The 72,089-nt window shown below is 34.2% G+C and overlaps 3 protein-coding genes across 12 annotated transcripts; 2 read left to right on the top strand and 1 right to left on the bottom strand.

Annotated features, from left to right (window-relative positions):
• Nucleotides 1-27,925: 27,925 nt before the first annotated feature.
• On the bottom strand, nucleotides 27,926-31,296 carry LOC107913286 (MLO-like protein 9). Of its 4 annotated transcripts, none has more exons than XM_041099856.1 (11): nucleotides 30,905-31,296; nucleotides 30,716-30,771; nucleotides 30,431-30,505; nucleotides 30,241-30,293; nucleotides 30,108-30,157; nucleotides 29,950-29,990; nucleotides 29,710-29,777; nucleotides 29,561-29,621; nucleotides 29,363-29,453; nucleotides 29,060-29,196; nucleotides 27,926-28,211 (listed from the first exon to the last, which is right to left on the bottom strand). In XM_041099856.1, the coding sequence occupies exons 3-11, from the start codon at nucleotides 30,431-30,433 to the stop codon at nucleotides 28,044-28,046; spliced, it is 672 nt and encodes a 223-aa protein (XP_040955790.1). In that variant the 5' UTR covers nucleotides 30,434-30,505; nucleotides 30,716-30,771; nucleotides 30,905-31,296; the 3' UTR covers nucleotides 27,926-28,043. The 4 variants fall into 4 exon arrangements, with proteins under 4 accessions (XP_040955790.1, XP_040955791.1, XP_040955792.1 ...); XM_041099857.1 differs by having other exon boundaries at nucleotides 30,716-30,764; XM_041099858.1 differs by lacking the exon at nucleotides 30,241-30,293 and having other exon boundaries at nucleotides 30,905-31,295.
• A 22,459-nt stretch (nucleotides 31,297-53,755) lies between these two features.
• Nucleotides 53,756-55,655, top strand: LOC107918517 (membrane-anchored ubiquitin-fold protein 3). Its single transcript, XM_016848093.2, has 3 exons — nucleotides 53,756-53,933; nucleotides 54,472-54,642; nucleotides 55,542-55,655. The coding sequence occupies exons 1-3, from the start codon at nucleotides 53,801-53,803 to the stop codon at nucleotides 55,595-55,597; spliced, it is 360 nt and encodes a 119-aa protein (XP_016703582.1). The 5' UTR covers nucleotides 53,756-53,800; the 3' UTR covers nucleotides 55,598-55,655.
• A 2,009-nt stretch (nucleotides 55,656-57,664) lies between these two features.
• LOC107913261 (E3 ubiquitin-protein ligase MIEL1) lies at nucleotides 57,665-61,209 on the top strand. 7 transcript variants are annotated; one of them, XM_016841792.2, is made up of 12 exons: nucleotides 57,665-57,871; nucleotides 57,958-58,045; nucleotides 58,204-58,260; nucleotides 58,345-58,377; nucleotides 58,456-58,533; nucleotides 58,611-58,654; nucleotides 58,766-58,806; nucleotides 59,655-59,737; nucleotides 59,829-59,920; nucleotides 60,038-60,107; nucleotides 60,387-60,428; nucleotides 60,946-61,209. In XM_016841792.2, the coding sequence occupies exons 1-12, from the start codon at nucleotides 57,810-57,812 to the stop codon at nucleotides 61,066-61,068; spliced, it is 813 nt and encodes a 270-aa protein (XP_016697281.1). In that variant the 5' UTR covers nucleotides 57,665-57,809; the 3' UTR covers nucleotides 61,069-61,209. The 7 variants fall into 7 exon arrangements, 6 of the variants coding, with proteins under 6 accessions (XP_016697281.1, XP_040955786.1, XP_016697300.1 ...); XR_005917509.1 differs by having other exon boundaries at nucleotides 57,691-57,871; nucleotides 60,246-60,425; nucleotides 60,946-61,141; XM_041099852.1 differs by having other exon boundaries at nucleotides 57,691-57,871; nucleotides 60,387-60,425.
• Nucleotides 61,210-72,089: the final 10,880 nt, after the last annotated feature.

The following is a 72,089-nucleotide window of genomic DNA, read 5'->3' as shown; positions in this document are numbered from 1 at the left end:
TTCTGACATTTCTCCGTCCACTCGAACCTAACATCCTTTTGAAGCAGCTTCGTCATTGGTGTGGCTATCATCGAGAAACCCTTCACAAATCGTCGGTAATAACCGGCGAGCCCCAAAAAGCTCCGAACTTCAGTAACATTTCTCGGAGGTTTCCAGTCAAGTATGGCTGAAATTTTGTTCGGGTCAACTCGAATACCCGATGCGGATACCACATGACCCAAGAAGCTAACCTCTCTTAACCAGAACTCACACTTACTGAACTTAGCATATAACTGCTTATCCCGTAAAATTTGCAACACTAGTCTCAGGTGCTCAGCATGTTCGGTCTCATCTCTTGAATAGACCAAGATGTCATCAATGAACACAACTACGAACCGATCCAAATATGGTCTGAAGATCCGATTCATCAAATCCATAAATACTGCCGGGGCATTAGTGAGCCCAAACGGCATCACTAAGAATTCGTAGTGACCGTACCTCGTTCTGAAAGCAGTTTTGGGTACGTCTGAATCTCGAATCCGCAACTGATAATAACCCGATCTCAAATCTATTTTTGAGAACACTGAGGCCCCCTTTAGTTGATCAAACAAATCATCGATACGCGGTAATGGATATTTATTCTTTATCGTCACTTTATTCAGTTGACGATAGTCAATGCACAACCTCATGGTTCCGTCCTTCTTTTTCACGAACAATACTGGTGCACCCCAAGGTGAGAAACTTGGCCGAGCGAAACCTCTATCCGTCAATTCTTGCAGCTGAGCTTTCAACTCTTTTAACTCAGTTGGTGCCATACGATACGGAGCTATCGAAATCGGCGTAGTCCCAGGTACAAGCTCAATACCAAACTCTATCTCCCGAACAGGTGGTAAACCCGGCATTTCTTCAGGAAAAACATCCGGGTATTCACAAACCACCGGTACAGATTCAGGTTTCCTTTCTAGTTCTTGGTCATCCAGTACATACGCAAGGTATGCTTCGCACCCTTTTCTTACATATTTCTGGGCCAACATTGAGGATATTACAGCTGGCAACCCATCCAAGTCCGTAGACTCAACTCGGATTACTTCGTTATTTGCACACCTCAAATCAATAGTCTTGCTTTTGCAATTCACAACCGCATCATGCACGGTCAACCAATCCAACCCAAGGATAACATCAAATTCATCAAACGGCAAAAGCATCAAGTCCGCTGGAAAACAGGAACCTCGAATTGCTAGGGGACATTTCTTACACACTTTGTCGACAAGCACGTAACGACCCAAGGGATTTGACACCCGAATTACAAACTCAGTAGACTCAATAGGTAAAGTCTTACTGGATGCTAAGGTTTCACATATGTAAGAATGAGTAGAACCGGGGTCAATCAAAGCAATTACATTAGTATCAAAGAGAGTAAAAGTACCAGTAATAACATCAGGCGAAGAAGCATCCTCGCGGGCACGTATAGCATATGCTCTAGCAGGTGCACGAGCCTCGGATCTGGTCGTAGCATCTCTAGATCCTCTCTGACCACCACTAGCATTGCCCGTATTTCTAGATGGTCTACCTCGAGCAGTGGTAGCACCCGGTTTCCCACTCTGATTTACATTCTGTTCAGACAGCCTCGGGCAATCTTTAATGAAGTGGTCCACTGATCCGCACTTGTAACAGGAGCGGTCATGGAATCTACAACTCCCCAAATGCCATTTACCGCAATGTCGACATTCCGTTCGGCCTCGACGTTCGTTCCCAACACTGGCAACCGAAGTGCCTCGTGTACCCACAGGGGGTCGATCACGATCTCGTCTAAAAAGGCCCGAAGTGCCTCTAGACCGGCCCACATCATCTCGAAATTTCTTCGATGCCTGTCGAAGAGACTTTCCCGAGGATCTTTTACGAAACTCCCCAGTTCCCACATCAACTTTTTGTTTTTCCTTTCTAAGCTCTTCGGCTTTACAAGCTCGCTCGACAAGTACTACGAACTCTCGTATTTCAAGAATGCCAACGAACATTTTTATATCTTCATTCAGCCCATCTTCGAAGCGTTTACACATGACAGCCTCGGACGAAACACATTCCCGAGCGTATCTACTAAGTCTAACAAATTTTCGCTCGTAATCAGTAACTGACATAGAACCTTGCTTAAGCTCAAGAAATTCCTTCCGTTTTTGATCAACAAATCTCTGACTGATATACTTTTTCCGAAACTCAGTTTGGAAAAACTCCCAAGTTACTTGCTCCCGGGGCACGACAGAAGTCAGAGTACTCCACCAATAGTAGGCTGAATCACGTAGCAAGGAGATAGCACACTTTAGGCATTCATCGGGTGTACAAGATAGCTCATCGAGTACCCGGATAGTGTTGTCCAACCAAAATTCAGCTTGCTCGGCATCGTCGCTATCCGTAGCTTTAAATTCAGTAGCCCCATGTTTTCGGATTCTATCAACTGGGGGCTTATTTGACCTTATTTGGTCAGTTACCGGAGGTATTGTAGGTGCGGGGGTGGTGTTCGTCGGGAATGGAGGTTGTGGAACAGCCGTGTTAGTTCGAATGTATTGGTTGAACCAATCATTCATCACGCTATAGAAAGCTTGTCTAGCTTCATCATTCGGGTTACTCGCATTAGGTTGAGAGTCCACCGGCGCTGTCCCTTGTGCAGGAGCAGGCGCTACACTCTCAAGATCATCAGCTACCGCTCGGTCGGGATTGGGATCCATTACTATAAATAAACACATTTGCAAATGTCAGAAATCACCACACTATCAATTAATCACATAAAATGGCATGTATAGCTAGACCCCAACACATTACGGTAGTCCTAGAATCGACTAAACCGTAGCTCTGATACCAATCAATTATAACACCCCGAACCCGAGACCGTCACCGGAGTCGAATACGAGGTGTTGACAGACTTTTAAAAATTTTTCCAGACACTGCCCAGTCTGAGTACTAGTCGCTTCAAAAATCATATCTTGAGTTTCACAACTCGAAAATCAGTTTTGTGATTTTTCCCTGAAACTAGACTCATGTCCCCACCTATGTATTTTTTTCTAGAATTTTTGGTCGGGCCAATTAGTACAGTTTATTAGTCAAAGTCTCCCATGTTACAGGGGTCGACTACACTGACCTCTTCCCATTACGATTTGGATATCTCTCTGCACAGAGCTTCAATACTGATGCCGTTTGTTTCTATGGAAACTAGACTCAGAGAGGAAACCATGCATATATGGTATGACCCCTAATTATCTCTGGTCAATTTATAGTGAATTTCCAAAGGCGGAATAGAGAATCCAGAAACTGTTCTGGCCCCGTTCCACAAGAACCCGAATATCTCTTACTGTACTGTTCATATGATTGTTTCGTTACTTCCATATGAAAGTAGGTTCATCAAGGTTCGATTACATAATTTATTCACTATTTAATTCCACTCCTACGAATTTTTGTGATTTTTCAAATCTACACCACTGTTGCTGTCAGCATCTGTTTTCAAGGTAAACTTTACCTATTTTGTGGTTACCATGGACCAACTAGGGTTTTGCCATACATAGGTCCACATGTGATCATAATTAGCCATTCCAATGGCTGATCATTAGCCCAACACTTCCATTTCAAACCATAGTCACATCGTGAAACCATATATACATACATAAACACAAATGGTCTAATGCCATACTCCACTTCTACGAGCCATTTTCGCATGGCTTTACACACATACATCACAATAAGAACTTAAACAACAGGGGGTAGTCCTATACATGCCATATCCAGAGTTCAACTAAACGAGTACCAAAAGAGCTTTGATAGTGTAGATGACTTCGACTTCGCTGATCCCGAATCCGATAGCTGACGAACAAAATCTATAAAACAGAGAGCCAAAGCAACCGGGTAAGCATTTTAAGCTTAGTAAGTCTCAAGTAATGAAATCGGCTTTGACTACAGTATTACATTCACATAGCTAACTAAGTCACTTTATTAACACACATTCTCATAATCATACTTACTTCACACTTCATCAACATATTTACACAAGGTATCAACCTTTCTAAAAGCCGAAAAATTCGTTAGCCGATCACACGAATACTATTTAAAACGAATCGACTTTTCCAATGCACATGCAAACATACCGTATCGTTCGGGTTGGTCGAGCATATTTATTAAATTAGTTACAGCACAAAACGCTCACATTCAAACCCAAGTTTCTTCGGTATTTAACCGAATACAGCCGCAAACACATTTGCCTTCGGGTCTTAACCCGGACATATCAACTCGCATAATTGCCTTCGGGTCTTAGCCCGGATATATCATCCCGCATAATTGCCTTCGGGTCATAGCCCGGATATATCAACTCGCATAATTGCCTTCGGGTCTTAGCCCGGATATGTCAACTCGCATAATTGCCTTCGGGTCTTAGCCCGGATATATCAACTCGTATAATTGCCTTCGGGTCTTAGCCCGGATATATCAACTCGCATAATTGCCTTCGGGTCTTAGCCCGGATATAATCCAATGTTCACGCACACATATATCAATAATCATAACACATCCATACCATTTCTTCGTTACTAAGGCTCAAACACGAAACATTTATTAAACTTTTCAAATTTCGGCTCAGTAGCCACACACAAAGAGCATGATTTCAATTGGCTTTATAAGATAGTCTCTAAGCACATTCGACTATCCGTCATAGTATGACTATTCATTTCAATATAATTCAAGTAGGGTCATTACTCGAAGACTTACCTCAAATGTCGTCGAACGACTTCAACGGCTATTCAATTACTTTTTCCTTCCCTTTATCGGATCTAGTTCCCCCTTGCTCTTGAGCTTAAGTTCAACAAAATTTAAAATAGTCATTAATCGACTATTCAAGTATTACTTTCAGAATAATATATATATTGATCCGACTTTCACACACATAGATTATAGTAAGCTTTATATTAATCAATAAATAATTCATCGGCAAACTTTCATTAACGTTTACAACAAAATCACATATTCACTACGAGCTGTTTTCCTGAGCAGTAGTTACTAAATTACTTATAACTGGAGCTACTAGACTCCAAATCACTTGCCGTTAATTTTCCCTGAATATAGACTCGTATATCTTCCACCCATAAAATTTTCAGAATTTTAGGCTTGGCCAATCAATACCAGATTTTTCTTAAAGTTTCCCCTGTTTCACTGTTTGACTATTCTGACCACTCTTCACTACGAATCCAATTTCTCACTTTACAGAATTCAAAATGTGTTGTATTTAATCTCATTTGAAACTAGACTCATTAAGGAGTCTAAGCATATAAATTTTATCTTATAACCATTTTTGTACAATTTATAATGATTTTCTAAAAACAGAACAGGGAATCCAGCAGTCATTTTGACTCAGCCCCACAATACTTCAAATATCTCTAGATCGGTAACTCTTTTGTTTCTATAGTTTCTTTTGTAAGAAAATAGACCCTTGAAGCTTTAATGACATAATTCACTCAGCTTCTAATTCAACTCCTACAAATTATGGCGATTTTTGAAAATCACCTTACTACTGCTGTCCCAAGTAGATTATTACCAATTCACCATTTATCAACAATGCCGCACACACAAATACATACATACTCCTATGTATATGAACCGTCTATAATTAATTTATAACCTATTCGGCCTTACTACTTAAACTTAGCCTTCATATGTAATTATATATTATGACTTAATACAACAATTTCATATAGGTTTCTTCTAAGCTAATAATAACCGAACCATTTAGTCAAGCTTAAGGCTGATTCTATTTTGTTCATATTAAGGTCACACCTCCCTTAAAAGAAATTCTAGCCTTCTTAACTTTAATTAGCTACTACCTATTCTTTAAACATTAAATACAATGCAATTAACATTTAAACCTTTATACCGAATTTGCTCACACAATAGTCCTTGACCGAAAGTTCTTAGACTCTAGCTACCCTAATGTCATTCCTTGAAACACATCCGAATATCACGTTCAACACCTCCCATCAACAAGTTAAAATTTCTCAAATTCAATTACTAGTGCTTTTATAAAACATAAACAAAAATACATTAAACATTATCTCCCCAAGAATCAATAGCATAACCGAATACATATATTTTTCTTTCTCCCTACATTAGATTCGGCAATCCCATAAACCATATTAACCTTAACTTTCAAGCTAAAACAATTAACAATTTAACACATCCAACCTATCTATCCATCTAATGTCATCAAACTTCTACTAAAAATTTTAAGTTCCTAGGCCGCAATTCAACCCTCATAAATAACCTAATTTCAATCCAAGATTCAAGTAACATCTAAACCAATCCTCCAAATTATGCATACATTTTCAAGAGTGGCATAAAACATACCTTTTTGTATCAAAACACCTTAGCCGAAATTCAACAAGAGTTTTTCTTCTTTCTTTCTTCTAGTTTCGGCAATGGAGAAGTAAAGATGAAACACTTTGGTTTCTCCTCCCACTTCTCATATTTTATTTCCTTTAATTTCAATTATTAAATCATTTGTTAATACAAAATTATTTTAATTTTTGAATTAGTGGAGCATATTCCTTCCTTGGCCGGCCACCATGTTTATCATGGGTAAATTGACATGCAAAACCACTCCTTTCAATGCATGTACTATTAGACCATTGTAAAATTAACCTCTCACTTTCCAACAAAGTTTCATATAAGTCCATATTAATAAATTCACATAAAGATGATCAAATTAATGCATGAAACTTTCACACATGCATTTACTCACATCATAAACACAGAATATAACTTTTAATTATTTATAAGACTCGGTTTAGCAGTCCCGAAACCACTTCCCGACTAGGGTCAGTTTTGGGCTGTCACAAAAATGCCTAATTCGGCCAACTTACTTGTCATATTTAAAGTTGGCAATTTTTGAAACAATATCTTTGGGCTACAATCGATGTTGATATTGTAGAAGTATTCAAGGCTTTTAATCCATTTGGAGAAACACATCTTAAAGATTGGATTGGATTAGAGCAAGCAATCGGATCCCTTGCTTTATGAAGATTGGATCGAGGGCATTGAAGACATATCTCCAAAACATTCCACTTTACTATGGTCTTTATTAGTATATTGTATTTAGCTATTTTAGCTGTCATTTAATAGGGATTTTTTTGTGATTTATCTCTAGCATGTTAGTAAGTCTCAAAATTTTATACATTTGAGATATTTGTATAGGTTTATGTATTGAGTATTATTTGATTTTACAATCTATGTTCTCAAAGAGAGAATGTGAAGGTGAGAGATTTAGTTTTTGGATACAAAAACAAGATTGTTATACTGGGATTTGATAAAACTAAGTTCGCTTGTTGTATTGAGATCAAAGATAGTGAATTCATCTAATTGAGCTACGCTCTATAGACATAAGGAAACAGAACTATGTAAATAATTTATTGTCTTCTATTTTTATTATGTTTTATGCCGTGCTAACAAAAGTGCCCACTTTTATTGTTACTTGTATTTATACTTTGCTTTTTTAACATGTTAACAACTAGTTCGAGTTAACAGATAAATTTAAATTATATATGCATAAAATTAAGGATATCAATTTAGTTTTATTAAGTATATGAATTTATAGGAAAAATAAGGCCTATAGGCCGATTTTTATTTTTATTTAGGCCTTTAGGTCAGTTTTAAAATTAATTAGGGATATAGTCTGATTTAACTGAAAAGCGTGACTAGCAGAAAGCTCGTCCAGTTGGTCGCACTTTCTATATCTCTCTTTTAGGGTTAGGGTTTTTATTTTTTAGGGTTATAGTTTATGGTTATTTTAGGGTTTAGAGTATTTTAGAAGTGTTTAGGGTTTTTGATTGAAATGAAAGAAGTTCTTAGGTAGTTTTAAGGGGTCGGGATGTGATAACGTGCCTCAGCATGCATACAATTCATATGTCATGGCGGGATAGGACCATCACCTTAGAAACCCATCGTAGGAAATCCAATTTCGGGGTAATAATGCTTGATACGATCATGGGTCCAAATTTAACGTGAAAGTCCTAGTCGACGATCATGATACAGTCACGATTTCGAGTATAACTGGGGGGTTAGGTGAAAGTCGTTACACAGTCAGGAGTTCAAGCTTTTCAGATACTAGCAAATCTTATATATACCATACATAAGATTGAGACCATAATCATACGGAAAAGCTTTAGGTACTTCTGGTGTAATCAACTTAATAGTCAGTATCCTTAACCTTTCATTCTTGTCCAAAGGCTGACACCAAGGTTGACAAAAGAGGGCTCTCAAGAGGAGAGCGGATGTTCTGGTATAGTAGAGGTTAAAATCGGATCAGCGTGGCAGCGGTTGTAGTTATTAATAGGTTGTGCAATAAAAAAAATCGTTCCCCACCAGAGAGTCCACTTGCGTTCACGATAGTGCCGGCCTTCGAAAAAGAAGGAAGGTTAAAGGTATCGGTTTCCTAAAAATAGAGAAAAAATTACACCGATTATAACTGAAAGCCCCAAAATTTTTTCTTATGAATATGCCCTCAAAATTTTGTATGGTATTTACAGGGCATAATTTTTGGGTATTCGAAAAGATTGAACTTGTGCCTACGTAACAACCGTCAACTAGTTGCCCCATTATACCCTAATCTGTTTCTGTATAATGGTCGTCGATTGAGACCTCTACGTCAACTTCCACCCTTGATCGTAGAAAGCAAAATCACCACATAACCGACTTCCTTAATATAGGCTTTGGAGGCAATGATCCCATCTCGGCATTATATATGAAATGTGTGAGACTCAAATCGATATCGCATCATCGACGACTTAAGAATACCTCAAATGTAAACCAAACACTTTTAGCAACTGAAATTTTCAAGACCGGGAAACAGTTTGTAATGGAGAAATGGATAGGTGAGGGAGAAATTATATGACTGAGGGATGATGAAGCTTGGTGTGTTAGAGCCTTTTTATAGTCGTAGGGAAGGGTCTATTTGTAAAGAAAACCTTGAAACTGCGTTGTAGGAGTGATGAACATATTCTAAACGTGTTTCAAGCATCTAAATTATTCGAAGCTTTAGGCTTTTCTCGCCGGGGAATAGGAATTTTGTTAAAGAAAGCTCGCCCAATTGGGGGGCTTTCCTGCCATGTCAGCAGGAAAACCCCCTAGCTTGGCGAGCTTTCTCTAAAAAAATTCCTATCGATGAAATTATATGACTTTTGAATGCGTGATGAAAATTAATTGCACTGTACGATATGCAACGAATGTGTACATTCGTAAACGAGATACATAGCATGTGTACTTTTTCTCCTTACATAATTCTCCTATAAAAGGGGCATATTTTTAAAACATAGACATGCATATGGTTAATATAAAACATAAGAACCTTGCATCACGGGTGAGAGTTGTAAATATCCTTGGGACAAGTCTACTTATTTTTTTCATTTGTTAATCAAAATCTTGAAACGTATTAAAATGAGCTGACGGGTGAAACCTGTTATATACTATCACAGTCAAATTTATAATACAGAGTTTGTGGGGGTGTTTGTAGGGGCGAAGCTCGTGGAATTTGCATTCAATAGTACCATTCAAATGCGTGAGCTACGGACCAGGATCAGAAGGAAGTCAGGGATCGACCCAAGGAAGAATGATGAGGTTGCAATGCAAATATCTTGCATCCGTTGACCCTTATAAGTAAGAGCTATTCGATATGATCAGCCAGACGCATATCGAGACAGTCATATCATTGCACATAAAAAGTGAAAATATTGTTATTAACTTATATGTCGAATTCGCCAATGCTGATGGATCTGACCCAACTTCGAACACCATTGCGGTAAATACAAGTACCGTAGTTGAACCAGAAAGCCCTACTATACAGTTGTACGGTGGGTTTTCTAGCCTCCTTCAAACTAGCTACTACGATATTCCTGAAACATCTATGGGAAGACACTCATCGATCCTTAGCATCGATCTAAACTTTAGGGGTCAACACCAATCGGGGTATTAGTATAACCCCAATCTAGTCACTCGAGCTCGACATTCAATCAGTGTATTTGATTTCAACTTCGGCAGTGAGTCGGTGTTATGGGGAAAAAGCAGTTACAATGGGGGATCATCGGTGTACACCGATCATCAACTCGTTGAATATTCTGGCGGGCACATGGGATATAGGAGAATGGATAACCTATTGCTTTTGAAAGAATCTGACGAGGGTACATCCAATACCATGCCAAAAGATGACAATAAAGGCGCATACAAGGAAGGAGATGCAAGTGACGAAGAAGGGGCTGCGGATGCAAACGAGGTGAATGTGTTTGAACCTGAGCAAATCTAGTAGCGTGGTCTGGATGGTTCAGAAGTGGCACTATGTTTTGATACGGATCCGATTACAATAGAGCCCGAACCTTGCGAGTCTGACGATGACGTCTTGGATCCAGATGCGTGATTTAGGGCATATGAACCTCTACCCCACATGACAAACATCAACCTATTGGTCGAGGGTGGTTTAAAGTTTTCAAGACTTCCGCACAGAGCACTTGGTCATGCAAGCACGTATCATGATGTACAAGTACTCAAAGTTCGAACGGAATACCCCAACAAATATGTTTTTCTTATTGCACTGAAGCGGTACAGCATCAAGAATGGCTTGAACAACTACGTCACGAAGTCCCGCTCTGTGAAATTTGAAGGAAAGTAAGCACTGAAGGACGGGAGGTGTAACTGAAATTTTATGGCGTCTTACCGGAAGAAAACTAGGTTGTGGACAATAAAGAAATATCCCAATCCCCATACGTGTGTTACGATGAGTGCAAGTCAAGACCATCCGAGGCTAGACTCAAACATGATTGCTAACATTATTCTACCGATGGTGAAGACCAATCCCCAGATTGAAATTTCGGTGCTGATTGCGGACATACGTAGTCAATACCAATACACTCAATGTACTACAAAGTGTGGGTTGCAAAGCAGAAAGCTATGGAAAAGTTGCATCACTGGTGGGAAGGTTCATATAACCATTTATGGCAATAATGTCAGGTATTGGATCGGTACGTACTAGGTTTCATAACCGATCTCAAAATATGCCTAGGGTACTGCAGCGATCAGTTGGTCCCTGAAAAAAGAGTGTTTCATTGATTTTTTTGGACCTTTGAGCAATGCAAAGAGATATTTCAGCACTACAAGCTTCTGGTCCAAATTGAAAGCATCTGGTTATACGAAAGTATTAGCAGCATCTGTTGCTCGCCATTGCTCAGGACGGTAATTGAAAGATTCTGCCTATAGCATTTGCAATAACTCCAAGAGAAACTGCAGATGACTGGGATTTCTTCATGAGCTGGTTGCACCAACTCGTTTGCCCCCAGTACAACATATGTTTCATATCAAACAAATGACCAAGAATACTCTCGACGATTGATCGTCAAGGATCCCTTTGGGGTCGCACTCATCATCACTACTGCATATAATATGTGGGATCCAACTACTACAAAAAATATCCTTCGACGACTGAGCAAGCTCTAGTTATAGACATGGGTTTGTTGTTCTAACTATTTATTTACTGCACATCAATTTTTCAAATATCATTTTTTTCATTGAACTAACCGGTTACTATTTATTGACAGGTTACGAGCTCATCCAATATGTTTTCCATCAAAAGTTAAACAACTTGAGCACCATTAACTCTTACGGTACGACACATGTTTTGAATATACCGCTCGAACAGTGGACGCAGTCATACGATGGAGGTCTATGATACGGGCACATGACGTCAAACTTGGTCGAGTGTATCAATTTGGTACTAAAGGGGACACATCATTTTTCGGAAACATCAGTTGTGAAAGAAACATACTTTCGATTGGCCACCTTGTTTCCTAAGAGGGAATCGACGTATGTTGGACAGACAGTGGGCGGTGGTACATTCTGTGATGACGTGATGTAAGAGATTCGACAATATACAATGAGAGCGAACATGATATATGTAATATACCACTCACGTCAAAACCTCAATTTTCGAGTCACAGAGCACACTAGGCCTGACCAGGAAATGTCAGGTGCATCCTACCATGTCAACCTAATAGAAGGGACCTGTGATTGCAGGAGATTCTAAGCACTTCGATTCTTATGCATACATGTAATTGCCACATGTGGGAACATACGGATTGAGCACATGCCTTACATCAAAGACATCTACCAACTACAACGCATTCATAGTGTGTGAAGTCCTAAATTCCCACCCATCCCAGATGAGAGTAGGTGGCCACCAATTCTAATGTGTCGTTGGAGCTGGTGCCAAACAAGAACCTGCGTCACATCCCGAAAGGTCACCTAAATTCTACTCAGATAAAGAAAAATATGGATATTCAAGAGAGGCACAATCAATAGAAATTATGCGGGTATTGTAGAAACCCAAGGCATACGAAGCCAACATGTTCTCTGTACAGGGATATGTTAGGGGCCCAACGTCGATAACATTGCTTTCAACCAAATTTCATATTCATTAGTGTTTACTTTCAACCAAATTTTATTTTCATATGCGCGTGCTATACTAATAGTGTTTGTTGTATTCAGTATAAACTATAAAGGTCAATGTTTCGTATTGTGATTGGTTTTAAGGACATACAATTTATTTAGTTGTGAAATGTCATGACTTTTGGATGTACAGAGAGTGAACATTTTTTATTCTACATTTTCATGTTCATATTTCTTCTATTTATTATATAAATGACAAGATAAATCCAAAAAATTTCATATTCAAAACAATATGTTAATAACAAAATCTAACATTTATTATTTATCGATGAAACATAGATAATAATAATGACAAATGGTTTGTTTGAATTAATAACCTCAATTTTTTTATTTATGACATATCTATATTTACATTAAAAAATTAAAAGAAAATATACAATCAATGGTGTTTTCAGGGAGAATTTGTGCCACAAGGCGGTGGACGACGGTCGCGTAAAGGATTTCTGCGTACAATCAGCCATACCACTAGAGGTGCATCCGAAGGTGCGGACCTGTAGACTTCCTTCCTCCTCGTCATCATTTCCTGGGTACGTAGCTAGCACGGCCCCCTAGGCGATCGTATCTCTAGATCGACACCGTTATCATCTTCCTCCGTAGTCGATTGCTACGTCGTCCTCGCCTACCATCATGTATCTTCCACTTCTTTTTCCACCAGTTGCAACGATGAGCCACCCCGTAAAATAGTGATGCGTACAGTGTTTGGGTCACTAAAGGCGTGAAACCATAAGGTTCCCCAAATCCCAAGTACGTTGGAAAGGTATTGAACATCGACATCGCCATCGACTATTACATGGGCGCTTACATCAGTGGCGCTGGGTAAGTCCACGTCTGTCCCAACACGGGGTTTGACATCAACATCTACACAGGGGTGCAATATGTAGGGGATTTCGATGAAGTGAAATATGTACTTGTGGGAACAGAAGAATCGGCCACGTGCTGCGGTGGTCCATAGCGTGGTGGTGCTTATCAACAAAATGCAGGTTTAATTAATTGAATGGGAATACCTGAAGTGAAGTGACCTGGATATTGCGCAACCATAGGCAGCGCATCTTCTGTTGGAGTGAATAATGAACCCATCATGCGACCGCACCTCTTTTAGTCTACTGTAACGGTTGACATGATCTCTTCACCCAAATTTGTTGACTCATCTCCTCCGATGATAATAGATACTGCTTATCGATGGCTGCGAACCATGCCAAGTAATCATCAACTATTGTCGTGCCTGCTGAGAAAAATTGTTCACAAATGGGTATGGATTGCATCCTATGATCCCACACTTTGATTTGCTCCACATGTTGCACCGCCCAGTCGGTTGTCCTTCCCCCGCATGTCCACCTTGTATAGCTCTTTCAGATCTTACGGTCGCAGTAGAATTTGTTGCCTCCACCCGAACTGCGGCAACACCCGATCTATTTCGTGCATTTCCACGGTCACATACATTACCAACGGCACCTTCCCATCCCACATCTTTTGATTGCCCAACACTTCTAGTGAGATGCAAAATATGACATCGGTGTCGGCGTACGACATCCATTCAAACTGAAAAGCAAAGTTGTAAATATCGTTATTTATGATTTTTTTTACAAATCATTACATAATTAATACAGGTTCAAAAGAATAGGTAACTAACCTTGGCTTCAGAGCGTTGATCTAACAATAGCCTAATATCTTCTAGATCCTAGGGCAGTCTCACGTAGCTCAACCCATGGTTTCACCTGTACGAGTGATATGTTAGTCGAAACGTATAATAATAAAAATTACTGTACAAATTACATATTTGTTAATAAATGATGTTTCCCTCATCACCAAAGGGAACATATATGGGTCGGTCACCTTGCGACAAAGCAATAGTAGTTGCCACCAAGCCCACGATTGCAATAGGAGTAGGCAACCATTGATCGACGTCCCACTCAGTAGCGTGCCCTGACACATCTCCTGATATAACGTGGACAATATGACAGATCCCCAACTTAGTTTCCTGCACTCATTGAAGTCCACTAAATGTAGTAGCCACCTTACATGCACTAAATTTTGAGATTTTTCGGGTATTAAAATGCCCCCGATTAACCTCATGATGTATGCTCAGGTGTATTGTTGTATGACCTCCTCCGTTCGGTCTTCAGGGTCTTTAAGGAGCTCGTTGAAATTATCTTTCAATCAGTTCATCAATATTCGACCACCTTCGAAGTTGCTCGGGACCTTTCCCAACAATGATTGGCAAAGGGTCACTTTGCCCAGAACGATTGCTAATCCCATGATGACTTGCCCATCTATCGGCAGACCGAGTTGTAGCGCTACGTCTTCGAGTGTGATTGTACACTCACTTTATGAAAGGTGGAAAGTATGTGTTTCGAGCCTCCATCTTTCTACCAACGCGTTGATTAGTTGCAAATCGAGTTTGCAGCACCCAGACATGTGAGACACATGTAAGAATCCAACCACTTGCAAGTGGCCATGAATTTTAGGGATCGCATGCTTTACCATTTTATGGATAAAGCCCTCCAGAACACGATCATCCACCTATTTACACAATAAAAAATTATAATTATAATAAAAAATTAAATTTAACATTATTGAAATTAACGAAATTTAAATTTCGGTCTTACCATTGCTAATTGGGTGGCAGAAATATGCTTGTCGTCGGAGCGGATTAGGAAGACGGCCATTCGTGAGAAATCGATTTAAACGAATAAAAATGGGATAATTAAAAAATATATTTTTAAATAAAAATATCAAAAAAATTAAAAATGAGAGACTTGAGAGACTTGAGAGGGTTTGAGAGAAAGAAGGGTACGAATGAAAAACTGAAATTTGAGGGATATTTATAGGGTCAAAAACAAGTTATTGTTGGCTGTATTTATTTATTTTTTACCGTTGACGATAACATTCAAAAAGTCGTTGGAATCTGACTATTAACTATTAGATGCGCTTTCTAATTAAATCGATCTATATCCCTAATTAATTTTAAAACAAACCGAAAGGCCCAATTTTTAAAAAAAATCTGTCTATAGACTTCATTTTGCCGAATATATATACACATTATTTGGTTTGAATTTCCTCGCAGGTTATAAATTACTAGAAAAAGTTTATGATATACACCAAATTTAATATTTAAAAAAATCATTTCCTTATTTCATCAATTACTCTTATTAAATTAGTGGTTAAAAAGTTGTATGTGATTTCATGTATCGTCAAATTTTGAGTTTTTCATATATATATATGGAAATTTTTAAAAATTTTGAAACTACCAAGATAAATTTTCAAAACTTTTTAAGTGGTTTTTATATATATGGGATTCAGGGCAATTTATAAAAAAACCTTTTTTTAAAAAAATTTACCGAAATGGGCCCATTATTTAATTATTTACCGGAATGGACCATTTTTCGGAAAATCGCATCCACGTCAGTGCTATGTCAAGGGACGCGCCAAGAAATCGCGGCCTCTAGGACGCAATTTGCTGCCACGTCAGCAAATCGCGTTGACGTGGTCGCGACTTGCCCCGCGCATGAACAGTGCTCCAACAGTCAAAAATTTGACCGTTACCCCCCAACGGTAAAAAAAAACTATAAATACCCCCACCCCTTTTTTTTCACAAACTAATCCTCTCTCAAATTTCCTCTCAATTTCCTCTCAATTTCCTTCAAAAATTCTCTTAAATCCATATTTAATTTCAATTTTCTCTCAAGTTCCTCTTAAGTTTCTCTTAACTCCCTTTTTCTAAATAATTTTAAAAATATTTTTTAAATTTTTTTTAAACCGTAAAAATTTGTATGAGTTCAGCAATGGCCGGAGAATTGACTCGTCTTGATAAGCATCACATATCGGTGGAACAAATAAAAATGGTAAGTATTAAATTTAATTTTTAAATATTATTTAAGAATTTTTTATTTATGCATTTTTAGATAATTATTAATTTTTTATTTGTTATAAAAGTCTGTAGATCGGGTATTGGAATGCAATATCCGGAATATGCATGCTACTCCATCACCGTTGGTAGAGAACTACCTGCGGGAAGCGGGTTTTTGGCACGTGGCGACGGTAGGCCGGGGATGCAAGGTGGACCCGAAACTAATTAGTGCGTTGATTGAGAGGTGGAGACCCGAGACGTACACATTTCATCTTTCATGTGGAGAGTGCACTATCACTCTAGAAGATGTCAACCTACAATTGGGATTGCCGATGGACGGGAACCCAGTCACCGGGTCTGCCCAATCTAGCGATTGGGGCGGTGTGCTACGAGCTTTTGGGTGCTATTCCGGAGAAAATAGAGGGAGGTAAGGTCGAGATAGGCTGGTTATGTGACACATTCCCTGATCCGGATGAAGATTCAACTGAAATTGAAAGAATCTGATATGTTCGGGCATACATTCTTCAATTAATTGGAGGTTATCTAATGCTCGACACGTCATGGAGCCGCGTACATCTAAGATGGCTGCTGAAACTTGTTGATTTTAGAGCAGCCGATGAATTGAGTTGGGGGTCTGCCGTCTTGGCAACGTTATATCGAGAGATGTACAGGGCGACGCGACCGAGGAGAGCAAAAATCGGAGGTTGCCTGTCACTACTGCAGTCGTGGGCACGGTTTCGCTTTCCATTTCTACCTCCTCGAGTGGACCACCCATATACATTCCCACTCATAACGAGGTAAATTTTATATTATATTTTAAAATTATTATGTAGATTTTTAAAAATAAAAGTATGCTAAAAATTTATTTAATTAGGTGGAACCATCCGGCAAGTCATGCTCTATTACCATCCTCTCTTGAAGATATACGGCTTCTATTGGACCAACGGTCAGAAGCACAAGTAAGTTTTAAATAAAATAGATATTTCCATACATTCGCAAGTCGATTGATATTTAGTATTTAGTATTTAGTATTATGTATATAACTAATATTTCTATCATGTTCATATATTTTCAATGGACACCATACGAGGATCCGGCAATTCGGGCAGTAATCCTGGAAGAGTTCTTACAAAATCCACAAGCTTGGCACGTGAAAGTCGTGTTGATCAACTACGCAACCGTGGAGCCGTACCAGACAGACAGAGTGCTACGACAGTTTGGATGTAGACAACCAATTCCCGTGGATCCTGAGGTGTTTGACGATCAACACAAAGTCGACCTTCGGCAATTGAATACGGATTGGACGAGATACTAGTCCAAGTACATAGAAATGTGGGAAGATCGATATGAATATATACCTAATCGGGAACCAATCATTGTTCCGGAGTTAGTATGCGTTCCAGAATACATGCCATGGTTTAGGATCCATGGCAAGCCATATTTATTGACGCCAGAGGAGAGGCAGCAGCAAATACGTGTCGAAAGGGAAAGGCGCAGGCCTATAAATCCAAGACGACAAGACGACGAAGGCAAGCCCTCAACGAGGCCCAGACATTCACCCGGCTCATCATCAGCGGCCATGCAATCACCAGGCTCAACGAGAGCACCGACACAGTCACCCGATGCAGCAGTTCAATCGATAATACCCACGCAACCGCCTTTTCAGATGATGCCAGGTGCGTTTCCTAGCCCTTATATGTATCCTTTTTCGAGTCCTATGGCAGGTTGGAGCCAAATGCCCGGTTCAGCTCCATTTCCTGTTATGCTGAGTGGACCGCCGATGTATAGGCCAGCAGCGCACGAGGGATCGCAAGAGGGGATGTCGGGGAGCTCTCATTTTTTACCAATCCCCACCAATGTATGGGTTTCAAACACCGTCGCTGTTCGTGATGCAAACACCTCCACATACACTATTCTTTGAAGGTGGATCATCGTCCCAAGTCTGACAACCAGATGCCGTACCGGAAGAACCAGAATCCCCACCGAAGGAACAACAACAGCCGCCGGAAGCTAGAGAAAGGAGGAATCCAACGCACAACCGTCGACGGCCGCCATGTGGCACTGAATCCCCCGGGCATAGACATTGATTGTCGTATTTAAATTTATTTGTACAAATATTTTGAATATTTTGATATTATTTGATGTAATAAAATAGAAGTTTATTTGATGTAATAAAATAGAAAATTTTTTTAGTTATTTTGATATTATTTGATGTAATAAAATAAAAGTTTATTTGATGAAATAAAATAGAAATTTTTTGAATATTTTGAATATTTTGATATTATTTGAGAATTATACTAACCATTAATACCCTTAACTTAAAAACCCTAACCTAATTTAATTAAAAACCTTAAACCCTTAACTTAAAAACCCTAACCTAATTAAATTAAAAATCCTAACCCTTAACTTAAAAACCCTAACCTAATTAAATTAAAAACCCTAACCCTTAACTTAAAAACTCTAACCTAATTTAATTAAAAACCCTAAACCCTAAACTTAAAAACCCTAACCCGTTACTTAAAAACTCTAACCCTTAACTTAAAAACCCTAACCCTTAACTTAAAAATACTAAACGGGCTTGCAGTATGGAAATGCGTCTCGGCATTGCTTAAAGGTCCAAAACAGGCGTTTGAACACTTGGCACCCACGTAGCAATCGGCCGTTGTAGTACGCATGTTCCTTTTCAAGGTCTGTGATGGCACTTGGGACATATCTCTCTAGCACCTGACACCACTGCCATATTTCATTATATGAGGCATCCCACCCATTATGCATATTCTCCAACGCCTTTTGCTTAGCTATCCAAGCCTTGCGGTAAAAGGGCGTGTACCCCATTTGGCTACGGATATTGGTAATTAAAACTGGCACTGAAGTCCTGGGATCTGCTTTTACCGTGGGCAGTATCAAGCTAGCTAACATAGCTGAATCCATCTTGGGATGATCTTGTGAAACACCTATAAACCGAGTACGTTAAATAATGCAACATTGCATAATAAAAGTATTATTCAGAAACCGTCAATACTATACCTGCAGCACATGTATGTGGACCTTTATACTTTTTAATCTCCCACAACCCTATCATTTTCCTTAACGAGGCGTAGATTTTCCATGAACATGTGTCGTCTTGGACCACACACTTCGCCTCAAACTTATCAGATTTGGATTTAACGACGTGGTAGTTAACACCATTTTTTATGCTATGTTATTTCAAAGCACCAATAAAACTATCCTTGTTGGTAAACTGATTACCAACTTCAAATTCATCAGAATCTACCCCCGAACTTGTACGATCATGCAACCGGTGTGGTAGATCTGAAAAATCTAACGCATCATCTGCAGACAGATCAACATTATGCATGTGGGCTGGAGGTGAGTATGCTTTGAATCATGGATTTTCTTCTTCATCTGAACTCCTTTCAGCATCTTCAAGTTCTGTTGGAATAGGCTTCGGTTCAGAAAATAAGCCAACTTCTGCACCATCCGGCCCGCGCTCTCGAGGTGGATCCACATCGGAGTCATCTTCTAACCCACAATCATCTGCAGTGTACGAAGTCCCCTCACTGGTTGACGTCGTAGGGAGTACGTCATCCCTTCTTCTGGGCATTTAATAACGTCCCCAATTGGATGTAGATTGCCACCCACTAGAACTTGATGTCGTTCCCCAATACGTATGTCCAACATCAAACGTCGAGCCACCGACGTACATGTCCCATCCACCGATAGAGTGTCTTGTAGGGGATGTGCATTCGACACCGCTACCGAACATGGGCTGTTCCGTATTTTGTAACCCGCTAACCGAGTGTCGGCCAGGGGTCGTGTATACATCTCAAACACCAGTCGCAAGTAGATCAGTTGGCGATGTAAATTGTACATATAACTCAATATAAGGTGCTCCACTAGCAAGATGAGTCTGCACCATTGCCTCCAAGCTACGAGCACATTTTATGTCGAACGAGTCATATATCACCGGATCAACAGAAGAACAAAATCGATACGTGATAGACAGAACTTTCATTGGCGTCGTTCCGAAAATTTTACGCCTAATTCTTTTACGAAGTTCTGTCAAATCTATGTTCTGGTTAAAAACCAGTCGCACCGTATTCTCCGAAAAAAAACAACACCATTCTCGGTGTGGCAAACCTCACCATCGTAGTAAAAAACAACACTAATGCGTTCACTCATATTTGGAACTCTAACCTTCTTAGCCTCTCTAAATTGTTTCTGCTGTGACTTATGCATTCTGAGAACATTTTCTGCCTAATTTATAGCCTCAGCCCAAACATGCTACTGTAGCAAAAGCGCGTCCACGAGGGCGCGATTTTCACAAATTCTTCTCAAATAGCATCCTCCTTGAAGCGATTTTATACTATTTGCTCAGAAACGTCAAAAAAAATTATTTCTTCCATGACCTACTGTAGCAAAAGCGTGTCCACGAGGGCGCAATTTTTACAAATTCTTCTCAAATAGCATCCTGCTAGAAGCGGTTTTATACTATTTGCTCAGAAACGTCAAAAAAATTATTTCTTCCATGACCTACTATAGCAAAAGCGCGTCCACTAGGGCGCGATTTCACAAATTCTTCTCAAATAGCATTCTGCTAGAAGCGATTTTATACTATTTTATCAGAAACTTCAACTCGAAATTATTTCTTCCATGACCTAAATACCCTAAAAAGCCTGAACCCTAAGCCCTAAAAGCCGAAAAAACCTAACGTGGGAAAAACGGCAAAATCGCGTCCCCCGGACCGCGCCATGTGGCATGAAATCGCGTCCACGTCAGCGCGAGTTGCTGACATGGCAACAAATCGCACCCTCTACGCGATTTCCTGGAGCGCCCCCTGACATCGCGCTGACGTGGACACGATTTTCCGGAAAATGGACCATTCCGGTAAATAATTAAATAATGGGCCTATTTCGGTAATTTTTTTTAAAAAGGGCTTTTTTTGGTAAAATGCCCTGGGTTTCACTTATATTAATATAAAGTTAATATATTTTTACATACTTTCATAATTTTTTTATAATTAATATTTTAATAATTCAATTAATAATATATTTGTGTGGTTTATTTTAATTAATTTTGAATATGAATGTTACTAATTACGAAAGTGTTAAAATATAAACTAAAACGTGAATTTAATTAAAATATTTGACATGAGAGCAATAACATACAAGATTTTAAATTTTAGAATTATTTTATTTTAATAATTATTTTTGTTTTAATCTAAAAAGATATCTGTTTAGAAGATGAATTAGGGATAAAATTAGAATTCTCTTAGACAGTAAGTAAAAGCTTTTTATTTGGCTTTCTATATTTACCTTTATTTTAGAGTGTTATTTATTTTATATATTGGGAGATGATAATTATTTTAGGGTTTTTCTTTCTTTTTCTCAATTAACTCTAGTTACCTTTACCAATTTTTATTATTGTTATTTAAGTAAGAGAGGTTAAATTCTTTAATCTACTTTTGGGGTAAATCAAGCTTGGCTGTGGGACTGTGAGATTCAAGTTCGTGCTTCAATTTTCCGTTTTTGGTATTTATTCATTTTTCGATTTATAAGGTAGGTAAAATTTATCTCTCAATATTATGTTTGTGTCAATTCAAGAAAAGTTCATTATTCGTTTCTTTAGGTAATACACGGTTGATTAGGATACTTTGATACCTAGTTTCATTGATTTCTAGATCACTAGGACAATTTAATATAAGTTCGAGTGAAAAGGTCAATCAGGTTATGTTAAATGGGTGAATAATCTAATCTAAACAATTATGTAGTTGAGTATGTTGGTTAGAGTTGGATTTTTCTAGTTCGTAAAGCTATAAATGGGTTGAATTCTAGAAGCATCTTTCTAAGATTGTTTGATTGACAAGGGTTAAGAGTGTTCAAACGGTCGGTTCAGTTAATATTCGAACCGAATTACTATTAACCTAATTATCCAAAATGTATTAATCTTTAACCGTTAACCAAATTGAAGTTTCTTTCAAATACATTAACCGAATCGAAATATTTCGATTAATTCGGTCGGTTAACCGAATTAACCGAAATTTACATGTTTTTGTTTTTTAGTTAAAATAAGTACAAATCATATAAAAAATACAATGCTAATATTTATTTTCTTTTATTTAATAGTTCAAAAAACTTTAAATAGAGGGGAAAACAACAAATAGATATTAGAAACTCTACATAAGTCTTGAAAGTTACTAAGTCTTGAAAGTTAACAACCAAACACTACATAAGTCTTGAAAACAACAAATATTTCAGTTAATTCAGTTAATTACTTGGTTTCGAACCAAATTAACCGATAATTGAAATTTCAAAAAATCAATAACCAACCACCAACCGAACTAAATTCGGCCACCGACCAATTAATCGAATTAGATCGGTTTGATTTGTTAATTTGATTTTAACCGAACTATGAACACCTTTTATTAACAAGGGTCTATAATCGAGTTGCTCTAACACTAGATTTACATGTAAGGAAAAATTAGTGGTTTAAAGCCATTCTTTGACTGCTTTAACTGACTTATCAAAGATCAGAAAATATTTACAATCCGTGATCATTTCTAACACCAAAGCCAAAACTACTCTAAAGCTAGAATTATCATCACTCGGTTTACTCTATTTTAATTTGCTATTTTGTTATTTTTGTTGTACTGTTTCGTTTCGTTTCTTTAGTTATTTTTATTTTTGATTATCGAGTTTTCGTAGGATTCGACTTTACTACCCTGTTTACAAATTTTGAATTTGTTTAGCGAGTATGATATTTAAATTGGTGGATTTGGCACCATCACCAAACCTTCATATTTCATATTTCATCTTTGGATTACAAAATTCCTTATAAATCATATTTTAGTCTCTCTATTAAAAAATAGGTAAATTAACCCTAATACATTGGATAAGTGAGTAAATCAGCCCCTCCATTAAAATCGCACCATTAAATGTATGTTTTTGTGTTTATATATGTGGTATAATAACAAATTTAGCCCTCAACCTTTACAAATTTATTCAATTTGACTCCTACTCTTTTATTGGAAGTAAATTACAAAATTTTGAAACTAATAAGGCTAAAAACTCAAAAAGCCTTAGTAACAAATTAAAAAAAATCAATTAAACCCTTTTAAAATTTAAAATTATTAAAAATATATAAAAATTATAAACAAAATGATTTTTTTTTTAAATTTTACACCAGCCATTCCACTGCACCAGCAACATGAAATTTTGGACGAGAACAAGCATCCATTAGTACCATGTTCTTCTGCTGTAATCATTTTTATACCTGTGATCGCTACCTGCATATCAGGTAATTCTTGTTCTGCTATGTTGTCTGCCAAATTGTGGATATCGGATGCATGACCTCATAAAACTTGCAACCATGTACCAATATATTTATAGTTTGGAAAGCTTGGTTTGAGAAAATATTCGACCTTGCATAATGCTTGGAGATACGAACTCTCACAAACTTGTAACCTTGCCGCAACATTACATAGCTTCTGCTCGAGAGCTTGCGCGGTTGGTTGGAGTATCCAAAGCTCCAGTAATACAGAATTGTTCCGAAACAATTTTAGGGGCAACAACTATCAGTAGCTTTGACCAAGAATCAAGATTCCAGCAGAAGAACGTGGTATTAATGGATGATTATTCTCGTCCAAAATTTCATGTTGCTGGTGCAATGGAATGGCTGTGCTTCGCCCTCACATGTTATCTTCTATTACTTTTGCCTTCTCTTTGTTCTTTATGTTAATTTTAACAAATCTTTTAATAAAAATTTGTTTATATTTGTTTATGATTTTTTAATAATTTTTAAAATTTTAAAACGGCTTAATATATATATTTTTTAAATTTGTTATTAAGGTATTTTTTACATTTTAGCTTTATTAGTTTCAAAAAATTTTAATTTACTTCAAATAAAAGAGTAGGGTCAAATTGAATAAATGTGTAAAGATTAAGGGTTAAAGTTATTATTATACCTTACATATAAACACCAAAACAAACATTTAATGATACAATTTTAATAGAGGGGTTATTTTGTTCACTCATTTAACGCACATAAGCTAATTTTTACACTTTTTGATAGATGGTCAAATGTGATCTAAAGTATACTACGGGGTTTTGTGGTACTTTACTGTAGATAATGCATGCCAGAAATTTAAAAAAATAACTGTAACTTTTTATTTTATAAAAAGAAACAACTGTTAAATATATATTAATATAAATTCAAAATTTTAGATGTATGATAAATATAATTATATTAATAAATTCAATAATTAAATTATTAAAATATCAATCTATATTAATTTTATACATTACACAATTATATAGCTTGGAATAAATTTTGATGTTAGTATCTTCAAAGCAACGATCCAAGTTTTAATTGAATGGTCCATCCACCGAATTATTCGATCTCAAAATGCCAGATACTGGTCATAAAGTGAAAAACTGCCGATTTTACTTTGAAGCATCTTCATAAACTTGCCCATCATCAACCTTTCCAGCTTTGAACTACTAACAGCAATATAAAACATCAAAATGTTTGTGCATTAATAATTTGAGTTATATAAAATATTGGAAGCCCTTATGTCATCCCTCCACATGCATAAAATAAATAAATAAAGGTATTAAAAGGAAAATTCTGAACTTTTTTCTAATGTTTCCTACCATTGCTTCTTTATCTTAGAGGTATTATATTCCTTTCCTTTTGTTCTTTTTTCTTCTGCAACGATAGATATGCAGTCTTTAGTCAATATCAGTGGTCGAAAACTTGACCTCAGACTTTGCCAAAAGGAGCTTGGTATATAAATGATTTTATTGTCACATAGATTCTCCCCTTTGTTTACAAAGGTAATCCAAAATAAAACAAGAGGTTGTATACATTTGCTGACGTTCTTCTGGTAAATATACGATGAAACTTAATTAGGGATGCATTCAAATGATGTTTAATTCAACAAAAGATATTATTAGAGTATGAATATATGATTCCTTACACTTAATCTTGCAGCTCGTTGGGATTAGGTTTAAACCAGAGGGGAATCTACCTCCCGCCCCCTTTAGAAAATTTAAAAATTTTAAATTAATAAAGGTAAAACTGCATTTTAGCCCCCTAAAATTATAAAAATTTGATTTAATCCTTTAAAAATTATAAATATATAGACTATTAAAAATTAAAATTTTATTTCGGCCCCCCTAAAAAAATTTTCTGACTTCGCCCCTGGTTTAAACATGATATTAGTACATTTATAATTGTTCAAGTCCGACTCGATCTAAAATATAGGTATAAAATTTTGTTTAAACCTGGCAATATTTATAAATGGTTAACCCAGTTCATTTTAGGCTTACCCTTTTTTGAATTTTTGATAAATATTTATATTATTTTTAACTTAATATTTCATAATTTTATATAATTTTCATTTATTAAAAATTTATATATAGGTATCTTAACATTTTTTAATATTATTTATTACTATAGATTTTGTTTTTATGTACTCTAAATGGGAAGAGATTCACTTACACCGGTGTAAAACTAACATGATTTTACACGCTTTCATAATTTTTTCCACAATTGATATTTTAAAAATTTAACCATTGAATTTATCAATATAATTGTACTTGTTATACATGTAAATTTTCAAATTTCTTTACCCAAACTTGACATGCATGATCTACATAAATTGATCATGAAATATGATGGTTGGATTGTTAAAATATTAATCGTAGAAGTTATGAAACGATGTAAAACCATGTTAATTTTACACTTGTGTAAGTGGATCCCTCCCCGTTATAAATTATATAATATATATATAACATAATCTAATATATTAATACACATAGAAAACAAGTCAAGTCGGGTTCAAAGTCTTGAATGTTCGAGCCCATATTTTAAACGGGCCTAATATTTTGTCTAAATCCTTTCAAATCTCGAGCGAGCCTTTGAATTTAGACGAATAATCTGAACTATGTACATGTCTAACTAATCTTTGAATTACTCAATAAATCTCTTGAAAACAATTCAGTAATCGGCTAATACAATCCAATTCCAATTGTCAAAGCCACCTTTAAATTTGAAAAACGGGGATCGACTTTGAAAATGAAAATGGAGTCGCCACCGATCTTTTATTGAGGTGCGATCGGATCACCTTGAAAATAATTTTAGGTCTGCGAATTTTGAGAAAATAGGTTCGGGAGTCGGTTACGCACGAGGAAGGGTTAGCACCCTCGTGACGCCCAAAATTGGTACCAAATTGATTGTTTAATGTCTTAGAGTGGAAATTTTGAAAAGATTTTAAAAATACAATCCTTTTAAATGAAAATTTGAATGAAACGAATTGGAGGATGAAACTCATTTATTTCAAGGAAATAGATTGTCACACTCAGTAAGTTAGAGTGTAACATTTTAAATCCACGAAATTAAGTTTATCTCTTGACTTTTAAAACCTATGCATTTTGAGAAGGATATCCGATTATTTGGGTCAAACGGCAAATTAGAACCCAATAAGTTAGGGTTTAATTTCTTGAAATTCCTAAACACCGAACATGGCCTTTATTTAAAATCTTTAATTCGGGGTAGCAAAATTATCGGATCCAGTGAGTTAGGGTCCAACATTTGAAATCCCGAGGGACTTTATTTGAGATTCGTATGATTTTATTTAAAAGATACCATGCCATCCAAATTGAACCAGGAAAATTGAAGCCCAGTAAGTTAGGGCACTATTTTCTCGAGAATCATTGAATGCCAGATATTTTGGGAATTTAAAACTATTTCGGTATTTTGATAAATGCGATCTTTTAAGCTATGTAACATGATTGAATGTTTTCGTATAACATAAAGGATGATTCGTAAATAACATACACTAGTGGATAACAAATAATCAATATATAAATACAAACAAGCATAGTATCAATAATCTCAATTACGCCAATATCAACACCAACATTCAAAATACATATTATATAAAAGATAAATCAAAATACATTAAATAATATACATATACTAATTTAAAATAAGTAATATGTAGGGAGTGAAAAAAATCATGTAAGTGATAATATATACACTACACCAAAACAGGCTTTTAGCGACGCTTTTTTAGGCCTTTAGCGGCGCTTTTTAGCGCCGCTAAAAGTAAGCGCCGAAAAAAAACACCGCTAAAGGACGCGGTGCTAACTTTAGCGGCGCTTTGCTCACAAACGCCGCTAAAGACCAAGACCTTTAGCGGTGCTTTTTTCACAAACGCCGCTAAAGACCAAGACCTTTAGCGGCGCTTATCCCACAAACGCCGGTAAAGATCAAGACCTTTAACAGCATTTTTCCCACAAATGCCACTAAAGGTTAAGACCTTTAGCGGCACTTTTTTTACAAATGCGGCTAAAGACCAAGACCTTTAGCGACGCTGTTCCCACAAACGCCGCTAAAAACATGACTTAAAAAAATATTTTAATTAAATAATATTTATTTCTATCATAAATATTATATTATGTTTTATTTTTAAAATTTAAACTTTAAACTATAACTTTTAAGGATAAAAAATATTAAATTAAAATTTCTATTAAAATTTTAACTTTAAAGCTAAATATAAAAATTAATGAATTTAAATTAAGAAAATTAAAACAAGTTACATTCAATATTAGAATTACATAAGCTCTGTTTACAAGTTACATTCTATATTAGAAAATTGTTTACAAGTTACATTCTCTCATGACCAACTCTCAAAATCAACTCTTTAAGGGATCTTTTTTCCCTTTACTCGGTGTAACCGAGTTGCAACAGGTGGTTTATCCATACTTTTCTTGCCATCCCACATGTAAACATCACCTATAGCAGTAGCAGTTGCAGCCCAGTACTTACCAGCAGAAATGCTTACAATTGTTTTCTCACAAAGGGAATATAGCTGTACAAATTCATCCAAATGAAGTAAATTAGTTTTAGAATTTAAAATAATAAATTAATAACACAATTAAGAGATCAGTTAGCACATTAGGAAGGGAGAGAAGTATATTGTGAGAGAATAACTTGAGTGCCAAAAAAAGAAGAAAAAATCCAACAACATGCCAACTATACTTGCTATTCCTAGATCTCCATAGTGAAACAGCAAGGGAAACCACAATGTAGCAGACATGTCATTAACAAAACATACCAACATATAATTGTCAACATAAATGATACCATTTTTCAAAAGATAAAATCAAGGCTTTGCTTGGTAAAATGGAAAAAAAATTGGAAAGATTAAAGATTGAAGGAGAAAAATAGAAAGAAAATATTTCTGTCCTTTCTGTTGGTGCACTTGATAGGAAAGATGGAAAAATAAAAAGAAAAGGTAATTTATTTTCATCCATTGCTTGATAGATTAGAAAAATGAGAGGAAAGCAAATTAAAATTTAAGATGTGAAAGGCAAATTACCAATGAGCTTGAATACATTTTATTACTTTACATAGTGTTAAGCATCCAACCTAAAACTACTTGGCGGTATATGGGGAAACACAACTTGAATATAAGACAAAAAACCAAAGACTTAACAGACATGAGGTTACACCAATTAACACTGCCCCTCACGAGCTCAACAAAAGCCCACATGTGAACAACCTCATGTTAAGCATCCAACATAACACGAGATTCATATTCAATCACATTGTTCACATAGGCTTAATGAAAGGTGCATAAATCTGCTGCTAAAAGTCAGGTTTGAATCTCCTTCTCTCTACTCAAAGATTACTTCCAATGCCAATTGAAACAAATACCTGAGCAGGAATCCATTTTACATGACCAATAGCATCCATAGCAGCCTGATGAAAGCCTTCCACTGATGCAAACCATTGTTCAGTTGCCCTAAATATAGTAGGCTTCTTTGTACGCCAATCATGTAGATACTTATGTTCTGCATAACAGAATAGGTATGGTGATTACTGGCATGGGTACCCTTTTTTGTTTAACACTCAGAAAAAGAATAACAGCCAACAACAAACCTTTATAAAATTATCACAAAGAATAATAATAACAATAATAGAAGTAGTAGAAAGATGGGCCTTGAATGAAAAACCTACCATATGATTCTTCCATTATAATGGACAATTTTTCATCCAAGTATTTGATAACTGCAGCATTACCATCTCCAAGAACATCAAGCCCATTAAACTGCCCAGCTTACTCAGTGAACTTTCCATTATCATGGTCTTAACTTGTTCCAGGCTTATCATAGATCAGAATATGAGAACTGCATGTTTCTATTATGTATATCTTACCTGAGTCACCAAAGCATAGAGTGGAAGAGTCACATAACTGAAAAGGAACTGTATGATAACCCTGAAAAAGTTGCAAATTTTGCATTTTATGAGAAAAGTTTTCACTTTGTTAAATCAAAATGTTGGCCTAAAAAGTTGCATGAACTCACCCCATTGAGACTCTAATGATGACATCTTCAATATGTTCATGGTAACAAGATCTTATCGTAAATTCATACTGAAATTTGATAAAAAAAGGACTTATTAGATAAGGTGATCAAACAATTGCATATGAAACACGCAACAGAGAGGAAAGAACTACATGTACAAATTTGCATATCAAAAAATTTGCTCATAATCCCAAACCAGAAATACATGTACAAATGAATCAAGCATGCTATTGTACTTACAATTAAGGGGATAAAAGGTAGCCATAAATATGAATACCATCCTGTTGATGAAGAGCAAATTGATCATTAATCATTAGTAAGCTCAAAAATATCCATCACTATGTTCATATGATGACACTATTGAACTCAATTCTTTATGAATATGATGAGATACTTACCATGTGTATAGGCAAGCAAGAACAAGACAGCAATGAACCAGATGATTGGACTACAAACACAATCATTAACTTAGCATCGTAAAGTTTTAACTAATAAAATTGAAGAACTCTTGGTTAGCTTGAGACTACCAACCTGATCCCTACAACAACTTTAAAATCATCCTCTAATGATCTCTTAATGTATTTCTGGAAATCGAATTTTATTTCGTTTTCAGGTGCCAAATGTGCCCGAAAGCATTGCAGATTGAAGTTTCAATTAGAAACAAGAAAATAGGAAAAATAAAATAGCATAAAACTCCATAGAAATCAATGGCTTAGCTTACCATGATAAATCCATGCCTCAATGTCAGGTAATCAACCTTTATGACTGACCCAAAGAATTGTCTAAAGAAACAGACCTATAAATAAAGAATCGAATCAGAATTCATAACCATAAAATGTCACCTAAAGAAAAAGAACCCCATGCTATAAATTCAATGGTTGCTGGACTTCTTTTACAGAAGGGACTCGGATTTTTCATTTTTCTTGAAACACTCAAGTTTTTTCGTAGAAGTCGGGCCCTCCAATTATATGAAAAAAAGTTCAAATGTTCATCTGATTGTACTTACAATCCAAAGAGTTAAGGTAGAATGGCTCCAAAAGCTTAGATGCCTAAACCTGAAAACTAATAATCATAAAGTAAACCAACTGAATTAGAAGTAAAAAAACATAGTTCTAAAACTAAAAATAGAAATGAAAAGGCAAAAGACAAAGAGAAAGACAGAAATGAAAACGCAAACACAAGTAAAGATTCATACCTGAAATCAGTCTTCGACAAAGCAACCAAAAAGAAACAGACAGACCCACAACAATAGATTTCAAACAAAGAGTGAAACAGTGAGTTTTGCAATAGAAAGCTTAGGGATTATCCCTCACGAAAGTAGACAAATAAAAAACCAAAAAGAAACAAACAGACCGACATCGATAGATTTCAAACACATAGCGAAAACAAGGGATTTCAATATAACCAACAAAAAAAAAGAAACGACAGACAAAATTTTGGGTTTCTTCCTCTCACGAAAAAGAATGAGGGGAAATATTGAAATGAAATCGAGAGAGAGAGAGAGAGAGATAATGAGAAGGAAGCGGGATATGAAAAGTCTGAAGAAAACGGGAGTGAAGAAAAGTCTGAAGATTAGGGATTTTAGGGGGGGAAATTGGGGTAAAATGGCGGGATTTTATAAAGTCAAATGATTTTTGTGGCATTTTCTAAACAAAACGCCGCTATTCTCATTTTGAACAAAAATTTTTTTATTTTTGTATTTTAATTAATATAAATAAACAAAATATTTTTAGCGGCGCTTTATTAAAAACGCCGCTAAAGATCTCAGCATTAGCGGCGCTTTATCAAAAACGCCGCTAAAAACCCCAGCATTAGCGGCGCTTTTACAAAAACGCCGCTAAATCCCCCAAAGGTAAGAAAACGATGCCGTTGGGCTTTGGTTTTTTGCGGCGTTTTTATGCTCATTTTTAGCGGCGTTTTTTGAAAAACGCCGCTAATGCTCGATCTTTAGTGGCGATTTTCTTAAAGCGCCGCTAATGCTCGATTTTTACCGGCATTTTTTATCCAAACGCCGCTAAAAGTCTATTTTGGTGTAGTGATACTAATATGCAAAAGGTGAAATACACTAAATATATGTGGATCTTTAAAATAAGTAAAGCATCTATATGTATCAATAGGTATAAAAATATAAAGTTTAAAATTAAATAATATATACATTACGTACATACATATATGTATAATAAAACTAGTTTAAAGATAATAGTAAATAATAAAGTAATGTATACATAAATAGGAAAATAGAAATATAATCCAATATAATGATGATTACAATAGTAAATAATATAGGTTAATTTTAAAATAAGTAATATGTAAAATAACTTTAAATAAAATAATATATAAAGAACTTAAAATAATTAACCTTATAAGTTAGGTTAAGATAATAAATAAAAGGTTTAATATAATCTATAAAAGAGAAAAATGGAATTAAAATAATTTGAAAATAAACAAAATTTTAAAATAACATATATAAAGTGATGTATATATATAAACACATATTATATATAAAAGTTTAAAATGGATAAATAATAGCAAATAAAACAGAATCATGAAATAATTTAAAGCATGCCATATAAAATATAAATTACATACAACAGATATATTTAAAATAAGGGCTATTTACAAAGAAAAATAAATGAGGTGACACAGAAATAAAAATAAAAAATAAAAAAATAAACGAAGTATATATAAAATAAGTAAAAAGAGAACCACAATAGTACTAATAATAATAATAGTAATGACAATAAATTAATTAATAAGTTGACTAATAAAAGGATTAAATCATAATTAAAATCGAATTAACAGGAACAAAAGAAATATTAAATAAAATGTGGGTCAAAATGTGATTAAAATAAAATTTAAAAAAAACCAAAAACAGAATTAAAATAAATAACAAGGACTAAATTACAACGTGCGAATGACACGAGGGACTAAAAGGGAAATAATCCCAACACCTCGAAACGCTGCGTTATGATAAGGACTAAAGTGAAACAAAAATGAAATAAGAGGTTAAATTTAAAAAAATAAAAGAACTGGATTGTAGCGCACAACAAAAGCGAGGGACTAGTGGCGTAAATAAGCCATTTAACGAATAACGCGCGGATCCTTCCCCGGGTCGAGTCACAAGCCTCTAAACGGCGCCGTTTTCCAGCATATATAAATGCCACATTAAACCCTAACTAATAACTTCCAACATCTTTAAAACAAAAATAAAAACAAAGGAACCCTAAGCCCTTTTCTTTCTACCGCAAAATTGATTCAAACCCCCTCCCCAGCGCCGCTTCAACATCGGAACCCCCCAACCATACGGTTCCGATGGGAACCAATGAGGGGTTCGACGACGGCTTTAACCAGGTATGGGTTTTAATCTCCCCTTTTTCTTTTTATATTTTATATATATGCTTATATATGATTAATAACAAAACAGAAAAAGAAAGAAAAGCAATCGAAAACAAAATGAAAAAAAAAAAGAAAGCTTTCTGTATTGATTTCGTTTTTGATACAATCTCTGTGTGTGTCCTTACAAACGCTAAAAAATGGCCTTATATAGCCGAATCGAAAAGAAAAGAAAAAAAATAAATCAAAATACATCTATTTTTTCTCTGCCATCTTTTCCTATTTTCTTTTTGTTGCTCTTTTTTTTTTCTTCGTTTTGCTGCTTGTTTGTGTGTCTGCGTTCGCATGTACTGCATAGGGAGGACGTGGCGTGTACGGAGGCCAGCTGGATGCGTGGAGAGTGGCTGCGGGGCTGGAGGTTCTAGAAACCCTTAGGGTTTCTGAAACTGTAGAAACCTAGGCTGTTTGATGCATTCGGGTTTGGGCTTGGGTAATGTATTTTGGGTTTGGTTATTTAATTTCTGGTATGTAATTAGGTGGTGTATTAGGCTGAGTAGGTTAGGTATTAGGAAATTTGGATTGGGCTATTTTGGGCCTGCTATTATAATAAAGAACTGAACATTTTATTTATTATATATATATATTTTTTTTATATTTTGATTTTAATACTTGGGCTCGGGCCGAGCAAAATTTGAGTATTACACCAATAACTATGATTTTTTTTCATGATTTTTTTCTTACTTACTAACCCTAGGGAGGTACTTTTGGAATCTAAATCTAGTAAGATATTTTCAAAAGTGATTGAATAAACCTATATATAAGTAAATCCGGTTTCATAGATTCTCTCCTCTTACCACATTGAGTAGTGGTGCTGAGTTCTAAGACAAACTTGCAAAGACCTTGGAAAGTAGAGGTGGTCTTCAAAGAATAAAGCAGCTGGAAGCCATCAGATATCAATCCCATCTCCACGACAATTAACGAAGCCTGTGCTGACATTCGCACTTGGTGCTACTAACAACCAAATAAATTACAGGATTAATACACTATTTATCCTCAAAGTTGCAGGAAATTATCACTTTAATATTTAAACAACTTTTTTATTAATTTGGCACTTGAAATTGGTAATCATTTATCAGTTTACCCAGTTATTAATGGCGTTTAAAAAAGGATGATGTTAGCACATCACGTCACCCGTTTTTTATTTTTCTAATAAATTTAGAAAAGAAATTTTAAAAATCAGAAAAATTACAAAAATGTTCCAGAAATTTTAAATATATATTCAAGATTATTAGAAAGTATTATAGATATTTATAAATCTACTTCCAATTTTGTGTATTATAGATATGTTTTTTATTTTTGAACTTTTTTTAGATTTTTAAAATTTTTACTATTTTTTTGAATTTTCACTTTTTTTTATTATATATTTAAAAAGGAAAGTATAAGTATCAAAAAGGAAATATATTTTTAAATTTAATAAAAAATTTCTATATTTTTTCTTATTTTTGAGACTTTCTGACTTTTTACTTTTGTTGGATTTTTTTCTGTTTCTTTTGAATTTTATATTTTTTTAAAGAAAGTATATTTTTAAAATTTCTGGAACTTTATTTTATTTTATTTTTTCCTATTTTTTGAATTTATTTAAAAGAAAATACAAACGGGTGATGTCCACCTCATTTTTTTTAAAGTAGTCAACAATTAGAATAAACTTATAGATGGTTAGAAACTTTAGATACCAAATTGATAAAAAAGAATTAAATATCAAAATAATAATAGCATATTAACCCTAAATTAATTTATATTATGTGCTAGACAGCTTATTACAGTATCGGTCCAAACAAGGCCGATAACAATCGTGAAGGCTGTAAGAGTAGGACATCTCAAACTGGAGTTCCCCACCGGGCACTGACTGAAATTCAGACATGACCGGTCCCCCCCCCCCCCACTTTACAAGATATATGGAATTAGGAATAGGTATCATGATCATATGCATGGCCATAAATGTTTTAACAATGGCATTATGCTGTAAACAATGTATTTAGTAGATTCCTCCATTGTATATGGAGACAAGCATATGAAGACTATCGTCAAAGAATGAAAAATAAAGCAGAGAATTATAATTATTAGTGGAAGCAATAGTCGGAATCCCTTTGCCAATCTTGTTGACCATACTGTTTTTGAATATTTTGATCAATCAAGAAGAGAAAATATTTACGTGGACCGCTCGACTATGTTCTATCATATCAGACATTAGCATTTTCTCCTTTTATTAAAAAAATAGTAAATTAATTTTGTAAATTAGATTAAAGAACAAATTAGTCCTTTAAATTAAAAATTCCGTCCATTTATACTATTAAAAGCTAAAATGCATGAGAGAATAGTTAGACAGTAACATGTGACGTGCCACATGTATGTCATGTTGGCATACAGTGACCAACTTTTAATAGCATAATTGGATAAAAAAATTTAATAAAGGAGCCAATTTACTATTTGATCTAATGTGCAATGATTAATTTATTTATTTTTTTAATAAATAAAGTAAAATCTAATTTAACTTCTAATATAAAAGTCTCCATAATACTTTTATCACTATATACCAAAATAGAAGGAAATGTTTGTAGATTAATTCTGGTACGTTAACTAACCTTTCCTTCTAAAGTGTAAATTATTATGGCATTTCCTAGTAGGGTTACAACCTTTTCGTAGGTAAACATAGACACGCATAAAAATACGTACTTCATATATGTCAGTATGCCCCTATAATTAAAGTAAGACAGAGCATAAAACCAAATATATGTATAATATATTATATTAAAGCTTTTATTGGATTCTTGTAGCAAGTAAATTCAACATCAATTTAGTTGAAAAGATTAAAAAAATAAAAAATAAAAAAATTAGAAGGATATTTATATTTTTCAATAATTTTATAATTTTTTTTAAGTTAAATAGCTTAAATTGCAAGTTTAAAACTTTGTTTAGTAAAGTCAAAACATACTTGAAAAGATATAAAGGAATTCATTTCCATTGATATGTTTAGCGGGGATTACTAAAAAAATTGAAAATGAAAATAATTTTCTTCCTATTTATTATTTGGCAAGGTTGAAAAAAAATTAAACAGAACAATAAGAATTTTTAGAAGTACACAATTTAAAACTAATTTACATTTTTCTTTATTTTTTCTCATCTGATATTTCGATATGAAAATTTTAACTTTAATACATTATTATGATGAAAAATAACCGTCTTCTTTTTTCTTCAATTTCTTTCCTACCAACCAAAGGAATTTTAAATCAAACATGGTTAAATTGAGATATTTAAATTCACTTACCCTCATAATTTTTTATATGATTAATATTTTAACAATTCAACTGTCATATTTCAGATTCCATTCATGTAGATCATACAAGTCAAGTTTGTCATAGATTAAAAAATTTTAACTTTTTTTATATATAAAAATTTCAACCGCTAATATATACAATATTTTAGATCAATGTGATAGAAATATTGGATCAGTTCAAAAATTTACATACATGACAAGTACAAATATCTTGACAAATTCAACGGTTGTATTGTTAAAATATTAATCGTATAAAAATTACAGAATGATGTAAAAACCACTTTAGTTTTACATCGGTGTAAATAAATCCCTTCATTTTTTTATATAATTTTTTCTTTCACCCACAAATTGAATTCGCACCGAACAAACTCTTAAATCTTCTTACTTAACCACTCATCCGATTTGAGATTTCTTTTAAATTGTAGTATAAGCTATTTAATTTAAAATTTTATAAAATTATTGAAAAATAAAATACTCGTAATAAAATTTGTTGCTTTTAAAAAATTCACAATTTTTTGAATTAAATTATGACTTTAACTCAATCATTTAACTTTATAAGTTTTATATATATATGGGGAGGGATCTTAGTTTTTATACTTTTTTATATATTTTTGTACAATTAATATTTTAATAATTTAATCGTGAAATTTATATATACATAAAATTTTACTTCTTATGCATGTAAATTTTCTAACAAATCCAATATTTTCATCATATTGATCTAAAATATTTTATATATTAATATATATTAAACGCTTGAAAATTTTTTACAAAAATAAATAATTAAAAATTTTAAATTTACGTCAAATTTAATATACTTAATCTATATGAATGAAATGTAAAAGATGAAGATTAAATCATTAGAATATTAATAATATAAAAATATATTAAAGAGTGTAAAATTTAAGAGTAGAAAAATATATGAAAAAGTGTAAAATTATTTAAGTTTTAAATTGATGCAAGTCCATCTCTCCCATATATGTATAAATATTTAAGAATAAATATTAAGAACTTTGACTCTCCTTCCCTGTGTCTGTCCATCCACTTTCACTTGCCTTACTTGCCTTACTAGGTAACTGTAACTAATAACATAATGGGTGTCGCTCTCCTTGCTTTATTTGAAATGGCCAAGCTCAACTAATGGACAAAAGAGGAATTAGGGGTTCAGAAACCCTAATTGAAAGATGAACATGATATGGGCTTCGCCCTGCAATATTAAAATAGACCTACACCAACACTACAACTAAACTTTAAAATAGGGGTCAACGTTCGACCGAATCGAATGAAAAAATTGAGTTAATTGAGTTGACATATTATATTTTATCATCCTAACTCAATTTAAAATTTTCACGAATCAAGTCGAGTGAGATGAAATTTGAATTCGAATCGAATCGAATATATTTGTTCGATTTAAATTAAAAAAATAACTTTGGGTCCTTGTAACCACTGTTATCCACCGTAATTAAATTTGTTATTAATTTTCATCCCCTTATAATTCATTTATTAATCTTTTATATACGGGTTAGCTTATTTGCTTGCTTAGTTGCTTCAATTATCTTTTGATTTTTGTCACTATATATTTTGAAATTAAAAAATATATTAAATATAAAAAATGTGATTTTTTAATAAAAGTTATCTTAAATATAAAATGTGAAATTGATACCAACATAAAATTTTAACACAAATATTTTATGGCATTATCAATAATTCAATTTTAACATAAATTTATAAAGATTCAATATGATTAAACAATTCAATAATATAAATGGTACAAAAAGTGAAATTTAATTTAATAATATAAATAATAGATATAAATAAAATTATTACTATTTAAGTTTCGGGATTTTTTTTGGATGATTTTAATTTTTTGTTTTGGGGGTGAAGTGTGAAAAGTAAAAGTTTAGAGGGAAAAAAAATATTGGGGTTTGGGGAGTAGAATTTTGGGAGAAGTAAATGCGGGAGTAAAATTTTGGAAGGCAGCCGGGAGGGGAGTAAAAGTTTTGTGGGGAAAGTAAAAAAGTTTAGAGGTTTGAGATAAAAAAATGTAAAATATTATAGTTTGGTATTCAGTTTATTCGAATTATTCGAGTTATTCGAATTCGAAAACTCAACTCGATTCGGATTCGAAATTTGAAAAGAAAATTTTGAGTTGACTAGAATAACTTGATCCGTTTAACTCGAAATTTAAAATTTATTTTCGCATTTTTTTAGTTGAATCGAGTTTTGCTCAGTCCTATTTTAAAAGACATCAATTAAATTAGGTCTTAAAACTAGATTACAAATGACAATTGGACTTTAAAATATATATATATTTTAAATATCTGAGCTTTTAAAAATGGGTTAATATATATAAAGCTTGGCAAATTATATCTACTTGATACTTTATTTTTTTAACCTAATTGGTATCTAAATTTGACAATCATAAGTCAATTGGGTACCTTTTTTATGTACTTGGCTAACACTGTTAAAATATGCTGATGTGACAATAACGATCAATAGCATGGTGACATGTGACAGCCTCACATTTTGACACATGACAAAAATAAAAATATATATAATTTATTTTTGCCAAAATATGAGTCTACCACATACCACCATACTATTGGTCATCAATGCCACGCTAGCATATTTTAACGATATTAGTTAGGTATCTAAAAATTTAAAATATTATGGCTTATGATTGCCAAGTAGGTATAGGTATAAGTTGTGAAGTTTAGGTACTTATATATATTTATCCCTTTTAGAAATTAAATTGAGTTTTCTTAAACTGGGCTGCAAATCTGATTGGGCCTCAAGTTACAATTTTAAAAAATGAATTTTGGGCTTTAAACTGATTTGAATTTTAAAAGCTAATTTGGGCTTCAAAAAATTAACTTCTGACTTTAAAATTTAAAACAATCTTCCAAGTTCCAACCCCAAAATGATTTATTTACAATTGATTTTCTAAATTTTCTAAAAGTAAATTTTATTTTTATTTTAAACCAGAAGTTAATTTTATTATTATTTTTCAAAAATCAATGGATATCCAAATATCCACTTACTTCATGCCAAATTTTCAAATTATTAAAATAAATCAAATTAAAAATAATCTAAAATTAATTTCAGTGTAATTGAAATCAAATTTAATTAAATCTAACTTAATTCAGTTATACATCTTTAAAATGTTAAGTTGGAAGAGATTTCTTTAGTTCTTACTTTGATTACGATTTTAAAATAAAATTGATAAAAAATCTAATTTTAGAATCAAAATAATTATGCCGAAAAAAATTCATGGTCCTTCGACGAAATTCTAAACTCCGAGTATCTACAAATATTATTCTATTTTAGCCATTTTGCTTAATAATTTCCCACTATTTTGACAATTTTTCTTTATTTCATATATATATATGAGAAAAAAATAACATTTCTAAAAACAAATTTCTTTTAAGATATAAAAAGAAAATTTCTAGAAGAATAAAAATAAGTGAAAATAAAGAAGTTTCTGGAAATAAACAGATTGAAGATGAGAAAATAAGAGTTCTTTTTATTGCAAGTTAAAAAAATTTATATTATAATATTAAAAGATAAATATCAAAACTATATATGAACTATGATTTTGTGCGATTTTATACATAAAATTTTGATTTGACTCATTTTTCACAAATCATTAACATTATCGAATTAGCACAATTTTACGTTGATATATTACATACAAATAATTATATTAATTTCATATGAAAATAAATATATGTATTCATTTCTTTAACCGTACACAATTGAATCAAAATCAAGATCAAAATTTTATGTGTATATATGAACCACAATTCAAGTTTCATGTTCATGTGGATAATTACAACAAATAAAATTCATGTATCAAATTATACATGTGACCAAAATTCATTTATAAATTTAAGATTTATACCTAATATTAAATCAATTAAAAAGGACAAAATATAAAATTAAGCATTAGAGCAATTCCACACAATCACTATTCGAAACATGGAAGGGTTAGTCAAGCCTGAAAAGAAATCGAAGTTAAAAGTTGTTGTGAAAAGTGACGAGGTAAGAAAGAGCATAAGCTGGTTATTAGAGAATACAAACCACGAATTACATATCTGGAAGCATTGAAGAGAGATTGCACAAACGAACAATATGGTAAATTTCTTGAACTTTGAAAAAACTGAATATTAACTTACCTTTTGTTGAAACCCTTTTTGCAGATTCCAAAGTATATAAAATTTTTAAAGGAGCTGTTAACAAAGAAAAGGAAGTTAGACGACTTGTCGGCTGTCGAGCTCAATGTAGTTTGCTCGGTCATTCTCCAAAACAAACTACCTAACAAACTTAAAGATCCAGTGAGTTTTAGTATTCGTTGTCTCATTAGTAGTTTAAATGTTGAAAACGCCTTGGTTGATTTGGGAGCTAGTATAAATGTCATGCCTTATAAAATGTTCAAACAACTTGGTCTTGGGGAACCCAAACCCACTAGGATGAGTATTCAATTAGCTGATAGATTAATTAGATATCCTAGGGGTATTATTGAGGATGTACTTGTGAAAGTCGATAAATTTATATTCCCTGTTGATTTTGTTGTATTCGACATGGATGAAGATATTGAGGTACCTATGATATTAGGTCGACCCTATTTAGCCACTGCTAGAACTATTACTGATGTGGGTACTGGTGAACTTGTGCTTCGTGTAGGTGATGAAAAGATACTCTTCAAGCACGTGATTTTGTGAAAGTCCCTAATGAGTGAGATGATACTAATTATTCTGTTAATGTTACTAATCATGTCGCTCAACGTTCTTTGTACGAAACCCTTCATGACAACATGTTGGAGCCATATTTTATTCAAAATGATAGAACTCGAGGGACAAGTGAAGAGCGAATGGTGCAGCTCGATGAATTAGATGAATGACGACCGAAGGTTGATGAGAAATCGAGAAAACACAAGGAAGAAACAAAGCATCGCCATGATGTGCATGTGAAGATGATGAACCAATTCAAATTTGGGGGAAAAAGTACTGTTAGACAAATTGGATCCACGAATTGTTCCTTCAAAATTTAAGTCAAGAGGGTCCAACCCATTATGGTAAAAACCGTTTTTCCATACAGTACAATTGAGGTAACACATTTTGAATTTGGTACATTCAAGGTAAACAGTACTCGTCTCAAACCTTATTTTAGTGGTAAAACTGATATCGAGAGAGAGGAGCTTCAACTCCAAGATCCGCCTTAATCATGAGCTTAAAAAGGGCAGTCGAGCTTAGATTCTAAATAAGCGCTTCTCGGGAGGCAACCCGAGTACTTTTGTGTTTTTTATTTATTTTAATTTCATTAAAAAAATTATAAAAAATTCAAAAAAGTACATTCATTTTTATTTTTATTACTAATTTTTTTTAAATTCATTCATCATCATTTGTTTTTAAATTTTTAAAAATAAAATTAATTTTAAAAAATTAAAAAATTTTAAAAAAATAGGGGTCACACGACCTGGGGTGGTCCACATAATTTGGAGACATGGCCGTGTGGGACATACGGTCTGGCCACATGGATGCATCTCAAGTTGTGTGGATATTGGAGCTAATTTTTTTTATTTTTGTAACACCCCCTAACCCTAAACTGTCGCTGGAACAGGGTTACGAGGCATTATCGAACATATCAGACAATTTACAATTAATATACAATTAATTATCAAACATAATATAAAGTAATCTTTAAGTCCCTTAGATGGACCCTCGAGGCCCAAAATACGAGTTAGGAGTGATTCAAGACTAATTCTTTACAACCAAAACTTACAAGACTCTTTAATAAGACCGAAGTACATGCCACATTTACCAAAGGGAAATACATCACCGAAGTTATGCTGTAATCGGGATTGATCTGGATGCTGAATCGGGACCTTTGACTTCTATCGACCTGCGCACGGAAACAACCGTACGCTGAGTATTTCATACTCAGTGGTATTATCATAATTCAAATTATAACAATAATAAACATGTAATGCATAAATCATACATACAAATTTAAACTTAAATTTCATATTTCAACAATAACAATTCTTCAATTGGTATCATATATCCACAATTTGAACTTGGACACATCATGCACCTTGGGTTCATTCCTCAATCTCATATAACATTTCAATTCACAATTCAACTTTTTCATCTCATTTCAGTAGCTCGATTGATCAACTCATTCGGTTTATCGTTTCATTATTTACCCTTATTAACAAATTCGGACTTTGGCGGATACACAAATCCAGCCAAACACTCCAATATGGCACCCAGTGCCTCATCAGATAGTTCAAAGTAATAGTTGACACCCAGTGTCTCATTGACAAAGCCGAAGAAAGTTGGTACCCAGTACCTCATCGAATCTATCCGAAAAAATATAGTGACACCTAGTGTCTCATCGACTCGAGGTCGAAGTATCCCTGAACTTTTTCAATCCTATGGCATGCCAACTATATCCGACTCAGCCTTATTAGTTAATAGGGTCTCCAAATTCACATTTCAATTCAATTTCACTTTTTCACTTTCAATCACAATTCAATTCAAAATTCACTTTTCCATTTTCAAGTCAATATTCATTTCAATTCCACACATATATTCATCATTCAATTGAATTTCTTTCAACTTAATAATAATACTTACCTTATATTTCACTTACCATATATATAAATTTAAATATAGCATTTAATAATAAGTAATTTGAATTATAGTAATACAAACCCGGATTTGTTCGATTACTCCTCGACAACTTTTTCCTTTCCTTTCAGTACCGATGCCTCGGGTTCTTTGATAGCTACAAAAATAATAATAATTTTCACTATTAATTACAACATTAAATTATAATAAATAATTGAATTTTATTCAATTCCTACTTTTCCCAATTTAATCCTAAGTTTACTTACTTTTCTAACTTAATTCATACTTCTTTTCTACTTAATTTCTTGCAATATTTAACCCAACTATTCAATATTCATAATAAAACCCTAATTTAAAACTTCTTACAATTTAATTCCTATAACACAAAACTTATAACTTATTTTACAATTTAATCCCTTTATCAATTCTAACTTGAAATTCATTTAATTAAATCCATAATTTGACAATTTGTTTAGCATGAACTATACTAAAAAACTTATGAACTTTCAATATATCAACTTAGTTTCACCAAAACCTTATTCTAAAACTTCTAAAATATCAAAATTAAATAAAAAGGACTTAATTGACTTACAATTAAAACTTCAAACTCTTAATCCTCAGTTTCTCCTTTTTCTTTTCTTTCTTCTTATTTTCGTATGGTTCTCTGTAACTCCTTCTCTTTTTCTTTTGTTTCTTTATAACTTTTATATATATATATATTAGTTTATAATATTAATTATTATTATAAAAATCTATCTAATAACAAATACTTATATTACAAATGGTCAATTATATATTTTACACTTGTCTCTATCTAATTTGTTTACCTAATAAAAATCTTATAATTCAATTAATTATCTAGTAAACATCTTTTATTTAATAATAATAAATAATAAATATCTATTGTATAATTAATCACATATACACATTTGTACACACATAATTAATTACATTTGTACATCATCTATGCCATACATTTGTCATCATTTATTTTATTTATCACACAAAAATCTTATAATTTAATTATTTATTTAATAAATATCTATCTAATAATTTAATATAATTATTACAAATATATATATTTCTATCAATACATTTGTATTAAATCACTATCATACATTTGTCTTTGTTTAACTTATTTCATAATATAATAATAATTAATATAATTTATAATTTAATATTAAACCTTAATGATTATTGTCGAAACCATTTTTTTACTTGAAAAAACGAGGATCGACTTTTAAACATAGAAATGGAGTCGCCACTGATCTTTTAGTGAGGTGTGATAAGTTCACCTTGAAAACGATTTTAGGTCTACAAATTTTGAGAAAACTGGTTCGAGAGTCGGTTACGCACAATGAAGGGTTAGCACCCTAACAACGCCCAAAAATTGGTACCGAATTGATTGTTTAATGTCTTAGTATTGAAAATTTAAAAAGATTTTAAAATATGATCCTTTGAAAAGAAAATTTGAACAAACCAAATTGGCTGATAAGATATACTCATTTCAAAGAGATAAATTGTCATACTCAGTGAGTTAGGGTGCAACAATTTAATCTTCAAAATTAAGTTTATCTTTTAACTTTAAAAACTCATGCATTTAAATTTGAGAAGGATATTTGGTTATTTGAGTCAATCGAGAAATCAGAATCCAGTAAGCTAGGGTTCAATTTCTCGACATTCCTAAACACCGAATATTGCCTTTATTTTAAAATCCTTAATTCAAGATAACAAAATGTCATATCCAGTAAGTTAGGATTCAACATTTTGAATTCCCGACAAGCTTTATTTAAAAATTATGTGGTTTTATTACAAAAGAGATACTCGGCTATTTAAATTCATCGGAAGAATTGAAACCCAGTAAGTTAGGGTATAATTCTCTCGAGAGTCGTGAATATCGAGTATTTTGACAAATTACGAAATAAGATGATTCTAATGCTTTTATTGAAATATATAAAAAATACAATTATTAAACAAACTATGAATCATGCAGAATTTGAATGGTAAATATACACCAATGAATAAATCAACATAAGCAAGTATAATAATAGTTTCAATCATACATTATGCCAATATCAACATCAACATTCAAAAATTATTAATCTAAAAGGGAAATAAAATGTATTCACAAAACAAAACAAAATAAATAAATAAATAAATTTAGGATTCAAAAAATATATACACAAAATTATAAAAAAAGTAATTAATATAAAGATTTGAAACAATTTAATAATAGCACTAAAAATAATTAAAATGTTAGAGTGAATTCTAACGAAAAGATTGTAAGAAAATAAAAGTGAATAAATTTTAAAATTAACATATATACTAATTTATATAAGAAAAAAAAATCTTAATGTAAATAATAATATATATAGTCATAATATATATAAGTTAAAATAAGTCAAATAGAATAGCAAATTTAAAAGGAATAAAATATTTGTGCATAAAAAATGAAGTTTACGATTTGAAATTAATAACATCATATTATATACATATGTACAATAAAATAATTTTAATATAAATTATATATACATATATGAAAGGATCATGAAATGCTATTGTGTGATCTTTTTTAAATTCAAACGAATATATATATATAAATGTCTAAAATAAAATACTTGTAAAATTTAAATAATAATATACAAAAACTTAAGATAATAACATATAATAAAATAATAGAAGTCATAACAAAATTGGGTTTATTATTTAAAAAATAATAAAGATAATAACAATTGATAATAAACTAGTTAATTTAATAATAAAAGGACAAAACAATAGACAAATTTTGAATTAAAACAAAAATCTTAGGGTGAATTTGGAATAAATGTGCAAATGACCAGAATGAGAGCCAATTAATATCGAAGGGACTATTATAGCAATTTTACACCAAATCTTCTTTGGCATACAAATCAGAATCTTCAAAACAGTGCTGTTCCAACACGGATTCAATTGAAACTGAAATCAAATATAGCATATAAATTAAAATAATAACAAAAATTAAATTAAAACAATTCAAAACACAAAAGGACCTATGGCGCAAATGAACCATTGAAATAAAATGCGCGGATCCTTCCCTCGGGTCGGGTCACCGCGCGGATCCAAGTCTTAAACGGCACCGTTTTAACGCCATTGCATTGGCATTAAACGACGTCGTTTCGTAGGTCGTTTATAAGCCAAAAGAAACCCTAAATCTCAACAGCCTATTCATATTTTTAAAAAAACCTAAAGCAAAAGGGAAAAAGAAAAAAACCATGCGCCACTCCACAATCCGGCTATTCGGAAGTTCTCCGATCCATCGCCCCAACTTCGATTACGACGAAGAGGTCAAGGATTCGGCTTCGGAACAAAGGTAAAACCCTTAACTCTCCCTTCGTTTCCCTTTCTCAAACAGCAAATAAAAAGAAAAAAAACCAATGAATCGGAAAATGAAAAAAATCAAGAGAAGAAAAAAAACTCAAAATCACCTTCAAAGCCTGATATCTTTTTTCTTGATTCTTTTTTTTATTTCCGTGTGTGTCAAAATTTACAGTACTCGAATGGCTTTTTTATAGCCAGATTTACAGAAAAATAAATAATAAAATAAAAATTCCCCAAAATCCCCTCCGTTATTCTGTTATCTCCTTTTTGCTGCTTGTTTTTGTGTGTATTTTGTAGGTTTTCACCCAGCTGGAGGCGCACCCATGGGGAGAACGTTGCATGTGCCTGGTGGTGATGCATGCACAGGTCCGGATCTATTATTGCGGCACCAGCAAAAACCCTAGAAGCTTCTAGGGTACTCCACCGATTCGGGCTGAATTCTAAGGCTTGGGTTTAGGGTCTGTCGAGTCTAGCTGATTCGGGTTTGGTATTGGGCTGTATTATTTGGGTATTTGTTCAGGTTTATTTGTAGTTGGGTTTTGGGTTTAATTTATGGTATGTAATTAGGTGGTGTATTGGGCTGACTAGGTTGGGTATTAGGAAATTTGGGTTGGGGCTATTTTGTAATTGGGTTATGTTAGTGATTTCGGGCTAGTTGGGTTTGTAGGCTGAATGTAATATGGGCCTGGATTTTATTAGATTTGTAATACTGGATTGTATTAGACTTTTATTATATTTATTTATATATATATATTTTATATTTGGGTTTTACTATTTGGGCTCGGGTCGGGCAAAATTTGGGTATTACAATTATTAATGAAATTTTAATAAAAATATCACATAAAAATCTTCAATCTTACCCAACTTATGCCGCCTCATACTTGTGAATTGGCTTAATTTCCATTTTGATCCCTTATACTTTCTTTTAATTTATAATTAAACTTTTACCCTTTACTCAATTTAGTCCTTTTTGCTAATGATCCTAAATTAAGCTAAATTCACTTAATTAAAACCTAATTAAACACACTACTAAACTCATAGGTATTTCTAATAATTATCTATAGGTTCAATTTTCTAAGACGGAGGCCCGATACTACACTTTTCTGATGCCCGTGAATTTTGGGTCATTACAACTTTAATTTGACCCACACGGGCATAAAAAGTTACATGGGCTGAAGACACGACCATACGAGACACACGGCCTGTCACACGAGCGTGAGAGAAGCGAAGGAGTATCACACATGGCCTGGACACAAGGGTGTGTCTCAGGCCGTGTTGAAATTTGACTTAATTTTTTTTTAGTTTTTCAATTGCCACATGGGCGAAGGCCATTTACACGGTCTCCAAACACGGCCGTGTGGCCCAACATGGGCCAATTACACGATCATGTCATCTATAAGCTAGCGTTTTGATTTTTTTTACTTTTGTCTTCTTCTTCAACTACCCTAGCCGTCGTTGCCCCCACCGATCTCTTTCCAGCCCGTCTTGCCACTGATTCCATCCATCTATCGCTCCTCATTCCTCGTTGGTCTGATCACCAACCACCACCCGCGCAAAACCCCCTTCGTCGACTGCCCACCGTACCCCCACGCTTCTCCTTTTCCCTTTCCTTCCCCCACTGTCGATTGTGTTGTTTCCTCTACAATCTATTTTTCTCCCTCCTCTCCCCTTCATCGACCGAAACCCTTGTCGACCTACATTCGAATCTCCCTTCCCTTTCCCCCCGTTCGGTAACCGTTTCCTCACACTACCTATCTAACCAGCTCTTTCACCTTCCGATCGCAATCAACACCCAAACCCAATTCCCTTTCCCGTGCCTCGTCAGAGCCCTTCCTCTAACGCCACCGACCGCCATGCCTCTGTCACCACTGTCTGCCAAAACCCCTACCGTTTGGTTCCAACCCTTTTATTTTTTCATATTTTATTTATTATTATTACCATTATTAATGTTATTTGCTTAGTTAGGTTTAATTATTGTCAATATTATTATTAGAATTTATTTTATCTTTATTGCTGCTATGTTATCATTGTTTATATCAAGTTACATGTTGGTTAAATTATTATTCGGTCTTTTGGTTCAAGTTTTCATTTGGATTTGGTGTTTGTTATGTAGCTTATTGGATTGGGACCATTGTGTTAATTCGTACATTTTCTTTATTCATGCTAATATTTGGGTATTATATTTTATTTCAGGTACATAATGTTGAACGCACGAGGAAAGAGTAGGGTCCCTACTCATTCCAAGAAAAGAAAAGCTACTAGGACTTCATCTTCCTTATTTCCAACCGACCGCCACCAATACCTCACCTTCGACCATCTGTTCTATGAGGAGAGGTACCAGAATTTTAACGATAGAGCCTTGGGCGTAGGTCGGTGTATCGATTGGGAAGCCCTTCAGACTGTGGGTTTATTTGCACTGGTTCATTCTCTACTAGATGTGACTCCATGGGAGCGATTCTTCGCGATCGTGGAGTCGACATATGCTGAGCTTACATTGGAGTTTTACTTTATATTTTTTCTACAGCCGGTGCTTTCATCGGGGGATGAGCCTCGAGCTCTATCATTTCGTCTTAGGGGTATCGCTTGACACTTTAGTATTGCTGATTTTGGTGTTGCTCTTGGCCTATACTCTGACGATTTCCTAGCAGCAACCGAGCTCTCCTCCCTCTCATGACACATCCATTATGCAGCCTCTCTCTACTGGTTAGAGATCGTTGAGGTTGTCGTTCCATATAACCCAAGCTAGTCTAAGGCTCAGTGCCTTCTTCTAGCCTTGCGATACATTCGCACTATCCTAGCTCATACTTTGACTGGCCAAAAGGAGAGTATGAGCGTTGTGGGCACTTTAGATGCATATTTCTTATAGAGCATGCATGGGCAGTATCTGATTGATCTAGCCCATTTCGTCGCCCAGTGTTGTAGCAATCAGAGTGACTGGTCACGAAGAAGACTCTTTGTATGGGTCCATATATCACACGCTTGGCTTGTCACTTCGACCTCATCGAGACCTCTTGTAACAGCTTGATTTTCAGTGCTGTCGAAAATAGTGGTTTGAGGCCACCAAGTTTGACGAGTAAGCTCGTAAATTTTATTATTTAGTATTTACGAGTCAAATGTGATTTTAGAAAGATTTTTGGATTGGAAATTTATGTTTTATAATGATTTATTAGGTCAACTGGTTTTAGGAAATGAGGTATCGAGACCTTATTTCTATAAAATGAGCCGTAAATATTTTTATAAATATTTACAGAATTTCGTTAAAGTAGTATTAAAGTTTCGTTAGAAAATTTTAACGTTTTGATAGTTAATTAATTAAAAAAGACTAAATTGAAAAAGGTGCAAAACTTGTTAAAAATACTATTTAAGTGATTAAATGGATTGATAAATAAATAAGGGAGGACTTAAGAAGCAATTAGGCCTAAAGTAAAGAGATGAGGCGGAATAAGTAGGGAAAATAATAAAATATAGCCATTTAACGGTAAAATAGTAAATAAAGCAAAATTAAAATTACAAATTGAAATCCTAAAAGTTTCTAGACAATTTCTTCTTCAATTCTCTATCCAAAAATGCCATAGGAGAGCTTCATAAGCTGGTTTTCATATTTTTGCTTCAAGTGAGTTCAATTCTTTCCCTTTTCTTGTAATTTTTATGTTTTTGAGATTGTTACAATTAAGTCCAACTAAGTCTTAACTTGGTTTTTGATTTTATTGAAAATTCTGGAAGTTTCCATTGATGAATATAAGATGTTTTTTATGAATAACATGGGTGTAGAGCTTTAATTTTGTTGTATGATGATTTTATAAAGTGATTTTGTTAAATATTGATTTTAGGATCAAATTGTGAAAAGGTTAAAATATTAGGGTTTGAAATTAAATTTATATTTTATTAAGGGATTTATGATGGCCTAGAATATTTAGATAAATTATTAATTAAAAAATTAGTTAATTTGATAGATTAACTAGTTAAGGGACTAAATTGTAAAAGTTGTAAATATTTAGGGTAATTGTGTAAATTTGAAAAATTAAAGGGTATTAATTGTGAAATGAATTGGAATTGAAATATATGCTAATGAATGAGTAATTTTATATTTTAGATCAAGATCTTGTAGATACTCGTGAAAAAGGAAAATTAGCGAAATAGTCCCTGAACTTCTGCAAATATTACAATTCAATCTAGGTAAGGTCGTACAGTTAAATTTTAATATTCATATTGATTTGATGAATAGTATTATGTATTTATTTTATTATTGAAAATGAATTATTATTGGAGTGAAGATTTTGAATTTAATATTCGGGTTAAATGGAATACGGGATTTGAGTACATTCATTGTGTGGCGCATGATGGCATTGGAGGAAATTAACGAAAAATTACCTAAGTAAATTAGGGTTCAGCATTTGTTATGAACTCTCGTGTTTTACTTTCTGTTCAGCTCTTACGAGCTTCTGTTTAACTCTTATGAGTTTTCGTTCAGCTCTTTCGAGCTTCTGTTCAACTCTTAAGAGTTTCTGTTCAAATCTTACGAGCTTCTGTTCAACCTTTATGGGTTTCTGTTTAGCTCTTATGAGCTTCTGTTCAGCTTACAAGCTTCTGAAAACGATGTACTCTTATCCGTAAGCCGTTCTTCGATTTGGGAAAGATTTGGTAAGGTGATTTATATATATTGAAATTGAAAGACATATTATTTATTTTTGGTATTGACTTGAAACATGTGTATTCATCGACTGAAGTTGTGATTGACAGGGAGTTGACATGAATGAATTTATTTATTTGGTTGTTATAGTAGGTTCGGTAAGATTTATGTTTAAGTCTTCGAACTTACTAAGCTACATTAAGCTTATGTGTGTTGTTTAATGTCTTTGTAGATTATCAGAATGTTGGGCAATCGGATCAACATTCAAGTCACACTATCTAGCTTATTCTAGTAGCTTTTGAAACATTCAATATGGTTTATATGACATGTATAGGGTTTGTGTGGATTTGATCAAATTTTGTTTTATGTAAATGTTAAAAATTATGATTTTTTTATATAATCAACTTATATATATATTGGTTTGAAAATGAGGCATATTTGTGATGGTATAGGTGTTATATGTTTGTATGTATTTAAATTGTGGTGAACTTTAGGAGAATTGTTAGATGGATTAAATAGGTAAGTTTGGATATTTGGGTATATGTGATGATATGTTATGTTTAAAACATGATTTTGGCTTGTTATGATTGCTTGGTTGTGGTTCATTGATGTGTTAAAATGTTGTGTTAGGTTGATACCAAAAATGGGTGAGAAATGTGGCCTTAAAATGGCCTATTTTCGTCCACATGGGTAGAGACATGGGCGTGTGTCTCAGCCGTGTGTGACACACAGCTAAGTGACACGGCCACGTGTCCCTTATAACTTAGAAATTGTACAAGTCAGTATACCCAAAATTGTTCACACAGCCTATAACATGGGCGTGTGGTTTGGCCGTGTGTCCCTTACATCACATAATTTGCAAAACAGAATGCTCAAATTATTCACACGGCCTAGCACACAAGCGTGTGGCTTGGCCGTGTGACCCCTGCACCTTATTAGAAATAAGTCAGTATGCTCACACGGCCTAGCACACAGACGTGTGGCTTGGCTGTGTGACCTAAGTCAGAGAGCACCCAAGTTTGAACGCGGGCTGGGACATGGCCGTGTGCCCTATTTCGAATGCCTACGCCGCCTGGCAACATGGGCGTGCGTCCTATACACCATTGAAAATTTTTGATGTTTTTCGAAAAATTTTCTGAGTACCGAGTTTAGTCCCGACTTATTTCTAATGTATATTTTGGGCCTTGAGGGCTCATATAAGGGATAATATGATTGATTATGATTGGTTTTGATATGAATGTTAAATGTCATAAAATGTCTATATTTGATCTGTAAATTTTGGTAATGCTTTGAAACCCTGTTTCGGCGACGAATATGGGTTAGGGGTGTTAAACCTCCGAGCAGATTAGTACTCTTACTTTGGTTGGGGACATGATACCACTTGGTTTAAACATTATGAGATACATGAGGATGATTGCTCATTAGCTTGGGCTTTTCGATGATCAGTATGTGTTGCTATGACCGACTCACCAGCACGAGGATGATGATCATCTCGATAATGATCCCCCACCACCACTGCGACCCATTCCCACTCCTCCTCCGAGCCCCTCTACTACTGCACCTACGCATTCAATCGCACTCGACGATATTTATTATACTCAGTAGTAGCAGTTAGCACGACTCGATACTATTGAGGTGTATTTGCAGCGGAACTGCCAGCGTTTCCATATTTCTCCACTCAATCATGCGCCTCAGGATCCTGACATTTTGCACGATGTCGATCCATGACCTGATTTACTATTCTAGTTTATTTATTTTTATTTCCAGTTGTACTTTTGTTTTTATTTTTTTTCTTTTCTTTTGTTAGTTGTGTTATTTTTATTTGTGAGACTTCTTTATTTTATTTTTATTTTGAACTATGCTGTTATTTTTATTATTTTGATGGTTGTTTTTATTCGAGTTTGTAATCTCTTTATCTTTTTATTTATTTATGTTTATCTTCTTATTAGTTTGCTGGGAAACATGCACTTCATTTAGATTTGCCCACAATGTCGGTTTTCATTATTCTGGCGATTTCATCCAAATTCAAGGCAATTTTAGTTCTCTCCCTCTCTTTTGATATTGTGCTTATTCTGCACTCATATTTGTTTGTACATTGAGGACAATGCACATCTTAAGTGTGGGAAGGTTGTTTGTATATTTGTGATAAAACCCCTGGATTTTTTGTTGTGTTTAAGTAATTTTCTCATACCCTCCATTAAAGTAAAATTTTTTTTGAAATTTTTTTTGATGTTGTTTTGGATTAATTTGTGGATTTTTATGTATTGGTTGATTTATACTTTAAGACACGAGAGAGTCAAGCATGATAAGTTGTTTTTCATAAATAAATATTTTAGGTTGTCTCCTTGAATTAAATTATTATCTTGAAAATTTGAAATTACAAGTTTGACATCAAAATCATAATTTGTTGTGAGCTTTTGATTCTATAGAGCATATATTTTATTTCGTGCTTATTTTATTTTTAGTTGTGAGTGTATCAACTTGATTTGTTATTCTAGAACTTGTTTCGATTATGCATGCCGAGACCAAATTATTGATTTGATATACTAAGATGATACAGGAATTTAGAATTTAACCCACTTAACGTGTAAAAAGCTTACCTATTGAATTAACTATGATAGGGCTTTGATTTGATTAATCAAGATTGCTAGTATAGTGTTTAAGCAATGTGAAGGTTTTGTGTTTGAGTTTTTAATATGGCAAATGTTGTGCAGGTGAGTGAAACACGATTTAATTCTCAGCTAAAGCTTTTCATTTGTTATCACATACGACCTGCAAGCTGGGAAACAGAGAACAAAGATTACTATGGCAGAAGGAGAAGAGCTTATTGAGCTTAAATTCCGCACTAACGATGGAACAGATGTGGCATGCAGTACCTACGCATTATCCATGAATGTTGCAACTCTTAAGCAAAAAATTGTTGCTGAGTGGCCCCAAGGTTATTAATCTATTTCTTTTTCTTTTCTTTTTTTCCTTCTTTAACTTCTTGCTGAATTCTGTAATCGGCATCAAACATCTTAGGTACTCGGTCTGATTGTGTTTGTTAATGTTGTTTCTGTCTTTTATCTAATCACTTTTGACCTAACCATGACTTGAGGAGCATGTGCTTGATACTTTGGTATTCTGGTCTTAGCTTCGAATTTGTTTTCTACATTATCTGTTTCTGACCCTGTTGTTGATAAGCATAAACTCAAGTATTCAGCATTATCTGTATGGTATTTTAAAAACAGTTCTTCATTTTGACGTATACTTGTTTGAATGACATTGATTTATCTACAATGTTCATATATGTACATACACTAGCCTCAATTTTCATTTTGATGGTACCATTCAGCTTGGAGAAAAGGGGCTGATATTGGCAACTGTAAATGAGCTCATATATGCATGGGGCATGTTTATGAATTTGAGTTTAGAATGTCTTGGATGTTGCTCCCGCTGTAACCATCTGAGTTAATTGAATCTGCGTGTATTTTCAGGCAAAACAGTCACACCGAAGTCAATAAATGATTTGAAAATTATACATGCTGGTAAAGTTCTGGAAAACAACAAAACACTAGCTGATTCCAGGATAACGTTTGGTGACCTTCCTGCTGGTGTTATTACCATGCACGTAATAGTGCAGCCTGCTATAGCAAAAAATAAGTCAGGTTTGTCAAGTTCTCCTTATATTTTTATAGATAAACATGTTAGGAAAATGAATCTTCTTGGTATTTTAAGTTTCCTAGAATTAGCATGCCTTCATGCTATTACAAGATTTTCACATAGATCCTTGCTGAATCCATGGCATATAAATCTGTCCACTAAACCTCCATTTCTTTCCTGCTACAAATTCCTCATGAAAAAGAAATAAATATGGCTGGAACAAAATAAAGCTCTGTGATTTCATTAAGTAAAGCAGCCCTACGAAGCAATCTCATCAATAAGCCTTGTAAAGCAGTTCTGAAGCTAGTAGAGAAGCAAGATATTGAAGTCGACCAAGGTTTTGTTTTGTTGCCTACTTCAGTAACAGGTCCCCAAGGCTTGTTTTGCCTTTTCCTTTTCCCTCACTTTGTTTATAATAATCTTTCCCTAAAGGCTGGTGGGGTTTTGGAGGATGGTTGCTTTGAATTATTTTGAGAAATAAGCAGATGGTAGTTGGTACTGCATCAATGATTTTTAAAATTTTAGTTACTGTTTTCACACTATTCACTACTTGCATTTGAGAAGGAAACATGCAAACAATTCCTAGTTAAGTCTCACTTTATCATCACTGCAAAGAATTTGTCATTAATGGAATTTCACATAATTATGTTAGTGGTCTTATTCATTTTGGAATTGCCTCTATATGACCAAACCTCTAGATGCTTTATGTATTAAGTTAATGTCCCAAAATTCTAGCATGTAGTCCGTAGAAGAATCTGCTTTTGTTCCATTCACGAATATTTTTCTTTTCTGTTTTTGTTGCTTGTGAACCGAAAATCTATTTCTATAGCTATAGTCTAATGGTGTAAACTTCCTCTAATATCTCTTTGTTTTCCCGTTGGTGTTTCTTTTTTGTGCACTGCAGGAAAGAGCAAGGAAGATATGCAGAAGCTGAATTCATGCGGTTGTATTATTCTTTAGAATGTAAATATGCTCCGTAGTTGTCAACTGTCATTAAATATAGATAATTTTTCCCTCACATATATAGGCGTTAGTTGCTTTTGAAATGGTGTTCGTGTGTATACTGGTTGGCCTGCTTACTATGATATCTTTGGTTATGTGTTCCTTAATCCTTGTGAAAGTGTATAACCATCCTACAATAGTAAACATGTTCTGCAAGAAGAAAGCATCTTGATAGTTGCGCAACTTGTGCTTGATTCCCGAGCTGCACCTCGAGTTGCGAGTCCTTTGTTCAAGTGCTCCTCGGGAGATGCCTCAGAACCGGTTTGAATAAGATTACATTCATAGCTAGGCTATTCAGAAGCCAATTTTGTGTAAGGTACAGATATATGAGATGCATGTGAGAGAAAGAATGAAACAGATATGATAATATGATATGGTTAGTGCAAGTCATTGATACATGTAAAATTTCTGAAAAGAAAAATTACAAATAGCTTAGGGGCTTTTGACATGAATCAAGTTTTCATTTTGTTTCAGTTGACGGGAAAATCCGCGATTGACCTTTCACATGCTTTGATATTTGCCGACACGGCTTGATTATCGATGAAGGATATATGCTCCATCTCAAAATTTCAGTCGTCGTGTTTCTAGCATTGGTTTATGTTGGTTCTTGTTACATGTCTTCACCTCGTCGAGTGGTTGAAAGAACTTGTCAAGTCAATCGTTTTGATAAGAGAAATTTGTTTATTGGAAATATCTTAATTTTGATTAGAAAAATTTGTTTATTGGAAATATCTTGTCTAGCATCTCGTCTTAAATGATTAGCATGTGAATCTCGATCAATTTTCACATCACATTATTGGGATTTATTTAAAGTAATCTATCAAGAGAAGATCCTTCATAGTCCAAAGACATGTATTAAGGGTACACATAACAAATCTACTACATAACGTGGCAACGTTATGAGATTCACAAAAAAGCCCATATCTAAGAAAACAGAGAAGGATGGATACAAGACATACTTGTGAGACTATTACTTTTGTCGAAGTGCCTCCTCAACCCGTCCTCTATTGAATCAATTTTCAATTCTTTACATGACTAGTGGATGAACCGTCACTTATCAATTATCACTCAATTTACTTCTTTGTATCAACTCTTCTAATTATTTTCTTTCATTTTAAAAAGTATTTGTATATCATCCAAAATTAATGATATCCGTATTAAAAACATTCTTAATTTTATCATTTACATTTGAGTTATTATCTTCATTAACAAACAACAAATTTTATAAAATGTTAATGTTAAAACTTGATGAAAGGAGAAAAAGGACAACAGTCCACGGTGATTGTTAACAAGGAACAACCTTTATTAAAGGGATAATGTATATGGCCATTGAATTTGTTCATTATATCTAGTTGATTCCTAAATTTATATTCTTGTTAACTAAGTTGATATATCCACATTGACACTATTAATTTTGCTGGTATGGCACTATTATTCAATCTGATGGTGCCACGTGATGTTTTGAGAGGTTGCCACATGGCAAACATAAATTACAAAATATATTTATGTTTTCCATGTGGTGTTATGAGAAGTTGTCACGTGACATCATCGGATTGATTAGCAGAGTCACATTAGCACAAACTAACGGTGTTAATGCGAAGGTACTAACTTAGTTGATGGAATACAAATTCAATGCTAACTAAATCCAAAAAAAATTTAGAAACTAACTAAATATAAATAGACAAATTCAGATGTCAAATTATATATAATCTCTTTATTAAATGTATAAATGTCAAAATGAGTGAGAAGTTAACAACAGTCGACGGGGAAGGGGTGAAATAAGAAAACATTCAGTGACGATTGTTACGACGTAGGCTGAGGCTAATATCTACTGCTAGCAGTTAAACAAATCTTTTTTTGCAAACGTAAGATAAAAGTGAATTCCATTGGCATTCAAAAAAGGAAAAAAGAAAACATCAGTTTGATTTACAAGCCTAATAAGGCCGAGCAAACATGATTGACTTTGAAGGCCTAATAGGCCCAATTTATTTATATTTAAAAATTATTTAAAAGTTTTATAAAATCGATTAACTTTTTAATATACGACACGGGTAAATTTTATGTTTTTCTATGTTGTTCTTAATTTCCAGAAAGGGGAAAAAAAAACAGAAAGAAGAAGAGCAAAAGTCTCTATTTTGTTCTTTCTTTCTTCGTGTTCCTATTCTAACCAATGGCAGGGGACTCTGTAATTTCGCCTCAGAGAAGCAAAGATTTCGGAAAACACGAGCATGGGTATCTTCTCTTTGCTCTATATTCTTTTTTGTTTCCTTTGGGTTTCAATTTGTTAAATTCTTTTTTTTTGTTTGTTTTTCTTTCAGATGCGATCACTACAAGAGACGATGTAAAATCCTTGCTCCTTGCTGTAATAAGATCTTCCCTTGCCGTCATTGCCATAACGAGACCTCAGTACTCTCTCTCCCTTCTCTCGTTTCCCTTTCCCTTTTCATGTTCATTTACGTTTTTAAATTGCCTGCCTTGGTTAGATATATTTATTAATCTTATTGTTTTGGATTGTTTAAAATTTTTTTCTTTTAATAATTCATTTATTTATTTGTTTAATTTAGAACTCACTTAGCAACCCAAAAGATCATCACGACCTTGTCAGGCAGGATGTCAAGCAAGTATGTCTTATTTGACAAAATCACCTTTCATGTTGTACCTTAACATATAATTGTTATAATGGAGTGGAGTTGATGATGTGTCAGGTTATTTGTTCAATCTGCAATACCCAACAGGAGGTATGTCTCGTTGCATTTAATTCTGTGGTAGTAACTGTAAGTGTCTCAACTCTGAAAGTCCATTTTTCTAATGTCCAGGTTACTCAAGTCTGTTCCCATTGTGGGGTAAACATGGGAGAATATTTCTGCGACATTTGTAAATTCTATGATGATGATGTAAGATCATTGCATGTTTATGTTTACTTTTATTCCACTTAAAGAATCATGTTGAGTTTATGTTATGAATGTTGCAGATTACAAAGGGACAATTCCATTGTAATGATTGTGGAATTTGTAGGTTAGTTAGCATGTTGTGTCCGATTGCTTAAGTTTTTTACCTGTTATTGTAACTTGTTTCCGTCTTATATCTTGTCAACTTCTAGTCTGGTCTAATCTGTGGTTTACACAGGGTTGGTGGCCGTGATAAGTTCTTTCACTGCGAGAAATGTGGTAGGCAGTCTTATTACCATTCTTGCTCCTTAATTGATTTAGTTTTAGAGTTGGTTTCTTTTATAGTATTGTATGGAATTTCCTGTTATACTTGTTATGGGGCACAATATGCTATTCCTCTTTAAGCTGAAAAGAAACGGAAAAAGATGAAAAGGATAGCTGAATTATAAGTTATTGATATTCATGGTGGTTTGATCATATTAACCAGATGTGGTTCTTCTCTAATTTTTGTTTATTTCATAGGATTAACCTAAGAAAGCCAAAGGAAATAGCCAAAATCGTAATGATAGATAGCCCTTAAAATCCTTCTTTTCCCTACTGTTGTAATATTGCGGAGTGCAGCGAAGTATATTGGCTTTATCTGTTGTTTAGATGGCCGTGTTCCAGAGTGTTTATTGAGGCGTGTTGCAGTTCTATAGTCGTAGTGTCTCCTATTTTGTCCATTATCATTTTAAACATAGGGCTCAAAGAGATGACTCCTAAGACATCTGGGGTCCTTTCAATGAGTTTCTGACTCCATTAGATAGTTGCAGATTTAATGGTGTCCCAAGCTAGGTTACTTCAGACTCGTAAAATTCACTTAGTTTTAGATTTAAGCTGGAGTTTCATTTAAAGGCTAAAGAAAAAGGCATATTAGGGAACCTATCTCTGTACTTGTTTCTTGTAAACTTTAAATTCTCTTAGGTTTATGGTGAGTATCTCTAAGCATATAGTTGTGCAGTCTTCAAATTAATTTTATGATTCCAGTTTAACTACTCTTAGCATTAGCAGTATCTTCAGAGTTGTTTAAGTTCTTGTAGTCATTTTCCTGTATTGCTTTTTCCTTTATGATATTATCATTGGCACAGGTTCTTGCTATACGGTGGATCTGCGTGACAATCACTTTTGTGTGGAGAATTCCATGAAGTCTTACTGCCCCATCTGTTTTGAGGTTTCAGCTTTGAGAGTTTGACCATTTTCTTCACTTTTCTTGAAATTTCATAAGAATATGTTTTTCCAAGACATTTTTTTTCTGTGTCCAGTATCTTTTTGACTCAGTTAAAAGCACACGCATTATGAAATGTGGACATACAATGCATATGGAATGCTTTTCTCAGATGACTATGCAAAATCAGTAAATTCAAATTACATTGCTAATTGCTTAGTTATTTTAATTTTATTTTCTCAGAATGGTTAGAACATTAACTATTGGGTTTTTTTTTTTTTTTTTTTTTTTTTTTCCATTTCACAGTTATAGGTGTCCCATCTGCTGCAAGGCAGTACTTGATATGTCTGCCTTCTGGGAAGATCTGGATATGGATGTATAAACCTTCTTCTTTTGATCATCTTATTGCGCGTTAAGTTTCTACTAGACCTCAGCATATTGTGTGTCACTAATAATTGGTTCTTTTGTTGGATTTTTTTATGCCCTTTCCATGGACCTAATTTTTTATTTCAAGGATGTCTGATCTTTCTCTAAAGAACATATTAAAAAGATTTTGCTGTAGAAGTTAAGTACTACTTTCAGGATTAACCAACTATTTTACTGTTTTGATCATTTTTGTATGTCATTAATTGGTGATCTTTTTCTTTGTTTACAGATTGATGCTACTAGAATGCCTGCGGAGTATCAATTTGACGTAGTAAATTATTTAACTTTCTCTTTTAGTTTGCCTGCAGTATACATGCAATTAAAATTGTTGCAGCATATATGCAAACTTTTATAAGTTTTTGGTCTCATTCAGAAATCAGGTCTAGTTAGACAATTTCTGTGCCTCTCTAAAGCATCCATCTGTTTCCCAATGTTTGGTCGGGACATAGATGTGTTGTCATATAACACTTCCTTATTTCAAATAGCAGCCAGTCTTTCTTTTTCATGGATGTTAACAACCGAATCGATTAGGAAATATTCTTCATACTCATTTTTACCCTTTCCAAATGAACATAAAGCTAATAATTTAAGGGTCTACTTTAGCGGGCAAGTTTATGTTATGGTTTCTGGTGCTGTTCCTTCCTATGTTGCCTCTTTCAGGCTAATACTGAGCCACTGTTGCTCTATATGATATAATATCTTCTTCATCATACTTCTGTTGTTGAACATGGTCAAAACGATGTTCGGTTTTATGTTTGTACACTTTGTTGAATGTGGTTTGCATGCAGGTTTCAATCCTCTGCAATGACTGCAACAGTACAAGCACGGTCCAGTTTCACGTTCTTGGTCTTAAGTGCAGGCAATGCAATTCTTACAACACCCGCCGGATTACAGCGCCGGCCAACCATTGACATACATACTGAAGTTGTAATCGGTTCGTAATGCAACATTTGACACTCTTTTATGCAAAACTCTCTTACAAAAGGTCTTTGTTTAGTTACATCTATTTCGTTATTAATTTTTGACTACTGATGTAAGATCAGTTAATATAATTCTAAGGCAATTAAATTCAAGTACAAAAACCATAATAAAAAATAAACATATAATTCTAGAACTGGAAAAGAGAAGAATATATTAGCAGTCTAGACTCAGTAGCAAATTAAAACCACAGCTTCCCCCTGATAGAAGGACTTTCGTTCGAATACTGGACAATTTCTACCTTCTCTTACAAAAGCCAATTTCGTTCGGTTTTAGTTTGATGTTTGACCCAAGCCAGGAACTTCTTATTTGGGTTAGATGATTTTTGTCAAAGGCAGCTTCTGGCAATTGCTGCTGACTTGTGAAAGTTGTCGAAACTGTATTTGTTTTTTTTTTCTTTTTTGGGCCAAAAAACTTTTTGTTTATTTCTGCTTACCATTAACAAATATGACTGCTTTAAAAAGGAAAAAACAAATATGACTTGGCTTTGCCTTTGAGCCAATATTGCCATACATCTCTTCAACCCTTTGTTCAACACATTTCTCGCCTTCAGCTCCTTTATTTTTTTAAAGAATATGCACAAACTCACAGCTCCACCTTTCCCTTGAAGTAACCAATACATATGGTTACTTTGAACTTAAAACCTACTAACATTATTCTCTTCTTGCTTGAAAAGTAAAACAAAGCAAAACATTAGCACACAAGACCCACTTTGGCACAAATATAATACCATCATACTCTATGGTAAAATTATCATAGATGTCTTTGTAGGAGTTGGATTGTATTTTGCCCTCTCTATAGAAAAAAAGGGTAAATTAGTTCCTATGCATTAGATCAAAGAGCAAATTAGTTTTTTTTATTAAAAATTCTATTTATTTGTACTGTTGAAAACATTCTAATTTAACGTACATGAACTAATTTATTTATTTCTTAGTAGAGGGTAAAATATAATCCGATTTCTAGTAAAGGGTCTTAATGATATTTTTACATTCTCGGTACTTGCATTCAAATAGTTATTTGGACATAAATGCAAGATAACATATATAATGGTAAACATGTTTTACAATTTCTTGTGTCATAACGTGGATTGCATTTTGATTTTTATATTTTTAAAATGAGTACAAAAGCCTTTATAGATTAAAAAAGCGTAAAATATCCTTTTATGGCAATTGAAAATTTTAATTTTATGAGGTGAATTTAATTTAATTATTTAGTTTAGAATATAACATGACATGTTAATCCAATCTGTTATAGCTCAAAAAAAGCTTAAACTATTGGATTTAAATCATATTTTAAATTAATATCAAATTATTTAATTAAATTCATACCATAAAATTAATATTTTTTCAACTATTACAAAAAAATGACTATTTTCCTTATTTTTTAACGTATATAAATATAACTTTTAAAATTTAAAAATATAAGTATGCACTTTGGGGGTAATAGGAAAGCAATGTAAATACTTTTACCATAAATTTTATTTTGGTCATCCTACTAAAAATAGATAAAACAGTTCTTGTACATTAAATGAAACAAAATGGTTTCTATTAAAATTATACTGTTAAATGCTTATTTTGTGTGTAATATATATGTAGCATACAAACGAATTTAGTTCTCAACCTTTAAACCTTTGTTTAAGTTGACCCCTACTATTTCATTTCGAGCAAATTGGCTTTTAACCTTTTTATTGTTGATGTTGTACTATTTATTTTATATGTTACGTTGATAAATAATTTAAGAATTAATAAAATAAAAATTCAAAAAATCATAATATAAAAATTTACAGTTCCAAAAATTAAAAAAATGATAAAGAATTTAAAAAATGATTGTTTTTTTCAATTTTTCAATAAAAATTCTAAAATTTTAAAAATTAGAATTGCAAAAGAATTTTATTTTATTTTTTAAAATTTAAAATACTCAAAAATTTATAAAAAAATGTTTTAAAATTTTTTCTTTTTGCTATTCAAATCCAATCCTATTAAAAATGCAAATAAAATTTTATGCTCAAACTTGATTCATATAGGAAAAACATTATCCATGTCAGCAAAAATCTGACCAAATTTCTATTTAAAAAGATAAATTTGTTGAGTGTTTTTGTGTGAGTGTCCCTCAAAAGGGTTAAATTATCTATTTATATGATATGATTACTGTTCCTAGATGTGACGTCGTAGATAAGTCCCCATGCATGCCAACACATACCCTATTCTAGGATTAACACGTGTTTTCTAGGTGTGGCTTTACGTGCATGGTGGTGCGAACCCATATCATGTGAGCTCATGAAAAGGCACAAACACCTCACATGCGAACCATGCAGGTTACAGGTCAGGACCCAATAGGGTAATTGGGCAACGAGTCGATAATGGCGAGCACCATCACAATTTGTCCCTCACCTAGTTCAAAGAAGAGTTGTAAAGTGGCTCTTTTGAGAACTTGACTTCATAAGGTGATAGATTTTTGAGAAAAAACTTATCGCATACATTTTTCGCTTTAGATTTCATACACACTTTACCATATGTTAAGGAGAGGTACAACTGTATACAGTCGATTGTGCTTTCATTCTTGGACACACGAATCGTCAGAATGTAAAATTTTTTTAAAAGGGAGGTCACCTTAACCCTAAATATTAAACCATTTGGATTTGAAATTTTTGGGAAGAAGATGCTAATGAGAAGGATAATCATGATTTAGAGGTAAATTTCCTAAAATTTTCAAATTGTCCTTGTAATTATTTTGGGTTTAGTTGGGCACGATGGTTAGGTCGAGAGGAGGTGGTCGTAGTGTTTAAGGTAATTGTGGTGGTTCAAGGAGTGAGCCTTCACAACGTCGTGAAGCGAATGCTCCCATGGAGGCGAAGTCGTATGCTTGCACCACCAAGCACGAAGAAATGAGTCGTCACTTGGCCATTTCGGGGAGTTCAAATATCTAAATTTGCCTATGATTTCTCGATCATTGAAGGGTCGAGCCGATTGAATGACACCGCCAACGGAAGCTTTCTGCTTCCTTTCCATATGTTAGAAGCGGGTTTTCATCTTCCCCTCCACCCTTTATTCTGCCATCTTCTCGACGAATATAGGATAGCTCTAGGGTATCTATCTAGTTGCTCATGGTGGGTTGCAGTGGCTTATTTCATCGAATGTGGTCGGCGAGAGCACGCACCGTTGATTTATATTTTCCAATACCAACTCAAAGCGTGTGATCGAGGATGTAACACCTTATACCCAACCCGATCGTCGAGATCGAATATCAGGATGTCACACCACCATCAGACATCATATGCATTACAAATGGCTTTGTTAACTAGCAAACATCTTCTATTTTAGCTTTTGAATAATTATAAGTCATACGTATTCTAGTCATCATTAAAACATGATAAACATTCATTAAGCTAACTTGAAACGAGATTTAAACATACATTAGAACCACATAGCAAAATTTCGAAACAAATCATGTAGGTATCAGTACTAAATCAAATGTATCAATATTTCTCTCAAATGGTATCGATACTGCTTGGAAAATCGATACCAAAACAACATTCTTGTTCTCGTTTAAAATCAAAATCTTAGAAATTATCTGTACCTTTCATAAAGTATCGATTATTTTACCCCAAATATCGATACTCGTGATGTGGTATCGATACCAAATGACGTTACTGACTTCCTGCGCTTTTAAAAATCATGTAGGTATCGTTATTAAAACCCAAATATTGATACCTCTGCTCTAGACAACAAAAATATAGCATATTTAAGTATTTAGATCATTCTAACTTATACCAATACAACATGCAACCATTACATTGTCAAAAGAACATCAAAACATCCATATTAACAGTTCAAAGTATCATAAAAGTGTCCGAGCAAGCAAACAAAATATCAAGAACAATATCCATAAATCCTAAGAACAAACAAGTCATATAAGCAACCAAAACAACATGGAGAAAATTAACTAAAAGTCTACCACATTGCCTTTATTTCCCCAAAACATAAATGAATAAATAAACACCTACGAAATAATGCTAAGCTTTGCTTGGATCACTCCCTTGGAACCACATCACTTACACCAAAACACAACTAATCTGCAATGGTTTAAAAAGGAATGGGTGAGCTTTACAAGCTCAGTGAATGATCAAAACAGCTACCACGCAAACATGTCATCATGCATTAACGAAACCACTTATATAACACAATTACAATATTTCCAACTCTAGTGTCATACTACTTATTCATGCATTATTCATTAGTTCGTTTACACAATAATCACATTACACATAATCATATTTTATGTAATTTGACACTTGAGCTATGAAACATAAAAGTGGGCTCTATCACCACACATTGGATACACGAATCTCCAACACACCAAATGACTCATAGAGTCGAACAGATCCCAAAAGTGTAGCATATAGCTAGCACTCTCCAACACACCAAACATATCTTGGTGAATACAGCTTATCTCACATTCCCTTATCTCTCCAAATCTGTCCCGGACCTTAACGCCCTAAAAACACAACACATATGGGTGAGTACTCACAATCCTATTGCATGCCAACTATATTCAATGGTCTCAAAGTTCACAAGGGAAAAATATTTGTAATTAACACACATAATTACTTACCGTTTTTTGCACTTTATCGCTACATAATCACATTATAAGCACAACATAATCACTGTCATATGGCATGTATAACATGCCCACAATCAACTTTTTCACAATAGCCATTGTAAGCTTATTTCACATGTCACAGTATCACACTTTAATCCACAATTTCACAACACACAAACACATATTAAATCAAGAGTATGAGAAAACTTACACTTGAAATTTATATTAGGGGTTTAGGCTACTTCTAAATTCCCAATTTACGCAATGAATTGTGTCTACAAGTAGCGATTCCAAACGCTTACCAATTACGCTTTTGCCGAGACGCCGAAAGCTCAAACTAACCTTTCCTTAACTTGTAGAAGGTCTTAATGAATCTGAACCTTCAACACAATAAATCACACAATAATACAATAAAAAAAATCAACCAAGGACTCACCTTAAACAATCAAAATACAAGCCTAAACTAAGTTCTCATGTAACAAAACCTTCAACATATCAACTTGAGATTCACATATCTCAGTCTATACTTAAAATTTTTACCTAAAATCAATTCTATTCAGGTAATTATTCACCAATGACAGATTCTCTACCTTGAAACTATGCAAAACTACCCAATTCATGGTATTAGAATTTTTGACTTGTTTATGATAATTTTCACAAAAATTCAATTAAATCCTTATAAATCTTTAATGAAACTTTAAAGTAAATTTAGAAATATGCTAATCTCATCAAAACTAATTGAAAAACACTTTGAAACCATATTTTTACCCAAAATTTTGAAATTCACCATTAACGGCCCAATTTTCAGCTTTTATTTAAAGTATGTGATTTAACGGCTAAAAACTCAATTTAAAGGATCAAATAACATAAAAAACTAATAAGGAATCGAATCATTATCTTAGTTGATAAAAAATCAAATATTTGATCGAAATGTCAAAAAACTAAAAAATTCAACAATGGAGAAATCTATGGTGTTTTTGGATGTTTTTCTTGAAATACTATAGATATTTATGGCTTAGGGAATGATATAAATCAAAAGAATTAAGGTTTGTAAAACAAAATTGAATGGGGGAGGCTTGGGAGAGAAAGGGACGACAACAACAATAAAAGGGGAATGGGTTTTCGTGAGTTTGCTGTAGAAGAAGGGAGAAATAGGTTGAATTTTAAAATTTGATTTAACCACTTCATAAACACACAAAATTTTGCCCCTTTTAAAAATCAGTCCCTATTTCAAAATTGAAAGTCTTTTTGATATTATTTTTAAAAATTGATTTGATTTTCTAAAAGCCATAGTCAAAAACATTTTTGGTTTACCATTTAACACCCCGAACCCGAGACCGACACCGGAGTCGGACACGAGATGTCAACAAACTTTGAAAAATTTTTCCAGACACTGCCCAGTCTGAGTACTAGTCGCTTCAAAAATCATATCTTGAGTTTCACAACTCGAAAATCAGTTTTGTAATTTTTCCCTGAAACTAGACTCATGTCCCCACCTATGTATTTTTTTCTAGAATTTTTGGTCGGGCCAATTAGTACAGTTTATTAGTCAAAGTCTCCCATGTTACAGGGGTCGACTACACTGACCTTTTCCCATTACGACTGGGATATCTCTCTGCACAGAGCTTCAATACTGATGCCGTTTGTTTCTATGGAAACTAGACTCAGAGAGGAATCCATACATATATGGTATGACCCCTAATTATCTCTGGTCAATTTATAGTGAATTTCTAAAGGCGGAACAGGGAATCCAGAAACTGTTCTGGCCCTGTTCCACAAGAACCCGAATATCTCTTACTGTACTGTTCCTATGATTGTTTCGTTACTTCCATATGAAAGTAGATTCATCAAGGTTCGATTACATAATTTATTCACTATTTAATTCCACTCCTACGAATTCTTGTGATTTTTCCAATCCACACCACTGCTGCTATCAGCTTCTGTTTTCAAAGTAAACCTTACCTAATTTGGGGTTTCATGGACCAACTAGGGCCTTGTCATACATAAGCCCACATATGATCATACTTAGCCATTCTAGTGGCTGATCATTTGCTCAACACTTCCATTCCAACTATAGTTACATCATGAAACCATCTATACATTCATAAATACGAATGGTCTAATGCCATACTCCACTTCTACAAGCCATTTTCGCATGGCTGTACACTTATACATTTCATAAAGTACTCGAAAGACAACAATGGGTAGTCCTATACATGCCATATCAAAATTCAACCAAAATAGTACCCAAAAGAGCCTTTGATAGTGTGGGCGACTTCGACTTCAAGATCCCGAGTCCGATAGCTGGAGAACCAAAAATCTATAAAACAGAGGAGCAATGTAACGAGTAAGCAATTTATGCTTAGTAAGTTTGAGCAAGGAATTCCAGCATGCACAAAGAATAGCACACATTTAGCTAAACGGAATATTTCATAATACGCAATTTACCGATATCAAACTTGCTTCACAACATTAACAACCCTTATGTACATACACATTAAACTAACTTGGCCGAAGGCCGGTAGCTCGTTTATCAACTGAGCGAACATTTATTTGTAAGGGCTCGATTAAATTCAACACATACGTAACATATCCCCATATTGGGATGTTTTTTGAGTATTCGCTGGAATTTTATAGCAAGCTCATTCATTACCAAATCACGTACCTTCGGGATTTAACCGGATATAGCTCCTCGTTCAAATGCCTTCGGGACATAGCCCGGTTTTAGTAACTCACACAATGCCTTCGGGACATAACCCGGATTTAACAACTCGCACGAATGCCTTCGGGACTTAACCCGGATTTAATAACTCGCACGAATGCCTTCGGGACTTAACCCGGATTTAATAACTCGCACGAATGCCTTCGGGACTTAACCCGGATTTAGTATCTCGCACAAAGGCCTTCGGATCTTAGTCCGGATATATTCACTTAGCACAAAGCCTTCGGGACTTAGCCCGGACAGCATTCAATTAATCATGCACATTCATATTTCATTTTCATTTGCGAAACTCAAACACAAGGCACATATCATCCTTGCACATTCGGCTCAATAGCCTCACATAGAGCATGATTTAATCACATCGTAATTTAAGCTCTCTTACTCAAGAACTTACCTCGGGTGTTGTCGAACGATTCCGCTAGCTATTCGACCACTTTTTCCTTCCCTTTATCGGATTTATTTCCCCTTTGCTCTTGAGCTTAATTAAACAAATAAATTGATTTCATCATTTAGGCATCAAAAGATGAACACAAGGCACTTAGCCCATATTTATACATTAGACATTAAAGTCTCATACATGCAAAAATCATGCATCAACACAACATATTAGCTAATTTCTTTCCCCTTGGCCGAATATGCATGTCTATTTTTGGGGTCGATTTCAACACTTAATACACACATATACACACTAGTAAAACATCCTCCCCCTTTTCATCAATTTAACACATGCATTGCTCATTAACATGCAAAGTTACATTCGGCCTTAGCACACATCTTGCTAGCCGATTCTTCTCCATTTAGCAACCAATGCACATATGTGCTCACACAAAAATGCTAAAAAGGAGGTTCAAGAATCATCAAGCCATCATCACATGCATCATTAACAAGCTTCATATTTTGCATGCAATGGCATTAACACAACCTCCACCTAGGCCGAATCTTAACTCATCCTCATGCCTCATCACCACAACATCAAACATCAACCAAGAATGATGCATCCATGGTCAAGTGCCATTTCCATCACATAGCAAGATTTAGACCATGGGCTAGGTAGAACTCAAGCTAACAACTAAAACATGCATGCATCTCATGGAACATCATCAAACATACCTTAGCCTAGCTACATGCATGGCCGAATCTCTTCACCTTTCTTCTTCTTTCCTCCTTAAAATTTTTGGCCAAGGATGAACCAAAGGATGAGAAATTTTTTTCTTTGTTTTTCTTTCTAATTTAGGCTAAATGAAGGTGAGAAAGGATGAACACAAATTTTTTTTCTCTTTTCTTCTCTTTAGCTCACGGCAATGGGGGGGCAACCACACATTTTTTTTTCTTTTGTTTCATTTCTTTATTACCCATACTCCTTATTTTATTCTTCCATTAACAAAACATGTTTCATGACATGTTTTGCCCATCATTCCTTGTCATGGCCGGCCACTACTCATTAGGGGGGGGGAATTTGACATGCAAGTCCCCCCTTTGTCCACATGCACTAATAGGTCCTCACACATTGACCTATCACATTTTAGAATTTTCTCACATAAGTCCTATTGACTAAATTCACATGAAATCAACCAAATTGAAGTTTGAAATTTTCACACATTCATAATTACATATTCTAGACAATAAGTATCACATTCAAACATTTCGGTGACTCGGTTTAGCGGTCCCGAAACTACTTCCCGACTAGGGTCAACTTTGGGCTGTCACAACTCTCCCCCACTTAAGAAATTTTCGTCCCCGAAAATCTTACCGGTAAATAGGTTTGGGTATCGTTCTTTCATCGAGCTCTCGGTCTCCCAAGTAGCTTCCTTGATCCCGTGTTTGAGCCATAACACCTTTACTAGCGGAACTCTTTTGTTTCGCAACTCCTTCACTTCACGAGCTAGGATACGCATCGGTTCTTCTTCATAGCTCATGTCGACTTGAATTTCAACCTCTGATGGGCTAATTATGTGCGATGGATCAGATCGATAGCGTCGAAGCATCGAAACATGAAAGACGTCATGAATCTTTTCAAGCTCCGGGGGCAAAATCAATCTATACGCAACCGGACCAACTCGTTCGGAGATTTCGTACGGCCCAATGAATCTTGGGCTCAACTTGCCCTTACGGCCGAACCTGAGTATCTTTTTCCAAGGTGAAACCTTAAGGAACACTTTGTCTCCCACCTGATACTCGATGTCTTTTCGTTTCAAATCCGCGTACGACTTCTGACGATCTGTGGCTACCTTCAGACTTTCACGGATTACCCTTACTTTCCGTTCAGTGTCTTTAATCAAATCAACTCCGAAAATTTTACTTTCACTGAGCTCGGTCCAAAACAATGGTGTACGGCATTTACGACCGTACAAAGCCTCGTAAGGTGCCATCTTAATACTTGATTGAAAACTATTGTTGTAAGCGAATTCAACCAAAGGTAAATACCGTTCCATGAACTACTGAACTCGAGGATGCAACATCTCAACATATCCTCAAGTATCTGAATTATTCGCTTGGATTGACCATCGGTTTGGGGGTGAAAAGCAGTGCTAAAATGCAGCTTGGTACCCAAAGCTTCTTGCAATTTCTTCCAAAATCGTGAGGTGAATCTCGGATCTCTATCCGACACGATAGAAACAGGTACCCCGTGTAATCTCACAATTTGAGAAACGTACAATTCAGCTAGTCTATCCAATGAAAAATCCGTACGTACGGGGATGAAATGAGCCGACTTAGTCAGTCTATCAACAATAACCCATATCGCATCCTTCTTACTTGCTGACAAGGGCAGTCCGGACACAAAGTCCATTGTGACTCATCCCATTTCCACTCGGGTATCATGATCGGCTGGAGTAATCCTGAAGGCACTTGATGTTCCGCTTTCACTTGTTGACATATTAAACATCTCGAAACAAAGTCGGAGATGTCCCGTTTCATACCATGCCACCAAAATTGACGTTTCAAATCGTTGTACATTTTCGTACTCCCCGGGTGAATTGACATTTGGCTACACTGGGCTTCGTTCAGAATCATCGAAATGAGTTCCGAATTCTTGGAACACACAAATGATTTCTAAACCTCAAACAATCATCATCATCAATTTGAAACTCCGATTCCTCGTTCGGAACACACTTAGCCCGTTTTGCAACCAATTCATCATCGACTTTCTGGGCTTCACGAATTTGGTGAGTCAATAATGGTTTAGCTTTTAATTCAGCTACTAACACACTGTCTGGTAGAACAGACAAATGCACGTTCATCGCTCGTAAGGCAAACAATGACTTCCGGCTTAAGGCGTCCGCAACCACGTTAGCCTTTCCCGGGTGGTAATCAATGACAAGCTCGTAATCTTTCAACAACTCAAGCCAACGTCTTTGTCGCAGATTCAAGTCTCGTTGAGTCATCAAATATTTGAGACTTTTGTGATCCGAAAATACATGGCACTTCTCACCAAACAGATAATGTCGCCATATTTTTAAAGCAAACACGATGGCAGCTGGTTCGAGATCATGGGTCGGATAATTCCTCTCGTGTGGCTTCAATTGTCTCGACGCATAGGCCACGACTCGACCTTCTTGCATCAATACGCAACCCAACTCAAGTAGGGATGCGTCACTATAAATGACAAACTCTTTACCCGATTCGGGTTGCACC

The sequence above is a fragment of the Gossypium hirsutum genome, chromosome D08 (assembly GCF_007990345.1).
Source record: "Gossypium hirsutum isolate 1008001.06 chromosome D08, Gossypium_hirsutum_v2.1, whole genome shotgun sequence".
Classification (NCBI taxonomy): domain Eukaryota; kingdom Viridiplantae; phylum Streptophyta; class Magnoliopsida; order Malvales; family Malvaceae; genus Gossypium; species Gossypium hirsutum.
Note: the sequence above shows the minus strand (reverse complement) of the source record. Positions and strands in the feature narration are given on the sequence as shown.

Bases quoted from the DNA above. Each gene is read 5' to 3' on its own strand.
- LOC107913286 (XM_041099856.1), bottom strand. The intron at 30,158-30,240 runs GTTGGTAGTCTC...TTGTGTTTGTAG, and splicing joins AAAGTTGTTGTAGGGATCAG to TCCAATCATCTGGTTCATTG. The intron at 29,991-30,107 runs GTAAGTATCTCA...CTTCATCAACAG, and splicing joins CTTGCTTGCCTATACACATG to GATGGTATTCATATTTATGG.
- LOC107918517 (XM_016848093.2), top strand. From the start codon at position 53,801: ATGGCAGAAGGAGAAGAGCTTATTGAGCTTAAATTCCGCACTAACGAT. The intron at 53,934-54,471 runs GTTATTAATCTA...GTGTATTTTCAG, and splicing joins TGTTGCTGAGTGGCCCCAAG to GCAAAACAGTCACACCGAAG. The intron at 54,643-55,541 runs GTTTGTCAAGTT...TGTGCACTGCAG, and splicing joins TATAGCAAAAAATAAGTCAG to GAAAGAGCAAGGAAGATATG.
- LOC107913261 (XM_016841792.2), top strand. From the start codon at position 57,810: ATGGCAGGGGACTCTGTAATTTCGCCTCAGAGAAGCAAAGATTTCGGA. The intron at 58,378-58,455 runs GTATGTCTCGTT...TCTAATGTCCAG, and splicing joins TCTGCAATACCCAACAGGAG to GTTACTCAAGTCTGTTCCCA. The intron at 59,738-59,828 runs GTTTCAGCTTTG...TTCTGTGTCCAG, and splicing joins ACTGCCCCATCTGTTTTGAG to TATCTTTTTGACTCAGTTAA.